The 63,746-nt window shown below is 42.3% G+C and overlaps 3 protein-coding genes across 3 annotated transcripts; 2 read left to right on the forward strand and 1 right to left on the reverse strand.

Annotated features, from left to right (window-relative positions):
* The first annotated feature begins 6,025 nt into the window (after positions 1–6,025).
* per2 (period circadian clock 2) lies at positions 6,026–42,768 on the forward strand. Its single transcript, XM_080439540.1, is given in 30 exon segments — positions 6,026–6,158; positions 12,788–12,828; positions 13,062–13,396; positions 13,398–13,613; positions 16,749–16,841; positions 17,309–17,324; positions 17,328–17,466; positions 25,152–25,273; positions 26,538–26,739; positions 27,411–27,462; positions 28,885–29,027; positions 29,272–29,350; positions 29,518–29,624; positions 30,918–31,071; positions 31,226–31,340; positions 32,092–32,260; positions 32,964–33,042; positions 33,439–33,502; positions 33,504–33,523; positions 33,525–33,576; positions 33,580–33,611; positions 33,928–34,052; positions 34,252–34,458; positions 35,048–35,311; positions 35,617–35,706; positions 35,709–36,421; positions 39,006–39,216; positions 39,999–40,206; positions 40,895–41,045; positions 41,290–42,768. Coding segments are annotated over 30 exon segments (4,374 nt in total). The 5' UTR covers positions 6,026–6,064; the 3' UTR covers positions 41,371–42,768.
* Positions 42,769–46,556: 3,788 nt separating this feature from the next.
* On the reverse strand, positions 46,557–49,125 carry hes6 (hes family bHLH transcription factor 6). Its single transcript, XM_080439535.1, has 4 exons — positions 48,878–49,125; positions 48,098–48,187; positions 47,897–47,978; positions 46,557–47,401 (listed from the first exon to the last, which is right to left on the reverse strand). Exons 1-4 carry the CDS (start codon positions 48,953–48,955, stop codon positions 46,947–46,949), a joined length of 705 nt encoding a protein of 234 aa, XP_080295661.1. The 5' UTR covers positions 48,956–49,125; the 3' UTR covers positions 46,557–46,946.
* Positions 49,126–50,709: 1,584 nt separating this feature from the next.
* Positions 50,710–57,087, forward strand: itm2cb (integral membrane protein 2Cb). The gene is made up of 6 exons (XM_080439531.1): positions 50,710–51,003; positions 53,499–53,636; positions 53,906–54,097; positions 54,628–54,738; positions 54,931–55,081; positions 55,873–57,087. Exons 1-6 carry the CDS (start codon positions 50,923–50,925, stop codon positions 55,962–55,964), a joined length of 765 nt encoding a protein of 254 aa, XP_080295657.1. The 5' UTR covers positions 50,710–50,922; the 3' UTR covers positions 55,965–57,087.
* Positions 57,088–63,746: the final 6,659 nt, after the last annotated feature.

Consider the following 63,746-nt stretch of genomic DNA (forward strand, 5'->3'; position numbering starts at 1 on the left):
AATGTAATTGTGATGTCCATATCAAACTAGAAAAAGTGCTCCTCGGAGCACAGGTCTCCGCCAGGTCAGGTAGGTTATTGTGGCCTCCTGGTGGCGCTATAATAGGCCAATGTGAAAAGGGTGCCATTTCTTCTTAGGCCTTGCACGGCAATCAGACACTGCATTCATGATTTGAGGCATTTTGTTCAAAACAAGCCACTACTGCAAACTTTAGATGTCAATCTTAGCCAATCAGGATGGAATGTGAAAAATCAAACACATCCGTCTTGATCACATGACTATAGAGATCATGTGTACCGATTTGCGTGAAATTTGGATCAAATCGGAAGGAGTAATATACAAAAATGTGTTTTACATAAGTCGGCCTCCTGGTGGCGCTCTAAAAGGCAGATCTGAAAAATGCAGGGCACAGGTTTTTCCTTGACCTCTAGGGAGTGCGCTTACAAAGTTTTACACAGATCGGTGCAGTTATAGGTAAAAACACGAATGGGCCAGTTATAGCGCCACCATGAGGCTGATTTGAACATTTTCAAGTGGCATTTCTTCCTCTGCTTAGTGGGAATATGCATGCAAAATTTCAAGGAAATTGCATGCTGTGTTCATGATTTGAGGCATTTTGTTCAAAACGGAGCACTCCTGCAAACTTTGAAAGCCATTTCTAGCCAATCAGGATGGTATATAAAAAATCTGAAAGACCTGTTTCGTTTAATGACTATAGAGATACTGTGTACCGATTTACGGGATTTTTGGACAAAATCTGTAGGAGTACTGTCAAAAAATATGTTTTGCATAAATCGGCCTCCTGGTGGCGCTATAATGTGAAATTATGAAAAGTTTGGGGGCAGAGGTTCTGCTGTGGCATCCAGGGAGTGTGTGTGCACAGTTTCACTGCGAGCAAGCCAACGGTGCCGGAGATTAGCTGTCCACAGACAGAACTAGAAAAAGTGCTCCTCGGAGCACAGGTCTCCGCCAGGTTAGGTAGGTTATTGTGGCCTCCTGGTGGCGCTATAATAGGCCAATGTGAAAAGGGTGCCATCTCTTCTTGGGCCTTTCACGGCAATCGGACCTTGCAATCATGATTTGAGGCATTTTGTTCCAAAAATGTGTTTTGCTAAATTATACCTGCTGGTAGCGCTATAACAGGCCAATGTGAAAAGGGTGGCATTTTTTTCCTCGGCCTAGTGCAATGTGCGTGTGAAATTGCACGGAAAGCGCAAGCTGCGTTCATGATTTGAGGCATTTTGTTCAAAACGGACCAATCCTGCAAATTTTGGAAGCCAACCTTAGCCAATGAGGATGGAATATGGAAAATCGGACAGATCGGTGTTGATCACATGACTATAGAGATACTGTGTACCGATTTGCATGACGTTTGGATAAAAATCTGTAGGAGTAAATGGGTGTTGCACAAATCGGCCTCCTGGTGGCGCTATAACAGGCCCATGTGAAAAATTTGGGGCAGAGGTTCTGAATTGGCATCCAGGGAGTGTGTGTGCACAGTTTTGGAGCGACCGGGCCAACGGTGCCTGAGATTAGCTGTTCACAGACAGATGGACGGACGGACACACAAACGGACGGACGGACGGACAGGGGGTAAAACATACTCTCTCGCCATGCCTTTCGGCCTGGCGGAGACAATGACGGACGGACGGACACACACACACACGGACGGACGGACAGGGGGCAAAACATACTCTCTCGCCATGCCTTTTGGCCTGGCGGAGACAATAAATAAACATAACAAGACAAACTTTATGGCTGACTTAGGGGCTCTGGGCAAGAATGTTCCATCTATGCCTTTTTAACAAGTTAAAGGTAGGGTAAGTGATTTGCGTTGGTTAAAATAATTGTTAAATAGCTCTATATTCTGATAGTACTCATTGCTATAGAGTGTTTGTTCAGTATTAGGAGTCTCCTTGTCTCTCCAGCTCTTTATTAAACAGAAAATGCATTTTCGTTTCAGTTTCAGTTTCATTTCCAATTTTACCCAACCAGGACAGAGAACTCAATCAGGATATAGATTAAACAAGTGAAATTGGAAGTGATGACACTAAGAAATGAGCTGACAAAATTGGAACTGGAACACTATACAAATTAAGCTTAAAAATTGGTACTTTCACCTGATTGGCTGAGATTTTGACACCTACCGAAAAATGTATTTTCTGTTTATTAAAGAGCTGGAGAGACGGGGAGACTCCTGTTACTGAACAAACACTCTATAGCAATGATTACTATCAGAATATAGTATTTTAACCTTTTAACAAAATACTTTTTGTTTTAACCAAAAAATATCACTTACCCTACCTTTAACTATCTACTGAGCCATGATAATTCAGCAGGATTGGAAATATATTTTTTACCAAATGACCAAATATTTTTTTTATTTTACCAAAAGTTACTTACTGCTAATGCATAGTTCTGTTGCAGGAAAGGACAGAAGGCGAGACATGTGACAACAGCTATCTATGTGATAGTTTGACATACGCAATGAATAATAATCATTATGCTGTTTGGGGAAATGATGAGCACCAAAATGATGTTTTTGTTTCAACAGCATGCAGACAGAAAGAGAAAACAGTGGTTGCCATTTTTGCATTTTCAAATGTGATGCTTCTCCAATTAAAACATAACTGATCGATGACTATTATCTGACATCTTACTAGACTTATTAGGGCCAAAAGTCCTCACAATTATAGTAGAACATGAGAAATCATTCACCATCATCACCATTATAGTTCACATGGTTGGCGTGAGCATTATATGGACCACCTGCTACTGGACATACGCCAGAATACTATTACTTCCTTTAGTAGCCCTCTCTCCGTGCAAAGTATCCATGAGACACAATGTATGAAAATAATTACTTGAGCTTCTGATCCAGGAAAACAACTGAGCATTGGATGATTTGCCTCTGCTGATTGCTGTTTATTCTACAAGAAAACAATATCCTGATGACAGTGGCCACTGAAGGGATGCCAATAGATGCTTTGGCATTCTGCTGCTGCCGCCAGTAAGATTCACTAAATAATTGGGGATGGGTGATTGCACGTATAATGCTGCAGAATCCTTCCATTTGTCTGCCCGATGGGAGCATTCACCCTTCTATTGGTTCATTAATTCCCAAAGGATTAAACGGTAGCTTACTAACATCAGGATTACCTCTGTCTGGAGAAGATATCAATTTGGTGCATATGCTATAGCAACCCAAAGTCACCATCAGGTGAGACAATGTAAATTGAAGGCAGGGAATGGGAGAGTTCCCTCCACACACACACACACACACACACACACACACACACACACACACACACACACACACACACACACACACACACACACACACACACACACACGCCACGCTTCTCTTTTTTGAGTGGGAGGGAGGGGTTGGTCATGATACAGTACCTTCCAGCTTCTTCCTCGTGCACACACACCTCCCACCACCTCCAACATTTCTGCAACACAAGAGTAACATTATAGGCTATAGCTTTTGTGGTGCCTGCTATGGATGCAAGTGAAATAGCTTTTGGCTCTGTGTTTAATGTGATTCAAATTTGGGGCAGATATTTGTAGCATTTTGTGTGAATCTGGCTTCTCCTGCAAACACACTGCATGTGAATGGGATGATCTGCCTTTTCACATTAGTATTTTATGCTACAGAATCCTGCCCTCTGACTCCAGGTCATTTATAATAGCAATAGGATATGTCAAACTTCCCAGTTTCTTATAGTAACATTGACAATTGCATAATCAAATGACAAACTATAGAGATGTCCCAGGCATACTATACTTTACTGTTCCAGTCTGTCCAAAAATATAAAATCATAAAGATTTATTGAAAGCAAGCAAATAGCTCTAACAGACATTGCTTGCAGTGGAGGCAAGACAGAGGTCTGTTGAATATAATATAATTATAACACAGAGCTCATTAACTATTAGTATTAGAATATCTAAAATTAAAGTAGATGCATTTTACATTTATAGATGGTCATTTTTTGATTGAGACCGGCCAATTCAAAATGAAAGCAACATACAAACCTCCAATAGTACAACATTGTTATTGTATAACAACAGTTAAACTTTAGATAACGGTCTGTGAGCCAATGAACCAACCAACCAGCTGCATGGCATGCATTTACTATGAGTGATTGGCTCCAGACTGTAGTAGTCGTGGGATTCCACGTGAAGGGGGTGACATCCTTACATGAAATGACTGACAGCGCGGCGAGCCAGTCACCGCGCGGGGGTGGTAGTTTACGCGTCATCTCCATGGAGACGACGCTCATCTCAGCCAATGAGCACAGAGTAGACGAGAGACGAGGGAGGAGTCAGGAATGATCTCTCTAGCTATGGGTGCATACACACATGATGGGATGGGATGGGATAGACGGGCGGAAGTCCCATACACACCCATGTTAAGTTTAAAACCGGAAGAACGGTCGCGATAACATGGGTGTGTATGGGACTTCCGCCCGTCTATCCCATCCCATCCCATCATGTGTGGCTGTACCCTATGGGTGCATCCACACATGATGGGATGGGATGGGATAGACGGGCGGAAGTCCCATACACACCCATGTTATCGCGACCGTTCTTCCGGTTTTAAACTTAACATGGGTGTGTATGGGACTTCCGCCCGTGTTACGGACGGTATCCCATCATGTGTGGCTGTACCCTATGGGTGCATACACACATGATGGGATGGGATGGGATAGACGGGCGGAAGTCCCATACACACCCATGTTATCGCGACCGTTCTTCCGGTTTTAAACTTAACATGGGTGTGTATGGGACTTCCGCCCGTCTATCCCATCCCATCCCATCATGTGTGGCTGTACCCTATGGGTACAGCCACACATGATGGGATGGGATGGGATAGACGGGCGGAAGTCCCATACACACCCATGTTATCGCGACCGTTCTTCCGGTTTTAAACTTAACATGGGTGTGTATGGGACTTCCGCCCGTGTTACGGACGGTATCCCATCATGTGTGGATGCACCCTATGGGTGCATACACACATGATGGGATGGGATGGGATAGACGGGCGGAAGTCCCATACACACCCATGTTAAGTTTAAAACCGGAAGAACGGTCGCGATAACATGGGTGTGTATGGGACTTCCGCCCGTCTATCCCATCCCATCCCATCATGTGTGGCTGCACCCAGTGGGTGCAGCCACACATGATGGGATACCGTCCGTAACACGGGCGGAAGTCCCATACACACCCATGTTAAGTTTAAAACCGGAAGAACGGTCGCGATAACATGGGTGTGTATGGGACTTCCGCCCGTCTATCCCATCCCATCCCATCATGTGTGGCTGCACCCAGTGTCTGGTGATGTGCTGGGCAGGTTAATCAGTGTTGCCATGTCCGCTTATTATAAGCGATGTTGGGCTTGTTTTTCTATAAATGCTTAAATATTGGTTATAAGTGGCGCAGGTTGCGCTTTTTTAAGGCTTGTTTCTAATGTGCAGTTGCTTATTTAGGGCTTATTTCCTAATGTTGTTTAAACCAGTATTTCGCAAACATTTTCATATCAAGGACCCACATTAATATGTATTTGTCTGCGGATCCCCCATCAAAATGTTTCAAAAAATATTTATCAAAAATCAGACCCTTTTTGAAAATAGCCGATCTACAAGCTCACAACCGAGTTGCATCGTGATTCGTGAGCTTGTAGATCGGCTCGTCATCACGCAGCCTAGTCGCTTCTTTTGGGCTTGTTTTCATTGACCTGCATGGTTGCTTGTTTCTCTTGCAAAATTTGGCAACACTGGCAGGTTTGTGTTGTTGCCTCACTCAGGGTGCATACACACATGATGTGATGGGATGGGATAGACGGGCGGAAGTCCCATACACACCCATGTTATCGCGACCGTTCTTCCGGTTTTAAACTTAACATAGGTGTGTATGGGACTTCCGCCCGTCTATCCCATCCCATCCCATCATGTGTGTATGCACCCTATCTGTGTAAACTTGAGCGTACAGGAGCAGCGTGTCAAACCGTCTACGTCTACTGATGCTGCTGATGATGAGCAGTTGACCATCTACTGAACTCATGGACAGAGATGCTCAATTAAGCGCATCTCGTAGGTACCCAAGCTTTTTGTGCTACATACATCTGAAGGATTTAACGCTCCTGGTTCTACGAGGTTAGTGCAACATTTCTTGTAGCAAGTTTGGTATTGAATTACGTTTGCATTTTCTTGCAGTGTGTGTGCAGTTGATATTTTTCTGTAATTGTTCTGACTGCAAATGACTACATTATTATGAGAGGCAAATGCCTGCATGAAGACACGTGTTTTTAACGTGCTTCGCTCCGCATGTGTTGATAAAGCATATATAAAAGTAGCTCCATAAAGAACCTCTCACTCCGCTATACAGCTCCGAGATGAGGTTCTATGTCGTTACCTTCCAGAATCGGGTGAACGTCCGCCAAGGCTCCGCTGTTTACCCTTTTGTGTACGTCGTATCCCAAAACTAATGGTAGATTCCAAGCCGCACGGATGTTTAAAGTTTGGGAGCGAAACTACACGTTTAAATCGCTTATTTAGTCAGCCTGTGGCCATGTTTCCCATTGTAGCCAAACCGGGAGCAGTACTGGCAGCGGACGTTCCTGGTTGAATGGGAAACATGGCCACAGGCTGACTAAATAAGCGATTTAAACGTGTAGTTTCGCTCCGTTCCTAAAATTTTATGCGCCGAACCAAACTTTAAACATCCGTGCGGCTTGGAATCTACCATTAGTTTTGGGATACGACGTATACAAAAGGGTAAACAGCGGAGCCTTGGCGGACGTTCACCCGATTCTGGAAGGTAACGACATAGAACCTCATCTCGGAGCTGTATAGCGGAGTGAGAGGTTCTTTATGGAGCTAATATAAAAGGGGCGTACACTCTGTCAGTATGTGTGCCTGTGGGTCAAATTCGGTCAGTAGACTACAGAGAAACCCTTTCATGATGTAACAACTGTTTTCCTCTGGTTAGTGTGTGTGCTGCCATGAATTGGCTATTATTACACACCGTTGTTGTTCTGTGAACACGTTTTTTTTAGTCATAAATAATGTCATACTGCACTGCAGTTCTTACACAGCAGTATAGATATTATCCGTGTCCATTATGAAAGCAGCAATGCCAATTAATAGTGACTCACTATTAATTGATTAGTGACAATGCAACCGTGGAAGTTGAAGTTACTGCAGAACTATATATTATATTGTGTCCCTGTTTAAAGGGCACTAATGTTTTGTTGATTGGTTGGTTGGTTAATTAATTAATAAATAGTGATACTGGTGTTAAGATCTGGATATTCATTGTATGATTCATTGAGACGAGATCCTATGGCCTATGTTATGCCCGCTCACCGCTCTGATTTGTCTGTCAAGTTTCAGTTGTTTTCAGCATGTTCATCATGCTTCATTCCTTGGGTCAGTGTAGACAAGTTACTTCTCATAGCACCTTATAATATGTGTGGCATATTTTACTACTTTGACCTTTAGCAGTATGATAGGCCGTATTATTACTAGGTTATTTGAATCATTTATAATTATTACTGTTATTAATATTTTGTGATTTCAATCTCTTAAAATATTCAATATCACTGCATTTGACAACTTTTCCCTGCAGATCAGATATACTGGGTTTATGTAGGGCCGTAGGGGTAGTGGGTACACGCCTACATAAATGCTTAAATCATTCCCTGAGATATGACGCAAGGAAAAGTTGTTATGGCACCCATGGACTGGCGTCACGGCACAAACTTTGAGCAACCCTGTACAGAAAACCAAGGGCAGAGAGATGAAACACACACGAGACAAAACAGGGGTCGGATTCGAACTCGGGTCCTTGCGGATCCCAGGGGTCCATAGTCTGTGCAGTGTGCACTGACTGGCTGATCCACCAGACAACCCCCTCCGTTTTTGTTGTTCTAAAGGAGCAGGGGTCATCACCATGCCAGCTTGTGATGGTCATTGTCATCTTTTCCACAGTCATACAAACAAGTTATCAATACATTTACCAGAAATACATGTCTATGCCAATGTGCTACACATTTTACAATGATAGTATTTCTGCATAAACCACTGAGCCACAAAGAAATATAAGTTATTAAAAAAAGCCAATTTAGGTGCAGAGGTGAGTGGGTCTGTGTCATATGGTTATTATAGAGACTAGACCATACCCGGTGAAGGGCGCAGACGAAAGTAGTTGCAAACTTGGGGTTATTGCACGTCCTGTAGCGCGGTCCCCCCGCGGGTCCCCCCGCGGCACCCCCCGCGGTCACCCCTCCCCACGGGCAACCCCCCCTCCCCCCCACGGGCAACCCCCCACACACCCCCCCGTCGCGGAACCCCCCGGGTCCCGTCGCAAACACACGCAACGTTTAGCACGAGTCGTCTCGTGACACACAGAGCCAGCGTGTGCACACACGGGCAACAGTGTGGCTGGATTGGATGCGACGCATGCGCAGTTTGATCGGGCACAGACCACAGACGAAGACACAATGACAGAGGTTACTCAAATTATAGTATGATGATGATTGCTGGCTTTTCAGAGGACAGTGTTACTTGAGGTCAGGAGGAGATAAAGTTCGACCAGTTCTATCATACCAAACCAAAACATGTTTTTTTGGGCGGTGAAACCGCCCCTATAAGTGAGGTTTGGATATTTGTACAACAAATCCTGCGCTGTGATTGGCCAAAAATGTACCACGCCTAACCCTGCACCGTGATTGGCCAATCACAGTCTATTCAGGACTGTGATTTATGGCCAGTGTCACATGACACATGTGCATAGCCCTATATAAGAAACCATAACTTTAAAAAAAACATAAATTTGTTTTTTTAAAGTTATGGTTTCTTCCATCATAAAGAGTGTTTCAATAAATGTATTTATTTTTTGTACATGATTGGTTGACTCCATTCAGTATTGTGATTAGCTAGCAAGACACCGCCCACTTCACACAGGGTGCTCAATAGCACCCTGTGTGCCATGGGCTGTCCTTTGTGCCATGGGCTGTGCCATGGGCTGTCCTATTGGAACAGCCCATGGTATTTTTAGTTTTTTATGCAACAGTAAATAATGTCTGTTTCTAAAAATCCTCCTTCCTGTCATTAATAATAGGTGCTAGAGGCCTTTCCAACATTCTTTTTATGTCTCTGACTTATTGTAAGGAATATTGTTTTTGGACAGCAGACTATTTAAATACAACATTGCTTGCTCATCCACATAGCAAGTTTGTAGAGCACAGATACCTCATTATCTCCATGAGGTCACTGGATTTGGCATCATCAATCATTATCACCTCCACCTCTTGTAGTGGGCGGCTGTTCCGAAAGCTGTTAGCTCTTGTGTGCACTTCCTAATGGAATTCCTGTGGTTAAAGAGTGGAGGATACCAACACAATATCAAGCGAAGGGTCACACTCAGAACATAAACAGTACATTTTTCCTTTATTGTTCCATATGCCTTCAAAGATGACACACGTTTCAGCTATCCAGCCTTTGTCAGTGTCAAGAGTCAGAGCCCGGTGGTTTATTAAAGAATGGAGGTGACTTTTCCTTCTTTACATAACCTTGTTTCTCCTGTGTTTGTACTTTGAGGTACTGCCTTCCTCCTACCCCCACATTATAACTGCAGTGAGTGACTGATTACTCGCACTGCACCAGTGCTTAATCAGCTATCAGTGCCTGCCTGGTGGATAAAAGACATGGAAACCCTAGGGCCTAGTGTACCTACTATTTTGTGTGTGTGTGTGTGTGTGTGTGTGTGTGTGTCCGCGTGTGCGCGTGCACACACTCACTTATGGCATGTGACAAAGGTCATGAGCAAGATTTTAATGCAAACTTCATACAGTCTTCACTTTCATGAAGATGTATACTCTAAATATAGAAAAGGGGTGTTAAGGTAATTGCACAGTGCAAAATTCAAAAACAATATTGAGTGGGATGATCTGCAGTGCAATTTTCTGCACTGCACTGCAATAATAATGTTTTTCTCATTGCAAATGAATCGGTGAACAACGTGTCCACAGAACGTGGATGTGATGTTCCACTCTGTGCCTGAAAGTAGACTCTTTAAAATAAACCATAATATTGTTACGTACCTTTATACTGCCTTGTTAACCAGCTTTTACATACCTGTGTATGTAAGATGCAGCAGCTGGCAGACAGGTTTCATTGTCTTCTTACCACATGTGGTTAAAAACAAGGTTGGCTGTTTGATCTGGAAAACTTTCGGGACACAAAACTCAGGAAAATTTGTCAAGAATCAAAGTATCACCCTTATGTGCCATTTTGAAGAGTCGCCTCATCGTGAGGTCATTCTGTTTGATGTGGATAATTAAGTATGGCAAGAGTGAAGGGTCGCACTCGAGTGACAAGATGAGCCAGTTTAAAATTTCTCCATTATGCCTTTACAAAAGAACAAACGTTTCAGCTAGCCAGCCTTCATCAGTGTTTGGTGTCAGTTCGTTCGTCACTGACGAAGGCTGGATAGACGAAATGTTTGTTCTTTTGAAAGGCATAATGGAGAAAAAGAAACGACTCATCGGAGTGCGACCCTTCACTCTTGCCAAATATTTTACATTTTAAGAGGATGACGCACCAGAGGAGTCCGAGCACGTTGGTAACAAAAAAGTTTATTTATCGTATGACATGTTTAAAGGCTGTCACAATATACAGAAATGATATACCTTTTTATCAGCTTAAGGATAAGGATAATTCCTTTTAACAGGTCGTTCATGAAAGTCCTTGCGGTCTTGTTTCCAATGAGAACCTGTGAGCAATTAGGGGTTAAGAGTCTTGCTCAGGGACAAATTTCATTTCATCGACACATATGCTGGTCTGGCTTAGAATCGAACTTGGGGCAACCAGGGCCTCTGGCTCCCTAGGCAGGCTCACTAACCAATCAGCTATGGCTGCCCCTGGCCGCTTAAATTATGGAGGTGCCATTGTGTAGTAAAGTTTACATGTTATTTGGATCAGTCTGAGGTGAGCTATTGAGCTATTGAGCAGCAAAAAGTTAATTTGCAAATCAGTATGATAATTCAATAAGGACCTTAAGCAAGTTAATAATGTACACCATTTACTAACATGACCTAATATGCAGAGGTCAGGGGAAATTAATACTACGGTCACAAGAGTAATTGCTCTCTTCTATTATTCTGTAGAATAATAGATTCTTTTAGACAATTACTCTTGTGACCGTAGTATTAATTTCCCCTAACATCTGCATATTAGGTCATATTATTATTCTGTAGAATAATACAAGAACAGAAGTTAGAATAATGGGGCATTTTTTGTTGTTGTGCTATTTCACAGTCACACACTAGATACAGTAACACAAAAGCAGATCTCAGTGGCACTCTTGGGTTCATGTGAGGATAAAACAACAGCACCAATTTCCAACTAAACGCTCGCCAAGCCCTGCAATCCTACATCTCACTCCAGCCTGCCTTATTTTTTTGTTTTGTTTATTTTACTTTATGCACTAGGCACTCAACTGGTCTGACAGATTTGGCAGGGAAGTTGAGAGGAACTTACTGTGCTCCCAGTGGAATATTAGGAGTGCACTCACTCCTCTGCAATATGGAAAAAAGTCATGGCCACTCATTTGGTTATTCAGTAAACACGGAACCGTGCCACAGGTGTCACTATTCACATAGTCACTGAAAGAGAAAGGTCAGGCTGAATCATGACTTGTGCATCATAATCATTTTCGGTTATTTGTGTTGCTATGACTCCTAAACCGAGTTGACAGCTCAATGCTAGGATGAGAGATGACGATAATTAAGGCCAGCCCGACTGGGATCCACACACACACAGTGAGAATCTTCCATCATCCAGCAATATTATTTTCAGTCTTAACTAGAGAAGACTTGTTACTGAATATTATAATATACCGTCCGTATGAGTGTGTTTACAATCAGAAAGACGGGACTTAGTGTCTCACCATGCAACCTCCGGTCGCTAGGGGACAATAGTGTAATGAATTGATTTAAGTCTTTTTTTATATTATGGCTACTGTCGTATCGACTACCATAAAAGGTGAAAAATCGACTTGCGAGGTCCCTGGTTATTGCCACCCCTACTTTCCCTTGTCTTGTTAGAACACATGCATTTTTGTTCAGACAGAGAGATGCGTCCTGTGAAATGATTTTACTTGTCTCCTTGGTAAGAGCCCATTCAACTCCGGATTGTGGATTGTATAAAACAGGTGCACTGCCTCGGGTGTCTGCTAATTCTCAGTGGGGGTCACAAACTGAAGGGAGACCAAATTATTCCATTGCAGTTGTTTATGGACATTTCAGTGGTCTTTTGAAACACTCCTTATTCAATGGTTTGAGAGCTGTAGTGCTTAACTGTTAAATGAATACAATTGGCACCATGATTTATTGAATGACAATTTAAATGCTGCTTTTAGTGTCAGACATTACACAAATGTTGACATACAAATGAACCTTGAATATCAAAACAAACAAGGTTACGGTCATTGTTGAAAGTGTGGACAAAGGTGGGAATTTTCTTTGGGATGGGAGGAAAATGATGTAGGCTACTAATGTTGATGAACTTTGATTCTGTCCCATGCTAAGGGCAATAGCCTACGGTAGAGTGTTAATAGACTAATACTTTCTGTCCAACCACTAGAAGGTCAGAGTGTTTTCAGACATTCTTTTCAGAAATGTACGTGGTGACAACCATCTTATCAGTTTGGTCTCTGCCCGTTTTATTTGTTTTTAAAATGCACTACTTCCAAACAGTTATTTTCTTCACCTCGACAACAGGCACAAACGACGACTCGGTGGACGATAACAGCCAGCCTACGGTGTGTACCACTGACTTTCCAGGATTGAGAAAGCGAGCTCTCAACACACACAGAACACATTGGGAAGTGTTGCGAATGATTTTCATGTCCTCACAATAGCACGTCAGGATTTGTTTTAAACATCTGCAAAGTTTCCCTTAAAGCCTGCAGCACAGCAAATGGAGTCAAATGTTTGCGTTGTTTTACATTCCTCAAATTCATACTAATGTGCTGTATTCTTTGTCTCTCTATAGATATGCCATTTCCTTTGGCACCTCCAAGTAGATAATGGAGTGATAGTCCACTCCACGCCTCTCTCAGCTCACCTCCAACCAGCCATCAACAGCAACTCCTTCATGTCGGAGGCTCAGGCTTCAGGTTCCCAGCCTTCTCGCTCCCCAGGCCTTGAGGGCCAGGATGAGGCCTCTGGGTGCAGGGGAGCCTCCTCCTACATCTCCATGCCTAGGAGGTCACCAGGATGCAGCTCCATGGCACAGCTACAACAGATGGGTGGCTACAGCCAAGCTAGGCCTGACCTAGGCCTCCCCTCAGGGGGCAACGATAGCAGTAGCCAGGACCCCCTGGCCTCCTCACAGCCCCTGCGAGAGCATTATCTCCGACTCGCTCCAAGAGGAGGATGTGGAGATGAAGAGCAACAGGTCCAGTGGAAGTGGTACAGAGTCACACAGCAATGAAAGCCATGGGAATGACCGTCACGGCAACGAGAGCCATGGGGAGTCAACGGGTAGCTCTAACAGCAACAGCAAAGACTCCGCCTTCCTGCGGTCTTCTGAGAGCAACAAGAGGTCAGTGGCTGCTGGAGTGGTGAGATTTTTTTATAATTTTTATCCCACGATTTTGTAACCCATATTTTTTCACCCAGTGCCAATTGCCTATGTAATCCTGGGCGCTACTCTCCCTCTGCCAGCCTAGGGAGAGCCCAAGCTGAAGCTCATGCCTCCTTCAATGCATGAGGAGCAAGCAGGCCACTTCTTATCACCCGACAGGGGGGAGATTCCCTGGTTAGACGTAGCGCGTGGAAGGAACACGTTATTCCAACCAGTTCCTTTCCCCTCCATCAGGCGCCCTGGCTGACCAGGGGGAGGCAGTATAGTGACCAGGATTACTGCATGTTTTTGTGAGGGTATTAACTACCCTAGGAGACACGGGGAGAACATGCAAACTCCACACAGAAAGGTGAGATTTAACATAGAAATGTAAATGTAAAATGACATGGTATATATTATTTTAAACCTTGAAAACCTTATTTTCATGATTGTGATAGTGATTCTTCCAATACTTAAGAACTTAAAGAATACTGCGTTGGTTCCTTTTGATCCAAGGCGGAACAATCGATCGATTGATCATTAAAATAAACATGCTCTCAAAAATGCACTGACGCCCATCTGACCACGACCATTGTATCATGTGTATCACAGTGCACTACTGGTACTGAAGTGCACATTTCTGTCTGTTGTCAGTGTGACTACAATAGAAAAGATGTCTCTTCATCAACCACATCTGTGTCATAATTAAGTGACCCATCATTTGTTCCAGCTAGAGACAGTTGCTGTTTTTTTCTTTTTTTTGATCTTTTGTTTTTTCATATTAATTTTCCAAACTCATGAAGGAAAATATATAATCACATTTAATGAATGTATGCTTTTTCACTTAGCTCAGCTGTAGGATAAAGTCAATTAAGAAGGTTGCATTGGCAGACTCTATGATATTTCCATATCCAGGTTTCCTTTGGATCAAAGCCAGCAGGTCTGTTGAAAGATTTATGGCTGCCTAGATAAGAGTACTAAGGCTCTAAACAGTTTTAAAGTGCTGTATAACTATGTCATACTATGATCTGTTGCTCAGAAATAGGATGATTGCGAACGCGGAAGGTGGAGCTCCGCCCAAGTGGAGCCTACTATGAAAGCCTGCTCGGCTTGTGTGTCTGCGGCTCTGTGTGCAATATTGTGTGCGTGGCGTGCACTGCCTGTGTGCAGCCGCCAGAGTGCGCCAGAGTGCAGCTACAGTCAAAACACACACACACACACACACACAAGACCGTAAATACACGATATTTTCGAGCTGCGTTCGCTTCCAGCGTTCGCGCGTCTTACTTGTAAAGTTTAGCCAATGTGCTGGTCTAAAGTACACAAACTCTTCTACTATACGCTGAGGGTTCTGTTTTCCCTCAACCTTACAGGGCAAACAAGTCGTGTCCTGAAATGAACTTGGGTTGAAGCATCCCTCTGTTGACACTGGAAAAGCCTGTGCCCTAGAACGGCCCACGTTATATTAAACGTGGGCCAAATAATTTAAGTTTATTTTGGTAAGAGAACTGACTCCTGTCAGTGGAGAGAAATCTGAGTCAGACTTGTTGGGCCAGATTTTGGAATGCTTTGTTTGCACGCGCACCACTTGTTGTTCCTTTGGTGATCAACTGGTTGTCTATAGGACCATGGGTGGAGCAAATGGAATATTGGCCACCCCCATGTGAGCATTTGAATTAACCCTAGTTAATACTTTTTTGTATGACTGTGTGACTCACTGAAGTTATTATCTCCGCCAGGCCGAAAGGTCGGGAGGCAGAGAGTAACAATGTTTTTTCCCCTGTCTGTCTGTCTATTTGTCCGTCTATCTGTGTACCGCTAATCTCAGACAACGCTGGACCGATCGAGATTAAACTTTGCATGCACACCCCAGTAGGCCAAGGAAGAACCTCCACCCCATGGTGGTGCGATAACAGGCCGCTTTACCTTTTGGCCTATAACTCTGGATGCCATTTTGCGGTTTCTTCAAAACACTATTTGCTACTACACTTACAGATTTTGTCCAAATCTCACACAAATCGGTATACATTATCTCTGATCAACAGATATGAGTCAGGTTTGTCATATTGCATTCAGATTGGCTTTGATTGGCTTGCGGGAAGGGCCCATTTTACAGTCCTCAAATTTGAATGACATATTGAGGGACCTCAAAAGTTTCTTAACAATACAAAAGCAATTTCACTTACACCCATAGGGGGCACTACAAATGCAAGAAATGTGGCTACATTTTGCAGAAACATAATTTATTTTACTAAATTAGGTACATGTGGTCTTGCAAATCATGTGACAGTGACCGTCAAATAGGGTTTTGATACTCCACACTGTTTGCCTGTAATTGCCCTCTAAAATCTGTGGCCTATTTCTTACGCCATATACGTAGGAGTCTGGTGAAAGCAGTCTGGTCACTGTCTTAGAAAGGTATTGTATTAGCCCAGAGGTAGGCTAAACTTGTCAGCTAATAGAGTACAGAAGTCCTGACGTCACTCGTTCATCCCCTGGTTCATAAAGTAATTTCTCTATGGAGAATAACATTGTGTCATCATAGAATCATCTCATATAAGAATTGGGGTCCAAAAATAAACAAACTGTCTCTGCGAAATTGTCAGGGAGGAGGCTCTGTATCGATTATGATAGTCAGTCACTCATATTTGATACAGTCTGTTATTGGCGAAGATTTTACTAATTAGGCGGAAGTAACATTATGCTTTTCTCACCGTCAGTTGACGCTTCATATCCATAAGAGTAAAATCGCCGGGGTCATTTGTTTATTTTTGGAACACAGTTCTTATTTGACGCGATATTAAACATGTCTATGGGAATTCAGAACGGGGGGGAAAAACCGCGACCCAGGTAGGATGTGTAAATTACGTCAGACTTCCAATGATCATAGCTTTTATACTGATTTTCTCAGTGTATCTCTCTCTCTCTCATAGCTACCTCCGTGCCCAGTCTGTCTCTGTCAATTGAGTACAGTTCGCCACGGTCCATGGATACAGTTGGAATTGAGAAGAACAGTGACAAAATATGAATAATATTAATGTATGTATGTATAATATTAACAGAATAATGATAATAGGAGAATAATCTCTGTCTCAATCGTTTTCTCCATTCCAGTTACAACTCCCACAGTTCATCCCCTCCTAGCAGCTCCATGGCCTTCAGTCTGCTGAGCTCAGAACAGGACAACCCTTCCACCAGCGGCTGCAGGTTAGCATTCAGACATGCCACAATTGTGAAACACCATAGTCCTCCTCTTTATGCAATTAGTCAACTCACCTACAGGTAGTTTCTCATTCATCTCACAACCTAACCTTACCTGGATCAGCTAACATTATCCTGTATTTAAGCAGTTAGCTTGAAACGGCCTAAAACACATGAAGCCTATTTTTCATTACATTGCAAGCCTGTGTGTTTTCGTTGAGCAATTGTTTTCTTCAACAATAATTTATTAGGCTATAGTCAAAATATTATAAGAATGTAAAATCAAATCAAATTGACTTATTTACTTCTTTTGAACCCTTGTGAAACCGGCCGTGTTCATAAAGGACAGTCTCTCATTTGCAATGACAGTGTGGTGAGTTGTTTTCTGACTCGATTAGGCTTGTTTTGAGATATAGCCATTGCTACATCTGACCTGCTTCTATGCATGTGTGTGTGATTCATGCATCTTGCAGTAGTGAGCAGTCAGCCTAGGCCAAACACCAAAAGGAGATGATTAAAACTCTGAAAGAACTGAAGCGTCAGCTGCCCTCCAGGAAGAGGAACAAGGGCAACACGTCCACGACCCTCAACACTCTCAAATACGCCCTGCGTTGTGTCAAACAGGTGGAAGGTAAGCACACTCACATCTCACTGTCGGTCTTGTCTTGCCTTGTCTTGTCTCTAATTATGGACACACATGTTACTATGAATTTAGACTTTGGATACATCTGTTATGTCTTTATATTTTAGTATAATAGTGCAGTACCAGTCATTCACGGGTGATGGCCGTCATTCACAAGCAGCACCCTTGCAGGACCCATTATCACAGTAGAATAATGGGCCAGTCTATGATGTCAGTTATCTCTAGATTCGGGCATTTGGAGAGACAGACAGAGATTCCTGGAATTTATAGATAGATAAAGGATTATACTAAAGGTTTTGGTCCCCACTCCCTTGGGGGTATTTGTCACTGTATATTTGCACACATGGTGAAATGTGTCCTCTGCATTTGACCCATCCAATGGGCACTACGGGGGCGTCGCCCGGGGAGCAGAGGGGTTAAGTGTATTGCACAGGGACACTTAAAACAAGACCAGGGCACCTGGTTCTGCCAGACCCAGAATAAGTACTTTATAAGATCAGAGCACTACGTCACGGCTAAGCCGGACTTCACATGACGTGTCAGCCTGTGTCTATGCCCATGTATGGACGAAAGGGGGACAGACTTTTATGGCTGAGAGTAAAGGGAAAAGGGGGCATGCCCATGTATGGAGAAAATAGGTACAAAGCCTCATGTAGGCCGACCCCTTGGGTCTGGCAAAAAGGAGTGAGAAGCAACAAAATAAGGAAATCCACTATTCTATAAACACTGGATTGACTCGGAGTAACCATTGTACCCGTTTGTCTGTCTGTCTTTTATGCCCATATATGGGCATATCTGTGTCAGACAAGCCCAAATAGGGAGACTCGGCCAGCCTAAGACGTCGTAGTGATGACATCAGCATGCTCCATGTAGGGGAGGGTTTATCAATATTTATTTTAGATCCTCTGTTCCGTCGAGTTTGGTGTCGGTCGGTGCCATACAGTATATGGGCATGCCCATAAATGAATATAGGGATCGGATTGTGGACAACCACATCGACAAAAATGCCTACATATGGGCATTTTGGTCGGATCAGCACCTATCTGACCGAATCGACGCCGGGCATGGCACTCCCTTGGGTTGTCTGCGACACTCACCTCGAGATACATGAACTACAGTTGTACACACAAGACGGACAGCTTGAGATTTTGCACATTCATAGTAGGCTTAGAAGGGCAATTCCTAAAAATATACTTGTGGTACAATGTGACAGGATCTATTTGTAAGATGATGGTCAGATATTATATATTTTTCAATATTACATGGAATTCTTCCCAAAATGTCAAACCTGTACAAATGAAAGCTGGTCCCTACTCCTCTATGTGCTGTTTGTTTGGTAGGAGAGGACACAGAACTTAGAATGTTAGTTTCATGCAGGGCCGGATCTAGGCATGGGCAAGGGGGGGCAATGCCCCCCCAAATGCCCTGACTGCCCCCCCCAAAAAAAACAAAAAATTAAAAATATTTTTTTTTTTTTTTTTTTTTACGGGGGGGCTTGTGAAAGCTGCATTTATGTCATGATATGAAATGTGAGCTTACCATAATAAAAATAATCCTTAATCATATTCCATCATGTATCATTGCACAATTCAAATAATCCTCTGCCCTGATTTTCCATGGGCAGTGTTGCCAGATTTTACTACTCCTAAACAATAGGAAGCAGTATTCCACAAACAGCCGGAAAAAACGCAAAAAAACGCAAAAAAATATTTTCGCCGAGGAAGACGCCCCCCCAGCATTTCTTAATGCCCCCCCAATTCATAATTTCTGTATCCGGCCCTGGTTTCATGTAAAGGTTTGGGCAACTTTTCATGTTTCAGTTCAATGTGGAATCTACAGTGAAATTGTCAAATATCATGTTGGGTCTCAACACCCTACAGAGGAAGATATGTGTAAATGTAATACTAACAATAGAAAAACTGTCCATCTTTAAAACTTGGATGAGAAACAAAGATGACCACTAAAGGTTTTATAAAACGGACAGGGTTTCTTTCAGAGTTAAAGCTACGATTTTAAATGGATCTTCTGGTTAATGAGATTAATGGAAATGACACCTGGGCAGATATTTTGTGGTTACTGGACTATTTATGGAAGAGATCTCTGATGGTTTAGATCAAAGAATGGGACCCGCACACCGTCTGGATCTTGCAAAAAAATGTAGCTCTTTATTATTCGACGTTTCGGTCGTTAGACCTTCATCAGGACAGACTATACAGAACACATCAACCACCAAACTTTTTAAAGGCTACACCTCCAAAGTGAAGGTCATCGGACATGCAGCCCATTGGCTGCACCTGCAATCTCAGACCTAAAGCCACTCCCACCACCATCATATTAAAGCAACACCAATCACATTCACAAAATACGTTTTTTCAGGGTCAAGGCAACACTAATTATGTCTCTGAATAGCAGAGGAAAAGGCCTGTACATGTCATCGGGCCAGGTCTTCAATATCTATAAAGAAAGAGATAATGTTAGTGGACCCAATAATAATAAAAAAGACACACAGTGAGAATAAAGGTAAAAATAAACGAATCAAGCACAAAACTCCAACAAATTAAAAGCACAGGTCTATTACATAGCTAGTCCATCCAAATTACGTATGACTATTCACAGCATAACGTTAAGTACAAATTCATCATTTAAGCCTTTTGGGGCCAATGTTTGGAGTGTGAAGATCCAGTAGGCTTCTCTTCTCTTTAGGAGAAGGTCTATAGATGGGTTTCCGCGCGACGTCATCACAGAGCAGAGTGCGCAATCTGCGCATGCGCGGGGGAGAACGAACCGGAAGCGCCATTCACTCTATTGTTATTTTCGGGATTTAGATAGGCATAATGCTGCTATTATAGGCATAATAGGCATAATGCTGCTATTATATACAAACAGATCCAACTTCCGACAAATCATTTTTATTGAGTAAAGAAGATATTACAAACTGCATCATTTAATCTACTTTCATTAAACCTGGTGAAGACCATTTATTTTCTGAATGTACAATGGCCAGAGCTGCTGCGGGTAATAGCGCCCTCTACAGGCTCATCCCGCCACTGCGCGCGCATCATCCTCTCATGTTTACAAACAGGAAACCCATCTATATCACCACCCCTAGGTGGCATCTTGATCTGTTCTATCCCCTGGAATCTAAAAGAGGATATGTCATGTTTAGCGTCATTGAAATGAATAGCCACAGGATATTCGCGATCATTCCTGCGTATTGAGCTTTTGTGCTCACTGATGCGTTGTTTTAATTTACGGGTAGTTTTGCCAACATATGCTAGGCCACAAGGGCACTGAATCATGTAGATTACATGGGTACTATCACAGGTAATAATACTTCTAATAGGAAACGTTTTTCCGGTGTGTGGATGTCTAAAGTGCGTTAGTTTGTTGGTTACTGGACTAAAACACCCAAATTGAATTATACTTATTTTAAAATGAAGATTCTAAACAATGTTGTAATGTAAAAATAAAATAAAAGAATGTCTGCATGTTTTTGTAAAGACTTTGATGGGCTTAAAAACACAAAATGTAATTAGTAATGTATAAATAAGTGCCATGTGTTTTTTTTCAGGGAGCAGACATATATACATATTTAGAAATAAGAATACACTGAACAATGTGCTAGACAAGTAACATAATCTGAGTTCATAATTCAGAATAGACAACCTAGTTGTCATTGGTGGATGTATTATTGTCTCCACCAGGTCGAAGGCATGGCGAGAGAGTATGTTTTGCACCCTGTCCGTCCGTCCTTCTTTCTGTGAACAGCTAATCTCCGGCACCGATGGCCTGATCGCAGCGAAACTTTGCACATACAGTCCCTGGATGCCAATTCCGAACCTCTGCCCCAAATTTTTCACATGGGCCTGTTATAGCGCCACCAGGTGGCCGATTCTACCTGACCTGGCGGAGACCTGTGCTCCGAGGAGCACTTTTTCTAGTTTACTCTGTTGCTGTCATGGCTGCCAGTTCCCACCTGATGTCGTGTGGGAGTTCTGACTGCTCCACACCGTACTGAATAACTGCTAGCTTACATAACATCTTCAAACCAGGATTCAAGTCTAGCATGTACAGGACACTGGGTTTGTCTCTGTATCCTTTAAAGAGGATGATACGATCTCCCACCATGCAACAGGACATACAAATCAAAGAAAATGGGCGTTTCCCCTTCGGCTCAACCTTCTTCCAGGAGAAGGTCTCTGGATTACATTTCCACAGATCGTTTAATCTCTGCTTCAAATGATGAGAGTATCCACCAAATATGTACAGCTCTCCATTGTAGGTAAAGGCTGAATGACCAACGCGTCCTTCTGTAAGAAGCTGTGGAGAAGGCGTGTTCAGCCAGCAGTTGGTCTCTGTGTCAAACACTCTGATGTTGTTGTCGTGGTCCGGATGGCCCCCAAATACAAACATCTTTGTCCCAATGATGGTGGCAGAGTGACGTGCTGAAACAGGTGGCGGTGTACCTCTGGTGTTAATTAAAGACCAGACCATTGTGGTGGTGTCCAACTTGTAGATGTCATTAGTGTATCCAGTCAGCTGGTTGTATCCTCCATAGATATACATGACCTTCCCCATGACACAGGCTGAATGGTTCCTCCTCCCCTCTGGAACTGTCCCAGAAACACTGGGCCTTAACCATCTGTGGGTGTCAACATCAAATGCATAAAGCATGTTGGAGTCGTGTCCCTGAACATTTATCATGTCGGCACGATTCTCTATCTGAAAATTCACTACACCCCCCCATATGTAGACGATATCTTCTATGAGCACAGCTGTATGGCACACACAGTTGGAGGGAACCTCAGGTGGATGTTCTCCTCTTCCAGTTGTCACAGGAGGCAACTGAATCCAACGCAAAGACACTGTATTGAAGACGTGCACTGCAATCTGGTCCCTGTCATTCAAGTTACAGTACCCTCCAAAGGAGTACAGATTGTGTCCCACTGTTACAGCAGCATCGAAGGATCTCTTTGTTCCTCTGTTCAGATCCAAGCTCCAGTGCCACATTTTGGACAACAACAACAATGTGGATGAAAATGAAACCTTCAAGTGTCTGTAAAACAATGTAGTGATGTTCCACACACTAACACTTATATTGGTACAGCCACACAAACACAATTCCATATTTGGGCAAAACTAACATCATGTTGATGATATCAGTGTGGAACTACATATTTGGGCAAGACTGGGATAAGGCGTACTCTGATCCTATGTCATATACTGGATCATCCAGTATGACATCGGCCTTACATCCAGTCTGGATGTAAGGCGTGTCTGCCAAAATCACAGCTGAGTTTAAATTTAAAATGGCCCTAACTCAGTGACCAGCTTAATACAGGCCTAGATTTGAAGGCTCATAGTTGGGCTATAAAAAATTACGTTCAAATATATATTTTTTTTATTAAGTTTTTTTTTTAAAGTCATATGTTGCGCTGATAAAAAACAATGGTCACCGAAGTATGGCCATTTGAAGTGTTAAACACTGCTAAAACACTGCTGGGCAAGCAGCGATGCACTTGCATCACCCAGGTCCAGTCATACCTGTATGACCATAGACATATAAAGGTAGACGCCTCATTCGGCTCTGAAGCGTCTGTATCTCGGGCGCGCTTCCTGCTTCCGCAGGGCTGTCGTGTGCGTCACAGAAGCGGAAGTTCGGTAGGCCAATCAGAGGCAGGTGGGGGCGGGTCTTTTTGTAACCCAGCTTTTAACCCTTTGAGAGGCAGCAGCTGTGCGCAGCATCTAGTTAGTTGGAACTTGGCAAACTCCACACTCTATTTGTGAAATTCAAATAAGAGACATGGTCCTTTTTCATATCAAGGTCCATTATTTATTCAGCATTTGAGTCACGGAACACCGTTTGATAAGCTTTAGCCTCTCACACCCAAAACGTAGAATATGTTATCGTTCGATAAGATCTTGTCAAAATAACAATTGTTTACGTTCTCTAATTGTGTACTTGTTTAGTAAGTAATTCAGATGTTTAACAATTTGACTCTTGACAGTGTGAAATGTTATACTCAAGATTTAAAGATCTATAAGGGTCCATTTGGTTATCAACTCTCCATCATTTAGCTGGGTACCACCTGGAACCCCCTCAAGGACCACTGGTGGTTCCCGGACCACTGGTTGAGAACCATTGCACTGACAAGTCCCGGAGAAGACGCACTGTGATTGGCCAGTAGTCAACGCACTGTGAGCGCTGTGATTGGCCAGTAGTCACTTTGAGTGACAGGTTCCCTGCGGAAGACGGAAGAGCCGCCGTGTATTGCGATACAGGTCGCCCCAATGAACTGCAGAGGCCAATGAGGTATCTAGGTTTCTAATATCTATGTGTATGACCTTGTGTTCGGGAGGTAGGGGTGTCCAACCACTTCCTGGTAAAACCGGAAGTGAACAGATACACTTCCGGGTTGCACCATTGAACTCCACACCCCTCAGAGAGGGTGCAACCACACATGTACGCCAAGTTGTCGTACGGAAGTCGGAAGTCCCATCCACTCCCATGTTATAGGAAGACCAGGAGACCTGGTTCTGCCAGACCCAGAATAAATTCCTAGTACTTTATAAGGACTTCGTATGACGGACTTCGTATTAGGTGTCAGCCTGTGTCCCTTTTATGCCCATGTATGGAGAAGAAAGGGTCCCTTTTATACAGCCGGTCCTTTTCGCCCATGTATGGACGAAAGGGGGCAGAGCCTCATGTAGGCCGACCCTCTGGGTCTGGCAAACATAGACCAGGGCCGTGACACGAACCGGGGACCTTCTTTTTCCCAGGTGGCCTCTCTACCCACTCAGCTATGGCCGCCCGTGGGTGTAACGCTGTAACGGGTCTAAATAGGGAGTGCAAACAAACCCAAAACTAATACATTGTATGTGCAAACATACTTGACCAGTAACAGTGACTCTAATTCTGACCTTTGCACCAAACAATTATCAGAATCTCTTTATCATTATCAGTCTGTTTAGTAACAGGAAATGTGGTTTTATTTCTAGGTAAGGTTCAGGCAAAACAAACACAACATACGAATACGCATCTGCATGCGTGTCTGCATCTGTCCCTCGTATAGCTCTAGAACCAATCAACGTCAAACTTGGCAAGGACTCGACTGTGCCAAGTGGGAAGTCTGTCGAATCGGCAGTTGTCCAGAAATATATCTATAAATCCACACATTTCTGTGTCTGACTATCTGCCTGTATCCCCTTTATGCCCATACTGTATATGGTTTGTCTGTCTGTCTGTGTCCCCTTATGCCCATATATGGAGATCCCTGATGTCATCAATAAGGGGTCATAATACTGACGTCGTAGACTGGCCTCCAAGTACTACATTACAATAATGATTACATTATTCTGACAACGGGTACAACTGGTACATTGGCATAGTCAATCTATAAATCACGTAATCTCTGTGTATCTGTCTGTCTGTTTCCCCTACAATGGGTACTCTGACAACGGCTAAGATGTGTACAGCGGGTACACTTACAATGGGTAATGCATAATCGGACGGAGAAGCATGCATTCCCAGGCATCGGCCATGTAATTTAGATAACAAGCAGAATGCACAAGCAAAAGAAAGAAAAAACAGGAAACGCAATACACAGTTGTAGAAAAACAGACACTCAGTATGTCTTTGTAAACTATGATGTTGTGCTCTACTTGTGTTTCAGCAAATGAGGAATATTATCAGCTGCTTATGACTGGTGACAGTCAGCCGACTGGCTTGGAGGTGTCTTCTTACACCATACAGGAGATTGACAGTATTACCTCTGAATACACCCTGAAAAACAACGTAAGTCACTGCAGTCAATCCCACGCAACCTGTCTGTCTGTCTGTCTGTCTGTCTGTCTGTCTGTCTGTCTGTCTGTCTGTCTGTCTATCTCTAAAAATTATACATCTACAACTATATATTGTTTTCAAATTTGTTTAAATGCCTCATTTTATAATAATAATAATAACAAGGGCTATTGCCTTTAAAGTCTTGCAGCGTTACAAAGTGCTTCACACAAGAAATAAAATAAATACACATGTAGACAACACCATAGGTAATAGATAAAAACATGGTTATGGGATTGGGGGATGGCTGATTTAAGACAATCTGTCATCTCCACACACATTCAGGGAGAGCCAATGTCCGGAGACTCCGGACAGAACTTAACAGCTGCTCTCACCTGCAACAGTTTCCTCTGTAGCTATACAGTATCTTTCCATCTAGTACCACAGCATGGTAAGCAGCGTATTGTGATTCTGTATGGTTTCTGTATATCTCAGGCTACACGTTTGCTCATAGTCATAGTAATCAATTCTAAAATAGATTTACAGCCAGTGTGGATGCTAGAATGAGAGAAATGTGGTCAAATTGTTTGGAGCCAGTTAAAAGCATGGGCTGCAGCATTCCGTACCATTTGCAGACAATGGAGCGAGTTTTGGGTAAGACAGATGTACAGTAGTCAAAACGTGGGGAAATAAAAGCTTTAACAACTTTCTTCAGATCAGAAAAGATTTGACTTGACAATATGACTTCAGTAAATAAACAAATACTGAATATGCAGTTTTAATGTCTTTCTGCCTTTAGGTTTTCTGCTAACATAGAACCCAGACAATGAATAGCCTACTCTGTATGCACACAAAACAAGAAGAAAGAAAAGGGTCATATTTCCTTTCTAACAATATAGTTTTACTGGAAACATTGCACCTAGCTACAGCTGCTATTTACAATGAATATATACAGTACCACAAACTAGCAATACAGTTTGTCACTGCTCCGCTTAAAACATTGTCTTATCTTATCTAAACAAAAACATCCTTTTATACCTGGATTGTTGAAATTAATACAATCTGAAAACAAGAACAAATAACAACACTCTTTTGGAATATGTAAAAGTAATTTGCGATATGTATATTGCGCATGTTGATATTGTTACGACGATATATATATTGTGCAGGCCTATTGAATATACTTCTTTACATCAGATTGAGGTCAGGATTAAAATGAACACCCCCAGTTTCTAGCAATGTCTTTTTAATTTAAAGTTTGCGTCCGTCTCCCCGACAGGATATTTTCGATGCGGCCGTGTCTCTCAACACGGGGAAGATTGTGTACATCTCTGACCAGGCTGCCTCCATCCTCAACTGTAAAAGGGACGTGTTTAAGGGTGCCAAATTTGTGGAGTTCCTGGCACCGCAGGATGTCAGCGTGTTCTACAGCTTTGCCACGCCTTACTGCCTGCCCTCCTGGAGCATGTGTACTGGAGCAGGTGATGACACCTGGGATAAGATATACCTGATCCTCCGCTTGGGTAGAGACTGTTGTAATAATACCAGATAAAGTGGGATTATTACATAAAGATTTGCTTAGATTATGGGTCACTCAGATATTACCAGATGAGAGGCCGACTGTATAGCCGCATCACTGGAGAATCTACAATCATCTTTAAAGCATGCTTTCAAGCATATCTTTGCTTTCTTTTGGTGGTTGACAAGGCATACTTTCTGAGAAATGTTGACATGTAACAGTTTGCATGGCGACCAGTTTCATTTTCCAAAGCACCGCTAGCCATGAACAGTCAAGTCAAGTTGCTCTCACCGTGCCCTTATGTGAATGAGGTGACATTTCTGTGCATTTCCAGTCTGTTTGCCCAGCGCTGGTTAAACTGAACGCCCAAACTCGCTGAATCACTCAATATTATCAACCATGACTGGAACTCTGTCGGCTAGCTAGCCTACCTAAAAGCAATAGACTCCTCTTCATTTTCCACCTAGATTTTTCCCCTTATTTGAATTCATAAATCTGGGGCCTGAGCTGTGAATCTCTGCTATGCGAGGGAGCAGGAGACTCAGCTGCCTGCAAACTACTGGTATTTACTGTAGCTGGGTCATGTTCCTCTCTGACTTCTGAATTTAACCATGTCTGTTTCCGGCATTATAGAGTCCTCCGCACCAGACTGCATGCAGGAGAAGTCCTTCTTCTGTCGTATCAGGTGGGTGATTGTGCCAGGCCATCTGCTCCTCGTACGTACCTTCGAGCAGTGTTTATTCACAGTCTCTTCCACTCTAAATGCCTTTCATTATTTTGTCCCATCCTACTGCATGTGAAAGGCAACCCGATTATTTTTCCAGAAGAGGCATATCCGGACATGCATAAATACAGACAGACATGTGCGCACTTACACAAACACACACGCACATAGCATACAGACTCAGACACACCCACAGACCCCAATGAAATCCAATTCAATGTTTAAGTTGTTTTTATCACATATGTCTTGTGGTGAACTTAGCTTAGCTTGACAAGCTGAGTAGAACCAGGTGAAACACCTGTTTTTTAGGGAGTCCCGTTGGGAACTGTAAACACCTAGAGTTGTTTTGCAGGTTGCTGATACAGTCTGTGTCTATAGCGTGTACAGAAATGGTGTGTGCATGTGTGTGTGCAAATGACCACATACACTGGTTAATTTGGAACAAAAACCAGGCTTTCCGGCTGTGTGCTAAAGCCTGTTGACGCAAATTTAGTAAACCCCAATCAATATCCATGACAGCTCCCGCCCTAGCTTTATGTTTTTACAGGAAGCAAATACAGTAGATATGCAGAATCTAATAGAGCACCGAAGTCCTGACGTGACTCGTTCATCCCCAGGTTTGCGGAAGTAATTTCTCTATGGAGAATAACATTGGGTCATCTTAGAATCGTCTCATATAAGAATTGTGGTCCAAAAATAAACACCGCGTGTCGGCGTTATTGTCAGGGAGGGGGTTCTGTATCGTTTATGATAGTCAGTCACTTATATTTGATACAGTCTGTTTCTGGCGAAAATGTAACTAATTCGGCGGAAGTAACATTATCGTTTTCTCACCGTCAGTTGATGCTTCATATCCATAAGAGTCAACACGCCGGGGTCATTTGTTTATTTTTGGAACACAGTTCTTATTTGACGCGATATTCAATACGTCTATGGGATTCAGAACGGGGGTGGAAAACTGCGAACCAGGTAGACAAACAAAGGATGTGTAAATGACGTCAGACTTCGGCGGTCTATACCATGACTGCTAGCCATTTCATTGGGGAAAATAGCTCCACAGTGCCTCCTTGAGTCCAGCAACTTGATATCCTAATTCTGAAAACATGCAAAAACAACAATTGAATTGAATATTTGTATTGACATTTTTAAAACTACACAGTGCAACAATTAAAAACACCAAAATGGATAAAATCACAAAAAAGCCCTAGGCTTGTTTCTATTGCGGTTTAAAACATTTAACACCTAAAAGACTAGACAAACAACAATGCAACAAACATCAACTATGTAACTGACTAGGTAAGAGTAGAATAATGAATTGCAAGAAGGCACACCTGTGTAGCTGCCCTTGGAACTGTCTGAATCTCTGCTCTTGTCTCTATCCAGTGGCAGTAAGGACTGCGATGGAGACCGGCACTACTATCCGTTCCGTATGACACCCTACCTGATGAAGGTCCAGGACACAGAGCATGCTGAGGAACAGTTCTGCTGCCTCCTGCTGGCGGAGCGGGCTCACTCCGGTTACGAAGGTAAGCACCACACACAGCAAAGTGTTAATTTAACTCTGTGGGCTCTATCTTACACCTGGCAAAATACGGTGCAAAGCACAGTGCTGTTAACCCCCTTCCAACTTGAGAGGGGAGGGCATCTCTAACTTCTAAAGTAATCCTGGTGCTGACCACATAATCGGAATGGGCTAGGGTCAGTTCCTGCCTCATTAAAAACCTTTAATCTTTAAGGAGAAGAACTTGAATAGTTTCTGTTCCTTTCCAGCTCCAAGAATCCCAGCTGACAAACGCATCTTCACCACCACGCACACTCCAAGTTGCCTGTTCCAGGATGTTGATGAGAGGTAAGACATAGTGTGAATTGTTTTATTAAGCTTGACCTAAAGCCCTTGGGGGTGGTTCTAATTTATATCATTACTTGCTCATTCACTGATGATTTTCACCCTTTTTTTCCCTGTTTATTTTGTTTTTGTTTGTTTATTCTATTCTATTGTTTCCTATTTTGTTTCAGGGCTGTTCCACTCCTCGGCTATCTCCCCCAGGACCTCATTGGTACCCCGATCCTCACGCACGTGCATCCCAGTGACCGACCGATCATGTTGGCCATTCACAGGAAGAGTGAGTCAGTGGGTTAGGGTGAAACCCTAACGGACCCGGGAAATTCGATACGAATTTGTTCAAAGATATTACATAGCCGACCCGGTGCGTGTCCAAGAAGGGAGAGACCAGAGAGACCCGGGATCCGGTTTGTATATTATATGGACCTGACAAACCAATAATTATAATTTCTGTTAAAATGCTGTTCTACCAGTAGATGACAGGGATAACCTACTCCATAAATCTAGCAGTTATGGAACACCGTACAATAAAAGACAATGAAATGTAATTGTTTGTTAAATGGATGATAATACTGTAGTTGCAGTAGCCTACATTATTACTAGTCAGTTTTACATTCCTGTGGTGATAAATTGGTCTATCACCTAGGCTCTTCAAATGGAATGTATATGTTACAGGGAAATTGGAGAACGAGGGAAATTGGAGAAGGCACGCTTGTTTTTACCACCCACCCAGCAATTCTATAGAAACAACACAAGAGGGAGCCACGAGCCAGGCTTCCCAACTGAAGTGCACAAACATATATGGCCGCGACCACACACACACACACACACACACACACACACACACACACACACACACACACACACATATGCACGCGCTCATGCTTTCAATTTGGTTTATTGAAAGCATGACTGTTAAGATACTTTTATTGTGTTCTGGCTTTTGTTTTCTCCCTGACACACACACACACACACACACACACACAAATGAAGTGATGAATGAAAATATCTATTCTCCGGTTTACAACTCGGACGGCGCTGATTCGACTAGCAGAGCATTGGCCGGTCAGCGCGGGCACTCGCGCCTCCTCGCCCTCGGCCTCAAGCTCTGCTGAGTCGGCGCGCCTCCGTCATGGACAATAACTATTATCACGTGTGTGTGTGTGAACGCGTGTTCAGCGTTCCCCTAGCGTAGCTTCCTGGTTGCTATGTGGGGGGGAACAACAAAAGACAGGTCCGCCTCGCATCAAAGCCCCGCCTCGCGGCGCCGTCTCCTCATCACGCCGCCTCGCATCAAAGCCCCGCCTCGCGGCGCCACGTCCTCCTTCTCCTCCTCGCGAGCCTCGCTAATAAACCCTGTCTCGAAAAGCCCCGCCTCGCCCGAAGCCCCGTGCCTAAAAACGAGCGCTCTGTCTTCAATTTCCCTGGTTGTCCAATTTCCCTGTGACATATGTACAATGAATATACAAAAAGCAAAGAAAACCTTTTGTAACGGATTTAGCTATTATTTGTTTTTAAAAGGACTCAATGGCTTTCCATATAATTTGACAGTTTATTTCTTGTCCCTCCGTAGTCCTTCAGTATGCCGGCCAGCCGTTTGACCACTCATCCATCCGGTTCCGTGTTCGGAATGGAGAGTACATCATCCTCGACACCAGCTGGTCCAGCTTCGTCAACCCATGGAGCCGGAAGGTCTCCTTTGTCATTGGGAGGCACAAAGTCTGCATGTTTGTATTACTCTCCTACCTTGATGCGATATAAGGTTATTACAGTGTGTCATAGTTTGCCAAACCACTCACTCTCTTTATTGCAGTACATGCCTTATTCCTCTGGTTCACCTGGTGTGTGCACTCAAGGCTTCTCTGTGTGTACTTTTCCCAGGGGCCCGTTGAATGAGGATGTTTTTGTGGCACCAGTACCTGCCTCAGGCGAGACAAAGAGCACAGATTGTGACATTCAGGAGATCACAGAGCAGATCCATACGCTCCTGCTGCAGGTAAGAAGAGACAGAACAGGAAAAAGAGGAAGCATGGAAGTATATGAGCACAGTACATAAATAGAAAGTGAAAAGTGTGCAATGTTCTATCCCTTAAGCTGTAATGCTGAATTCCCACCAGCAGCAGTGAGCTAATTTCCGTAGTGCGGGATTCCGTTAAATAAGCAAATTGTGGTCCAGCTCTCGCTGCACAGCACAGGCAGGAATAAGCGTATGGACTGCATTTATAAAGTGCCTTTGTCCAAAGCATTTCATAATGTATTTCACATTCACACACCGATGGCGGAGAAAACCATGCAAGGAACCAACCTGCTCATCAGGAGCAGTTCTAGGGGTTCAGTGTCTTGCTCAAGGACACGTAGCCAGGAGGACCCGGGGATCAAACCGGGTCTCTGGCAGCTTGTTTGTCAATGATCTATACATTTTAGGTAGGAAACAGGGCAGTTGCAGTTGCTCAATCTTGATAATTTTCACATCTGGAAATGCTGGTTCAAAACTTTGTTTTCAATATTTGGTACTTTAACACAGTAGTCTGTTTCTGTCCATCACAAATAGTGTTGAGTGTGTACGCCTATCCCATCGCTAATTCAGACAACACACCACACAAAGGCTCCGCCTCCTTGCACGGTGCATTCTCAGAACGCAGAAGCGGAATACCGCAACTGGTGTGAATTCAGCGTAAGACTGTACTGGTCCGTCCGTCATGTTGAACCTCTTCCTGTACTGTGTGTGTCTGTGTGTATATGACCAGCCGGTTCATAACACCAGCTCCAGTGGCTACGGTAGCCTCTGCAGCAATGACCACGTCCTGGCAGCGACTCCTTGTGGTGAGAGCACCAACAATGGTACTGGGAACAAGATGAAGCCAGAGGACGAGAGAGAGATCCGCAATGTCAAACCAGTAGGTAGAACCATGTTTGGTTAAAGATTTTTGTTGGCAAAGCACAAATTACATACATTTGTCATTTTAATTAATTTGAACAGACTATAAAACGAGAAAGAAAAGGAATAAATAAAAGCATTGAAATGAGAAGGTAAAAAAGAAAACACAGACCAGCGCAAGTACAAGATCTTCATCAATCACAACAAAATATTTGAGACATAATAAAAGGTACACCAAATAAAAAATATCGGGATATTCCATAATGCCTTTTTTTTAATTTTTTTATCCTTTTTTTTTTTGGAGGATAAACCCCTTGAGATGCATCATCTCGTCTTCCAGGGGGTCCTTGAGACATTAGAATCAGTAGAATCAAGCCATCCTGGCAAGGAGGACTAACAGCTCACTTGTCATCCTGAAGGAGCGGATGTTGTTACATTGATCTATTCTATGCAGTTGTTTAGCCAGCACATTGACCCCCAGTCCTGCTCCTTTTTGGGCTGAAAGGGCATAAGGCCTTGCAGAGCAAGTCAGTGCAAAATGTCTGCATTAAGATGGGGACGCTTATGGCACTGAGCTGTAGTTTTTGCAGCTTCACCGTTAAAATAATTGTATTTTTGAATGAGAGATCTGAATCAAGAACTGTATTCAAAGCAGATACAACTGGGAGCTGATTCTCTCTCTACATTAGATATGGAAGTTCTGCTGACATTGGTATGTGTCTCTGTCTCTCAGAGTCTCAGCTCTGCAAAGGCATTCAGATCCAAAAGAGCCTGGAGCAGGAAGTCTGCCCAGCACCGCACAGCAAGAGGAGCAATGGCAGTAAGTCTAACAACTGTGTGTGTGTGTGTGTGTGTGTGTGTGTGTGTGTGTGTGTGTGTGTGTGTGTGTGTGTGTGTGTGTGTGTGTGTGTGTGTGTGTGTGTGTGTGTGTGTGTGTGTGTGTGTGTGTGTGTGTGTGTGTGTGTGTGTGTGTGTGTGTGTGTGTGTGTGTGTGTGTGTGTGTGTGTGTGTGTGTGTGTGTGTGTGTGCATACATACATGAGACGACACAGTGAGAGAGTTTCTCATTGATCCTAACAAATTCTTATCGCATTATGCAAAAACTATGTATTTCAAACTGAAATAAATGCATTTAGAGTTGATTTCTGTAGATTGTTGTCATAGGATACGGTCTCAGAAGTACACATTTGCCTTAACTCTTGGCCTCTCCCCAGCAGAGTCACTCCAGAAGAGCTCAACTGTGGCGAGGCCCAAGGACTCGGCCGGCCCTCTCAGCTGGAGGGAGACAGGGGCCATGATGGAGCAGAGCCCTTTTTCAGGAGGAGCTGGCCTTCAACGACCAGACTGTCTACTCCTAACAGCAGATCAACTGTCTGGACAGTGTAACTAGGTAAATAGTAATGGACTTTTTTTGTGTGCCTTTTTGCATTTATTTATTCTGGTCCTGCCACACTGCATCAGTATCCTGCTGTATTGCTGCAGGATTTTCCTCATTAGGAATGGGTGCAGCCTTGCAGCGGCGCTGTCGCAAACATGTGATTTTCGCTGATGTGCTGTTATGTCTGTACTCATTATGTCCTCATGAGTGATAGTGAAGAAACTTGACTAAAGAGCTGAAGGAAGCAACTGGAAAGGGCAATGAGACAAAAAGCACACATAGAAATAGAATAGAATAGAAAGGTTAATACGTGTGCTATTGTGTTCAGATACCTGGAGGGCTGCCATGTACCCCGCACCATGAAGAGGAAGTGTCAGTTCTCCTCCAACACCACTTCCTCCAACTCAGATGAATACAAGCAGAAGGAAAGCAATGCCATGCAGGCATTCGTAGGTAGGTCCTTCTGCAGGAATTATAATATCATTAAAAGATATCAAACTCAGTGATCCTATCCATGGCAACATATTGGCTTTAAGTCACAGATTGTGATTGGAAAAAGCTCTAGCTCAAAATAGTTTTCCTTTATTCCCCTGGGAATCTCTCTCTCTGTCTCTTTCTCTCTCTCTCTCTTTCTCTCTCTTCTCTGTGGCAGAGCCCGTTTTGTTAAAGGATCGGTCTGACCTTCCTCCTTTGGACGAGGCAGACAAAAAACAGCGTGACACGGCCACAGCAGTGGTGGGGACCTCCCTGCCCCTGCCTGTATCCAGTAAACCAGAGAGTGTGGTGTCAATAACCAGCCAATGTAGCTACAGTAGCACCATTGTGCACGTAGGAGACAAGAAACCCAGACTCGAGTCAGGTTAGCACTTGTGTTTACAGATGAGTGTGAGCATGTACAGATCAGTAGGTTCACACACATGTTTTATTATTAACTCACCAGCTGCCAGAGTTATTTCAGATTTTTAGCTGTTGGCTGCCAGAGATTTTTAATTGAAAAACAAAAAGTACTCAGGAGCCGAGATACAGAATTTTTAAGTTTTAAGTTAACAAGGAAGTGGATAGGAGTCTAGATCTTCAAACAATCATATCTCCTAGGTCTTAGGGTCAAATTTTTTTTTTCAATAGAACGCATTTATGCGTTATTGGCGGCCAAGCGCACTATTTATTAGATCGCATTAATGCGTTAATGGCGGCCAATGAGTTAATAATAGCAGTAACATATTTTTGTTTCCATTTTCCACTTTTTCTCACGTACACCGTGTAGTACCTCTGCGTGCCCCTAGAAGTACACCGATTTGAAAAACACTGCCATATCTAGCCATGTTAGCAAAGGTTATGGTATGAAGTGTGCTGTGTGCAAGCTTATATAATGTACTTGTGTGATGCACATTATATGTGATATGTGATTGGCTTCAGTTTAATTCTACTCCACTCTGTTTTCCATGCAGAGATCGTGGAGGATGTGTCTGGAGTAGGGGAGACGACAGAGGGCAACCAGACCCCTGGACCTCCCATCAGTGCTGTTTCACCGCCTATCCAGGAGAGGGAGCCCTATAAGAAACTAGGGTTGACCAAGCGAGTTCTGGCAGCTCATACTCAGAAGGAGGAGCAGGCCTTCCTGTACCGCTTCAGAGAGATTAGAGGAGTCAGGGCCTTCAAAGCCGACTGCTCTCAGTACCTGGAGCGCCACAGAGGACCGATGCCAAGTGATGGTAATGCTGACCATGCCACAGCCCTGCTGTATCCACACTCACACACTTAGGATAGGACAGTTAACCACTTAAACTCCATATACTTCGTTGACCGCAGTCCCCCAGGGTTCTGTACTTGTTCCCCTCCTTTTTTCCCCTCTTCACCAAATCTACAGCCAATCTACACGCTCACAACATGTCAGTTTGTGATGCGTTGTGAGCTCGTAGATCCGCTATTTTCGCCAAATGTTCCACAGAATAGGGTTGCTACATGTGGTCAATTGGTTTTAGTTTGCTAAATTAACCTGATCCTCTCATCCCAATAGCTGTGCCCGCTGCAAGGTCCTTCAAGCGCGGTGCAGAGCCCATCACCCGCCGCGTCGCCCGCAACAAGAAGACCAAGTCTAAACGTGTGAAACACAGCTGCTCCGGCCTCCGCTTCTCAACCAGGGCCTCAACCAGACTTCCTGGTCTGCCTCGGACACATCCCAGTCCACCTTCCCCATGGCCTATCCTACTATTATGCCAGGATATCCTCTCCAGGTGTACTCCAGAGAAAACACTTTGGCACCCTGTCTAGACCCCTCGTTAACGGGCCTCGGACACAGCCAGTGCAGCCAGGTCCCTGCTTGTGCCCCAGCCATCCACCCTGCTCCCTACACGGCATCCATGGTGACCCCTGTCGTGGCCCTTGTACTGCCTAACTATTTCCTCAGGCGGGCAACGGACCTCCACCACCACCTCCACAACAGCCCCTTCCCAGGTCAGCCTGCCTTCGCAGACCAGACCCAGATCCAGTGTAGACCTCAGAATCCCATCGATCCTCAGGCGTGGTGCCTGTCCCCGTTGTTCTCCTTTCCCAGGGCCTCTGAAATGCCTATGGCCTCCGCGGAGGGCTTGTCTCGCTCCTCCACGCCACAGTCTGGGGTTGGGGGCCAGTGGATTCCTCCACTGGTCCAGTCCAGCTGCAGCTCTCCACTGCAGCTCAACTTGCTGCAGCTGGAGGACAGTCAGAGGTCCCTGGAGAGACAGGACAGCACAGTGCTCTCTCCTGGCGGGCAAGGGAACAAGACCGCGGAAAGGGAGAAAGTTCCAACCGGCAGCCAGGCCATGGTAAAGGAACCGCAACAGGTAAATTACAACATTCCAATGTGTGTGTGTTAAAACAAGACCAGGAGACCTGGTTCTGCCAGACCCAGAATAAGTACTTTATAAGATCAGAGCACTACGTCACCGGACTTCACATGACGTGTCAGCCTGTGTCTATGCCCATGTATGGACGAAAGGGGGACAGACTTTTTTTGGCTGGGGCCGGAGGACAAATGGCCCCTGCCCATGTATGGTCGAAACAGGTACAAAGCCTCATGTAAGCCCGACCCCTTGGGTCTGGCAATGAAAGGTGAGATGCCCTGTGATCTTTGGTGTGCGCCACAGGGTGTTAATTCTTGGTGCCATTATCCCTTACCCAATAGCCTTCTGTCAGAGTCCCTAGTCCACATGGACGGCTAGACCCCTGTATACCGACTACATAACCTGCTTCTGTGAGCATTTGTCTTGGGATAAAGTGTGCTGTAGGCTGAGATGTTAGGGCTAAGAGGATTGCATGAGGAAATAGGAGACATGGGGGCATGAGGAAGCATGAGAGACATGGGGGACATGTGCGTGAAAATCCCAGTAGATCAGCAGTTTCTTATTTACTCAGAACTAGCCCATTTGTCTGAAATTTCTTTATTAGGAGCAACCCCTTGAGATGAAACATCTCGTTTTCGAGGGGGTCCTCAAATTACACAATACACTTCATACAGAAAGACAAAGTATTTTTTACAGACACATCTGACAACAACAACCAGACAAAACAAACAAAACAAGAAACAAGACAAAAAACAAACAACGATAACACAACAACAACAACAACTACAACAGTACACATAGCACATATATGAAACATTGCGTCATAGATCAGTTACAATGATGATTAGTCGAAACATGAACAGGTAATCTCAAGGTGAGAGGACAGGGCAGTTTTGAACAATTGAAAAGATGTTATTGAACGAATATGAACAGGTAAGTTGTTCCACTCAGAAGGAGCTTTAAACATAAAATATTTTTTGGCAACTGACGTAGATGCAGTTGGAACTTTGAAGTAAATCTGTGAACAATGTCTTAGTTGATGTCTAGAAGTGAAAGGTTCCATAAGCTGTTTAAGATACTGTGGATAATCAAAATGAATACATTTAAAAATGAACTGCAGCCAGTGCTGCTGCCTTCTTGATGTGGGAGATGGCAGGTTGAGATTTTCATACATGGTGCAGTGATGGGTCAGATATGGACAGCCAAGAATAAATCTACATAAGCGGTTGTATATTGTGTTAAGAGGAAGAAGGTTAGTTTTGGGGGCAGTCTGGTAGACTACATCAGCATAATCGAGAATTGGAAGTATAAGTTGTTGAACAAGTTTCTTTCTGACTGTAAAAGTAAAGCAGTTTCTATTACGGTATAGGACACCAGTACTGAAGTTGATTTTCCTGACTATGTTATCAATATGACATTTGAATGATAGCCCTGAATCAAGCCAGAGACCTAGGTATTTTATGTGATCAACTCTATCCAGTTGAGTCCCATCACGACAGTAAATATTGTATGGTTGATTTGTAGTTTTAGATTTAATATTCTGATTAGTCCCAAATAGCATTGTTTTTGTTTTAGTTTTGTTGATAATTAATTTATTAGCTGAGAGCCATGATTCCAGATGATTGAAGTTTAATTGCAATGTTGACTGAATTTGTAATAGGTGAGTTTGTGATGTGTATATGACTGTGTCGTCTGCATACAGTTGGACATTACAACCAGAAAAAATAGACGGAAGATCATTGATGAAGATGGAAAACAAAAGTGGGCCTAGGGTTGAGCCTTGAGGCACACCATGTTCATGCACTGCTAAGTCTGATTTACTGCCTTGTATGACAACACAATGTTTTCTGTTGTGCAGATAGGAGTTGAACCAAAGTAGAGCATTTCGAGACAGACCAATAGAATATAGCTTGTCAAGTAGGAGATAGTGGTCAACCAAATCAAATGCTTTGGTTAAGTCAATGAAGATTGCACCGGTAAGTTTGCTATTGCCAGATGAAGAATATATATCGTTGGTGAGTTTTAATAGGGCAGTAGTTGTAGAGTGATTTGAACGGAAACCAGATTGAGAAGATGAAAGAATATTGTATTTAGAGAGATAACTGGACAGTTGGTTATAAATTAATTTTTCGAAAACTTTAGCTATTGAACAGATAATTGGCGCTAACAACCAGTGTTAATAGTCATTTATATCGCTTTTCTTCCCCATTCTGATGCACGGTTTGAACTGCAGCAGATCGTCTTGACCATGTCTATAGGCCTAAATGCATTATTTGATTTACTGCCATTTGATTGGCGGGTTGGAAATTTGCGTTAAAGTGCACTTGGACATCTGCGTCTAATAAAGTGGTCGGTGATATGGAACTGCACTGTGACACACAGGTTTGCATGGGATTAATGGGGTGATGGAGAATATTCCACTCAGTGAGAAGAAACTCAGTGAGAAGAGTCTAAAGAGATGAAGTCACCATTCAGCATGCACACAGTAATGGTGTCTGGAGCAAGCAGAGGGAATCGATCATGACTGATTCAGTGCAGTTGGACGTTGTGTTTACTCATCATGAATTCCTCTTTTACACTACAGGCGAGCTCACTCGGCGATGGGAACAACAGCGATGTCAACTCGTCCTCGTCCTCCATGTTGGACATACCTCTCCACGCAGACTCGTGTTCAGGCACTGGCTCGGCCACCTCAGGTTCCATGGGCTCTGGTGGACACTCTGCCAGTGGACAGTCTGCCAGTGGACAGTCTGCTTGTGGACACTCTGCTAGTGGAGCCTCCAGCAGCGGAAAAGGTCTTTGGACTTCTCGGATGTTTACAAATTTACACACACACACACACACACACACACACACACACACACACACACACACACACACACACACACACACACACACACACACACACACACACACACACACACACACACACACACACACACACACACACACACACACACACACACACACACACATATCCTGTATGAAAAAATAGCACCATTGTTCGGTTTGTAATGCGTGCCAATCCGAAAGCCTCATACAGAACGGTTCAATATGAATTATGTGTACCATTACACCCCTAAAATATATGTATGGGATATATAGTATATACTGTATTCTTAAAGACCTGCATACTGTACAGGTTTTTTGGGGGGGTGGCCGAGTCTGCCATTGTCTAGTAAGTGCAAACAACACAGATGTCAGCATGAGTTTTTGAGACGGATTGTATACAGTGATAGATTTTTCTGTCCTAGCGCAAACTTATGGTTAATTTCTGTAGTGCAGGGACTTTAATCAACTGGTATCTTCTTAAATTTTAAGACAGGGGTCCAAATAGTCATTTTAAAGCTCCTGAGCCACAAAAAGAAACCAAATCCGTGAAAGAAGCACCTTTGTTTGCACCTCCAACACACTCACGTGATGTTGATTCCCTTCCCCTTACTACTGTACGTACTAGAGCGTGACATTACTGTAGCTAAAATAATATACATATATAATATAGAAAGGATGTGTACCAGTGTACAGTATGCCATGAGGTCAAATTGAATGATATCCAACTTATCTATGGGTCCCTCAGGAAGCAACGGCAGCAGTAACTACTTTGGCAGTGTGGACTCATCCCAGAACAGCCAGAAGGGCGAAGGTCATTTAAGCAGCAACGAGAGAAAGCCCATGGAGGTGTTTCAGAGTGAAGACATAATCAAGTATACACTGCAGGACCCACTGTGGCCCCTCACAGCCAGCACAGATGACAAGGTCATCATGACCTATCAGCTGCCCTCACGGTGAGTAGGAGGAGATGGGTGACAGCAGTAGTGTGGTCTACAGTCAGATTTATCTTTCATCCAGGATGGATTATGTTTAACCTATAGAATGTTAACCAGGTGTAGGAACACATTTAAAGGCAATGTTTTCTCAGTTCCTTCATGGTGGAAACTGTGCAAGGCCATTGGCTGCTTAGCACAGGCAAGTGCCAAGCAGTGAAAGTCATGTAATTGTTTAAAAATAATAATAACATTCTCAGACAGGTAACAGCTGCAAAGGCAAACAGTAGGACAATTCTATGATAGGTTTCAAGGGAGGAAATTCTGTTGAATTTTACTCAACTGCTAACTTCTCAAGCATACTCCCCCTTACATGAATAGTTATTTTACATGTCTTCCACTGATCTTATCTTAACTATGCTAGATCATTTGTATAGTTACGTTTAAGCTTCAGTGTGAGTTTGTGGGTTTCATTGTACTTGCCTCACACGAGCACCACGCATAGCAGTGGCTGTTTTTGGCCACTAGATGGTAGACAGAGACAAAACACATCCTGGCTGATTGGTGAGGCTGTTTGCCACTCACCAGAGTTTATTTGTATTCCCTTTGAGAGATGATGACATTTAGAGGATGTTTCCTTCTTTCTCAGTGTCTGAACTTTTAATCCTGAGATCTTTTTTGTGGTGTATGTGTGTGTTTTGGTCTCTAGTGACATCCAAAGGGTCCTCAGGGAGGACAGAGAGAAACTGAGACTTCTGCAGAAGCATCAGCCTCGCTTCACAGAAGACCAGAAGACAGAACTGATGGAGGTTCACCCCTGGCTAAAGAAGGGAGGCCTGCCCAGGTCTCTTAACATCAAGGTAAGCAAAAAAAACTCTCTCTCTCTCTGCTGTATTGCTCCTCTTTCTTTAGCACCAGCTTCTGTCTATCTATCTTACTACTCTAAGAGTAAATGTAGAAATGTGTACACTGTCTGAGTTAAATTAACACTGAGGATTTAGCTGTGTAGTGACCTCTTTGTCTCTGCATGTCTCATGGAGGCACGAACATGCTCCCTTTCTTCTCACTAAAACTATTTTTACTTGTTTGATGTACGATCACCAGATCTGTTCATGTTGTGACAACACCACAGAGCTGCATGTGGACTGCGGACATAGAGAGTCGTCGGGGTGGTCCACTGCCTGAGGACAGGAGTCCTTGAACGCCATTGTCCACGCCCTGGCACCTAACCACACTATCTACCCCCTATTGATTAAAACACATAAGTTAATCAGCACTTGGTAACTCACCAGCATTCAAGTCCTTTGGCTGTATAAGGATTGTCACGCTATGTGACTCACTATTAACAGACACCAGCCAGGACTTGGCTCAAAGCAACATCCGTCAATGATGTGACTCAGAGCCCAAGTCTCCTTTGCCAGCAGCCATTACATGAACTAATGCTGATAGTACTGTCTAATTCTCTCGTTTGTAATTGTCTCTGCCAGGCCGGACGACCGAAGCCTGACACTATGTTTTCGCCTCCGCCCGTCCGTCCGTCCGTCCTTCCGTCCGTCCGTCCATCCGTCCGTGTTTGTCTGTCAGTCAGTCAGTCAGTCAGTCAGTGTGTCTGTGAACAGCTAATCTCTGGCACCGTTGGACCGGCGTCAAACTTTGCACACACACTGCCAGTAAGCCAAGGAAGTACCTCTGACCAAAGGCTTCATGGTGGCACTATAACAGGCTGCTTTATATTTTGGCCTATAACCATACTATAGTAGCTACTACTCCTACAGATGTTGTCCAAAACTCACACAAACCGGTACACATTGTCTCTGCAGTCATGTGATCAAGTGTGGTCACATTTTTTCAGATTCCATTCCGACTACTACTGTGTTCCGCAGTTTGCAGCCCCTGGGTAGGCAACCCGGCCTGGTGGAGTCCTCCGCTCCAAGGGGCGCATTTTCCTAGTTGGTTCTGTACTCTACAGGTGCTATTTAAAAGAATAACGCCCAATTCACACCAGAAATGTCGACTCTACTCCACGATGCTATATGAAATAAATAGAGTGAGTGTTCACTTCAGCTTTGATGCCATGCTTTTTACTGTTGAGCATCCTGACACTGTGGAAAACATTGAAATACTCGTCTCCATAGACTTTGCATTGAAACTCAATGCCCAATCTGAAAGTTCCTGCAAAGTTCCACATTGCAGGTGTGAATGTGGCGTAATAATGATCCATAGAGCCAGACTCATGTAGAGACTGTATATATTTATATACTATAACGTGTTATATTATTTCTTGTCATAATTTATTCTCACAGATCTACTACACAAGCATGCATTAATATTAATGTAAACCTCCTGATGGATTTTGTTGTTCAAGAGCCGTTAAGACTGGGAAACATTTAATCAGTTTGAGCACAAGCATGATGCACCTTTCTGTTGATTTTTTTGTAATCCTCAGTGATTTTTTTTTACAGAAAATAATTTCTCCTGGAAAAGCAGGTATATTATGTATATTTACAGATTTGTACATTATAATATAAGACAGCCAGCAAAAAAACTAAGAGGGCCAACAACCTATGAGATTGTTGATACTCTGTGTGTGTGTGTGTGTGTGTGTGTGTGTGTGTGTGTGTGTGTGTGTGTGTGTATATACACTACACAATCTGTATTTGTAATGTCTGACTTTTAAGCAGTGAATTGTGAATTTGTACTTCCATGTACTGTTATGTACTGTCATGTACTATTCTCATGTCTTACTAAATAAACTACATCAATCAATCAATCAAAACCATCTCTACTCTACGTAGGAGTAAGTAGAAGAAGAGAATGGGCCGTAGACTAGGGTGAAACTTGCATGATAATGTGAGAAGAATATTTTGGTCATGTCAACAGTGTGAAAGTGTCCTACGAATTTAACTTTTTTGGATGCGTCTCTTGCAATCCATCTATACTACATACAAATATTGTATATACAATTGACACCTTTCTAAGGTATACCGTTTCCTGCTGTGGATTGAACATGGAGCTAAAGCCATGGATCGAATGTGTGGTCACTTTTGAAGTTTAATATTAGGGTTATTACACGGGCGTAAAGCAATTGAAACAGATTTTGTTTGCACTTCTCTGTTCTTTTAATGCTTATGCTGCAGTTTGTTATTAAGTAAGCGTTCTAAGGCGTATGTTAAATGGCAACTTGCACATTTCCTATCTCATTTCTGTACAGTTTGTTGTGTTTTCTTTTCTTATGTTGAACATGGAGACTATTCTCTCCTGTTGCTAAAAGTTTTCAAATTAAAATGTTTTTGAAATACTTATTTGTTTTGGTTGATTTTCTGAATTTCCTGATGTGGCCTAATGACTTAAGCAGGGAAATTATATCGGACAACAATCTGTAGAATATGCTAAGGCAAGCAGGCGTCAATTCTTTCATAATGGTGCAATAATGTATTCAACTCAAATGTTTTACAGAGACCTTATAAACTGCTTGTAGAGTAATATATAATATAATAATTTGGACACATCTTGAAGGCTGAGAAGTTGCTTAGAGTTTATGGTCAATTAATGACTTGTTGTGAGATCATTAGGCTATATTCTAGCCTAATCCTGTGATTGGCATGCATATATTATAGTTCATGCCTGGCTGCTTGGTGCCTTGTTCGAATTTGAAAGCTTAAAGCTAGCAGACGGTCTGTCCTCACAGTCACACATCCTCCGTGGCTTACCTCAGTGGTTCTCAACCTTTTCAGGCTGTGACCCCCCAAAATAATTGAGGCATTAAATGTAGTTTGACTCGGTTCCACAGACAAATATTGTGAAAATAAAATAGCATTTGCGAGGCGCTGAGCTTGTAGGCTATTTTCACAACTTTTGCCTCTTTCTTATATTTGACAATTTGGCCATGTTTGACCAGTTTTATAGTAGCCTATAGTTTGTTGACTACTTTTGATGCAGTAATGGTCTTTTTTTGTGGTATTAAAAGTCCTTAAATGGTCACTTCACTGTCATCTGGGGAGCCCCCCCAAAAAAAAAATCATGTGGGGACCCGACCCACTGGCTGAGAACCACTGGCTTACCGCATCTGATCAAAGCGGACAGGCTGATTTACATCCCCTCTGTTCACACCTCAGATTCTCCCAGTTTGTAGACGAGGAGGTGCGAAACATCCAAAAACCGCCCCCTGTAGTTATTTGCACCTTTTGGGAGTTCCGCAAATCCGGTCTCCCGGGCTTCACGACACAAATCTGCGAAAAATAAAAGTTGAGAAGGCTTCTCCTCAATTGTCTTCTTACTCTTGGCATTGGAAATTATAAACGGGACGGGATATGGAAGCTTTTATTGCCCCCTAAACTAGTACCAGCCTTCTGTCTGTCCTTTTCGTGAATGGGGTGGAGAAAAAAACTACTGAATGAAAGCTTTCAGTTTGTCGACAGTGTAAAAAGTAACACTTGTTGACATCAGAACTTGATCGAGGTGCCAGTTAAGATTAGCCTAAAACCTTAAGTACAGGTCGCTTTCTTTTCATATTCATTTGTCGCAACACCTGTGTGGCTGAGAATGGAAATAGACGTGCTTTGACTTCAGACTCTCTGCATCACCGTGTGTTTCTCTACCGAAAAGCGCAAATGCCAACCTAGCCTATCCATAGGCTAAGAATGAAGAATAATTTTCTAATTATCTTGCACTTCTAAAAACTTTTTTTTCAATTTAAATAAGTTTAGCCTGACGTCTTTATAAGAGGATATAGCAGCTATATCCCTAACCCTATAGTCTATTATAGCCCACTGTATTTTAGCCTGTTGAGAAATTATCCACCTATCATCAGCTGTGTGTAACATCCCTGTCACATTCCATGACCTAATGAGCATTTCTCTTAATTACATCTTTCACACTGTAAAAAACTAAGGTTTAGACTAATAACCCAAATTGTCCCAGTCCATTCTCACCTCATGAAACCAATAATTTGAAAACACTACTACGTGTGAATTTAGGCTTATAGTTTGCGTCTCATTATAAAATGAACGTAAAATCAGTGGTGGGAGAACTTATATTTACTTACTACTTAAGTAAAAACAGCAATGCAAGAAAAAAAACTGTTACAAGTAAAAGGCTATTCAAAATGTTAGCCTACTTGAGTAAAAGTAGTACAAAATGACGTTAAGATTATCCCTGGCTAACAAGCCTTATATGCCTCAATACATTATAATTTCCCTCCATAACTAAAAACACCGTAAATATTGTATTTATTTTAGAAATAGTCCATCTTTTACTCAAGGGGGACAACTCCTGTCGCAAGGTGAAGATGTAATTTGTCCACGTGTGGTCCAGCCCTATATGGAATGTATGGAATGCATGTGCTAAAAACGTATTTAAAATATTGTTTTGACATATTAACCTTAGGAAGTACTAAAGTTGTTTTTAGTTAGCACATGCATTCCATAGGGTTGGACCACACATGGACAAATGACATCATCAACTTGCAATGGGCGTTGTCCCCCTTTGGTCTATTTCTAAAAAAAAATATATATATATTTACGATGTTTTTAAGTTATATTATAACTCAAACTATTTTTTTAGTTATAAGGCATATAATTATTATATTAAGGCTTATTAGCCAGGAATCCTTTTATAATATAGGCTACTCAAAGTACCAAAAAAGTACAAAAACTTTCGAAATTTAGCCTTTCTACAACTTGTATGGCTATTTTCGAAAAGCCAAATTGTGGTCTAAGTGGTTCTGTATGTTTTGTAGGCCATATTAATTATTACAATCTTAGAAGTAACTAGTAGCCTAAATAAAGCTGTCAAATAACTGCAGTGCAACAAAAAGTAGGCATATACAATATTTGCCTAGTTGTAGTGGAGTAAGTATACATCAGGTCTATTGAAAACTGGAACTAAAAGTAAAAGTACCTCAGAATAGTTATTCCACCACTATAAAATAATGCCTAGGCTACCACACAACTCATGGCAGTGAATTAGTTTTATTCAAAAGACAGTCAGTGTCAGTGTGAGTTTATACATTGGAAAATCAACTGAGGTAAAAACAGACATTTATAGACATTTATAAATACAAAATTGTAAACACAGGCCTAAACATCGAAAATGACTTACAACTACCTGCTTTCACTGATGAAACAGGGGAACACCCTATGGGTCTAATTATGGATCTCTGTTGTTGTTTTTAAATAGTTATTCTTAAATAAAAAATCACACCCTGTGTGAAGTGGGCGGTGTCTTGCTAGCTAATCACAATACTGAATGGAGTCAACCAATCATGTACAAAAGACAAATACATTTATTGAAACACTCTTTATGATGGACGAAACCATAACTTTACAAAAACAAATTTATTGTTTTTGTAAAGTTATGGTTGCTTATATAGGGCTATGCACATGTGTCATGTGACACTGGCCAATCACAGTCCTGAATAGATTGTGATTGGCCAATCACAGCGCAGGATAATTGTACAAATTTCCAAACCTCACTTTTAGGGCCGGTTTCACTGCCCAAGATATTTGTACATTTTTCCAAATCTCACTTATAGGGGCGGTTTCACCGCCCAAAAATGTGTTATTAGTTAAATTGCAACACCAAAATAATTACACAAAGAGTTTAGCAGATGTCATTCAACAAGCTGACAGCTCTTTAAAACAGTAGGCTAGTCTTATCCTAACATGTCCTACACACAACAGTCTGAAAACGAAGCTAAAAAAAAAAAAAAGAGGGTACAAATCAGTATGTGATTATGACTTTGTTTAATTGACTTCGTATTTCTACCATGGCCTCCATACTGATTCACAGTACGTTAAGGGTGACGCACCCTGACTCTCGCCCTCTTCCATGAAGATCTGGCTTTGATCAGAGTCTGTCTCGTCCAGATCCGAGCAGCACAAGTCATCGGTGGAGGTGGTTGATGGAGCCGGGGACAGGGCCGATGAGCTGCCGGGGGACGCGCTCCTTCCCCCGGGGGAGATCAGCGCTGCATACTCAGACAGAGGCCAAGTGCTGTTGTTGGGGCAACTGTCTGTCGCGAGGTCCGACTGCAGCATCACCTGCAGACGGTCCTCGTCGTTCAAGGGCATGCTTTCCAGGAGGTGGTTGAGGAGCTCCGCGGCGATGGTGGGGTCTATGCCCGGACAGTTGGAGATGAAAGTGTGCACCTCATGCATGCACTGGATGTATCCCGCTGCGAACCTCTCACACGCCTCCCGGTTCTCTGCGTCCACCTCTGATTGATATAAAACACCATACAAACTCAGTGAGTAGGCTATACAGAAGCTGCTGAAATACAAGTCCACACAAGCATATACATAACATGTGGGCAGTGATCGCATTTTTTACTTAAGTAAAAGTATCAATACTGCAATGTAGAAATACTGCGGAATTCAAAATGTACTTGAGTAAAAGTACAAAAGTATTGGCATCAAAGTGTACTTAAAGTACCAAAAGTAAAAGTACTCATTATGCAGAATGTCCCATTTCAAAAGCTTTAAATTTTTTTTGAACATAGCACATCTACAAGCTCACAATGGGTCAGGATGCAATGCATTGTGAGCTTGTAGATTGGCTATTTTCAATATTTGCCTCGGAGATGTAGTGGAGTAGAAGTAAAAGTACGGAAAATTGGAAATACTCAGTACTTGAGTAAATGTACTTAGTTACTTCCCACCGCTGCATGTAGGCTAGCTTATTAGACACTGTAGCGAATAGCTTAAAGTTTTACCTTGAGCTCGGCTTTGCAGAATACTCTCGACCCTTTTCACTGTCACCTCCAGCACTTCAGCGTTCTCCATCTTTGATTGCAACTGTAAATAAAAGATCATTTGTATGGTTCTATCAATGATGATTCAGCCCAATTCGTGTGTGTAGTAGGCTCACACAATAATGTTATATAAGAAAAATGGTTGCATATAGCTCAACTTACATCATCTGTGTCTGCCATAAGAACCCTGAGTTCCTGTAAACTTTCATTGATGCGAGCCCTCCTCTTCTTCTCAACCAGAGGTTTCCTGATCTGTAAATACATAAACAAAACAAACCGATCATGAGTGACTTTGTTTTCAACACCGGCGTGTCCATATTGTGGGCACGCAATTATAAGCGAACACAAAAAGGCCGATCTACAAGCTCACAACGGGTCAAGATGCGATGCGTTGTGGCCATGTAGATTTTCGCTATTTTGCGCGCGACACCGCCGTGAGACGAAGTGTAAAACCGGGCTTTAGTGGTTTAAAACAAACATAAACACTGAGATCCCATTGCATGAAGAAGACATCATGGCTTTACCTTCAGCGTTGCCAGATTTTGCGAGAGAAATAAGCAACCAGGTCTATGAAAACAAGCCCAAAAGAAGCAAATACAGCCTACTTGAACACTTTGAACCTATTACATCAGCTGTTTGAAAATAGCCGATCTACAAGCTCACAGCATTGTGAGCTTGTAGATCTATTATTTTCAAATCTAGAAAAATAAAGAAACAATACACAAATGGGGGTCCCTGGCACAAAATATTTTCAGATCTGTGGCCAAGTACATATTAATTGTGGGGGGGGCACAATGTTTGAGAACCACTGATTTAAACAACATTAGGAAGGAAGCCTAAATAAGTAACTACACTAGAAACAATACCAATATTTACAAGCAACTTTACAGAAAAACAAGCCCAAAGTCGCTTATAATAAGCAGACCTGGCAACACTGTTTACCTTTCTGTCCACCTTGGTGCCAAAATCCTCCTCATCCTCCCTGTCCATTCCATTCGTGTTATTGCGGATGGGGGCCATGTTGTTAGTAGAAGTTAACCCAGGCTCTGCCACACAAACTGATTGTCTAAATCCAGCCGTTACAGCTCGTCAATGGGACACAGGGACAGATGGCTGGCTGTTGGTCCCAGCTGCCAACAAAGGTTGCAGACTAGACGGGGTGCAGGCAGGCAGGACTTGTTATGCAGCTTGGAGCATTGAAGGGACGAGGGCAGTGCACTGGGTATTTATAACGGTTCATTTACATGTGAATGAAATGAATGCTGGAGCTGGCTGCTCCGACCAGCCAATCGTCGGCTTTTATCTACTGTCTCATTGTAGGGGGATGATGACATTATAACATACATTGAAGACAGTCTAAATTTCAGAAACCCCAGTCATATGCATTATAACAGTGGTTCTCAACCTTTTCAGGCATATTTGACCCTGACAAGCACTTGGAATGTATTAGTTGAGGCATTACATTTTGTTTTGACTTATAGATAAATATTGTATCTCGCGTTGCCAGGCATTGTGAGCTTGTAGATCAGCTATTTCCACAATTTGTGCCCCTTTTTTATATTATTTGACAATTTGGCCAATGTTTGACCAGTTTTTTATAGTTTGTTGATTACGTTTAATGCAGTAATGGTCTTTTTCATTTAGTTAATAAAGTCCTTAAATTGTCACTTTACAGTTATCTGGGGACCCCCCAAAAACCATGTGGGGACCCGCCGGGGGTCCCGACCCACAGGTTGAGAACCACTGCCTTATGACCTGTGTCAAAGAAATGTAGCTTCCAAATGTTGGTTGTAAAAACCCTCCAAATATTTTTTTTGTCAAGTAGGCCTAGGCTATGTATGGCTACTATAAAGTAGGCTTATAGACGTAAAAATTTCAATAAAAAATGTACTACAAATCACAATATGTGAAAACACTGACTAGATTAGAAGTTGTTTCTAAGATGTTTACAGTTGTTTCTAAGATGTTTACAGACAGTCTCTTCTCACGTTATCACCTTTCATGTTGGATTGTGAGAATGTGAGCCATAAAACTTTAAGGTCTGTTGTTTCAACCGTTGACCATTAAGCCATTCTTCTGGCACTTTGCAGGAAAATGAGAGCCATTTGTCATGTCAAGCTCTGTGAAATGTCAATGCCTGATCGAGAAATCAATGAGCAACTAATACATTCTACACATAATGCAGTTATATTAGGCTATAGGCTAGGCTATTCAAAATATTAATTGACCAAACTTGTTTGAGTAGTTTTCTGTCCACCAGAGAAAATCCTAATAGGCTATTATATGGATATATATATTATATCCATAGATTTATGATGATCAGAATTTCCATGATTAGAGCCATAATTGAAATGGTGTTAAAACAGATTGCATGGGAGATCTTTCGTTTTGCTTAATGAAATTTCCTGTAAAATAGCTGATCATGCTTTTCAGGACTTTCATTCAGGAATAATGGTATTTTCCCGGATGATCCAGAGATGTAAACCCACATCCATCCATGGATGTAACACTGTGACACAAAGAGGCACACAGCAAATCTAGATGCAGCTTTAAATTAAACACGGACGGAACATTACCATATTTGGAGTTCATCTTCAAAGTAAGACACACGGAGAGATTTGCGAGTAATAAGACTTATTTGTAGCTAGCTGGTTTAGGAGGGTCGCTATTCAGTATGAGAAGTTTTCGCATTCCTTCGACTTGATATGAGAGTTAAAAAAAACAACAATCAAAGGCTTACCTTTGTTATGTTATGTATGAGTTTGTGTTGGATTTGGACTTTTATTTTGGTGTTAGAGCGGAGGATTTTCCTCCATTCCCACACATAGAGCTCGTTCGTCAGAGAATACGCGTGTCTGAGGTCACTATCCCTTGCTGTCCGGCGGGGGCGAGGTATACTACATATATGCTTCTCTGTTCGGTTGCTGAATCCAGTGCACCCATCACCATCAGGTAGATAATAAGCAGATACAGGCTATATTACAGACATGGTGAAGATCACTTTCCAGTCAGTTTCGGCGCAGAAGCCCGAGAAGGAGAGCGATGGAGACAAGATTATTATACCTCACGTGAGTTTGCAGGATTTCTCAGTCTTTGTTCCATATCTATGGCATTTTCTCCCATATGAATCCTCCTGATTTGTCATTGCATCTCCCTTTTAACACGTGTGACTGTATCATGTCGTTAGAACTATTATGCCTGCATATTACGTTATTTGATTTGATTTGATTGATTGATTGATTGATTGATTGAATACTTTATTAACAGTTTGCAAACGGCACAGAGGTACAGTTATTATACAATAATGTTAAAAGGTTAACACAAAAAGCCCTAAGGGCTTAATTGTTTCCATTGTGGTCCTATTTTATTTTCATGAATAAGGCCAATATTTCTCAACACAACTAGTCAGCATATCACCGTGACGACATTTGATAGCTTTATATAGGTGGCTACTGCATTGCAGTCTTGTGCAATGAATGACATAGAGTATAATTAGTGTGATTATACTTAAATCATAAGCGACTGAGTGATCAGACATCTATAGCCTGGCTGGGATGTTGACATTACGTCACCTTGTTTGGGCTATACAGCCTGGGACGCTGCCTGCATATAAGAAATCTTCATATAAGAAATCTTATCTATCTATGTGCACATTTCTTTATAAGAATACAACGGCATTGGGTTCACGCTCAAGGTGCATTAATGTTTAAACATGCCTTTGCTCTTGTTGATAGAATATCAAGTTAGCAAAGATTGTGGATTTGAGGAAACAAGTGTACTCTATGCTATCACTGCACCACTCCTTACGTCACTGCTGAGGTGCTGCTTAATAGCTTAATACCCAGTCATCCCTGCAGGTGGCAGCATGTCCAAATGTCATGTGGACCAGTGGTTCTCAACCTTTTCAGGCTGTGACCCCTTTTATACAGTCTATGCTATGACCCCCCAAAATAATCATATTGGAACTGGGGACCCCCCACCCTGATAAGCACTTGGAATTGTAGGAGTTGAGGCATTTCATTTAGTTTGACTCGGTTCCACAGATAAATATAGTTTAAATAGCAGATCTACAAGCTCACAACGCCTCACAACGCAATGTGTAATCTTGTTGATCGGCTATTTTCACACATTTTGCCTCTTTCTTATATTATTTGACAATTTGGCCAATGTTTGACCAGTTTTTATAGTATATTTTGTTGATTACTTTTGATGCAGTAGCCTAATAGTCTTTTTTTCTTTTCTTTCTATCTTTTTAAGGTATTAAAAAGGTCTTAAAAGTCCTTAAATTGTAACTTCACTGTCATCTGAAGATATTTAGTGTAGTGGGAAAAAAAGGAGGGGACCAAATATAGACCCCTGGGGGACTCCGGTCAGAAAAGTATATAGGGTTTAAAAAGTGGTTAAGATAATAATAACAAATGTAACCAAAGAGGTGCCTGTGTAGGTAGCTCATGAACAAAGTAGATTATTTTACATTATGCTATTAGATGTACCTTTAACTATTCTTCTGTGTATAGTTTATGTATAAAGTTTATTATTAAATGGATCCCCATTAGCTGACACCTATGGGCGGCTGCTAATCTTCCTGGGGTCCATAAAGTGCCCTGAGACTTCTCATTGCTGCCTTTTTTGGAGGCACCGTGACCTAATATTTGAACGGTAACCGGAAGAGTGGGCACACAATCTAAAACATAGATCCAAGTCTAATCCTTTTCAAATACATATTGTACACAGTAGATTACATATGACGCCTCTGGCACCAAAACATAGTCTGCATCCGCAACCGCTTATTACGTCAGTGAACACATAACGCATGAGCATGAGTGGTGTGATGATATTGGCGGAAATGGCAGGTTCAGCGTCATCAGAAGTGTGTGTGTAGGCATATTAATAGGACCACCTCTGTCATGGGACGCCTGTCCCCACGCAATTGTTCTGCCAGGGAAACCATCGACAAATATGGAGCGTGGAAGTAGGCGGATAAGAATAGAAGTCCCAGACAGCCATGTGCATCTTCGTCAGAGCCAGGCGCAATCTGCTCCCTCCTCTCTGGTTCTCCATAGCAACAGTAGTACAGAGAGGCAGCAGATTGATTGAGAGATTGTGGGTGGGTATTTGGCATGGGTCCATCCTCCCAAGCCAGCCTACGTAATACCAGATCTGATCATCTGACTAACTACTTGGCAGTCACAACCTTACAAGATTTTAGGTTTAGAGTGTTCACAGGAAAGCGTGGTGATGTGAGAGAACATTATGCACACACAACCATGCTCAACTGCATGGTTGTATGCCATACAGTACACTAAATTAGATTATGCATTGAGTGAAGGAGCATACCCTGGCTGACATCAAAACCTTGCTGATAATTATCCTGGCAAATTAAGAATTTCAATCAACCAATCAATCAATCAAACAAACAATCAATCAATCAATGCAAGTGCCTCAGTGAAAGAGCACATACCTTGGCTGACATCAAAACATTGCCGATAATTAACCTGGCAAATTAAGCATTTCCTTGTCACCCACGGCCTGTTGTGTAACCTAGTTTCTCCCCTTTTTGCAGGAGAAGCTGGTTCTCCCTCTCAGCCCAAAGAGGTCTCTTCTGAATGGCCTTTGCTGTCTCACATTCGGCCTGGTGATTTTCATGTCAGGATTGGTGCTGGCCTCCATCTACATGTACCGCTATTACTTCATACCTCAGGTCAGTTAACCTCCTTTATTTTGTAAACTGTAGCCTATGTACCATTGACATGGTACAGTATGTAAAAAATGAAATAGAAATACTAATAAAAGATTCATCATAACATGTTTGTCTTTTGAATTACAATGACCCTACATACAATGAAAGTTAGTTTAACAACCACATGAATACATTACTGTAAAACCTGCCTGGGTTAAATGAACACTAATTTTACATTGTAGCTAGTGCAAAGAAAATGAGGCTAAAAGAATTGTGTTTCGACCCACCAGCAGATCCCAGAGGACAGTATGTTCCACTGTCGGGTTGTGTATGAGGACTCCATATTTGCTCCTGTGAGAGCCCGACACGAGCTGGAGGAGAACGTTGCCATCTACCTTGATGATAACTACGAGCAAATCAGTGTACCCATGCCCCATTTTGGAGGCAGTGACCCTGCTGACATCATCCATGACTTTCAGAGGGTAAGAGGCTATGATCCCACCTGAATTCCACCCTGTTTGCCAGCAACCTAGCAAGAAAGAAAGAACTCAGTTTATTATTGTATTTACTTAGTATTTATTAATTACTATATATGTTACAAAAACATTGGAGAGAGTATTTTAAATAGGCTGGTTGATCCACATGGATCATATCACAATCAAGACTGACAATCAGATCACACCCTCGACTGACCACAATCACCAAATCAGGTGTAATAGCAGTCATGGCACCACATACAGAATATTCAGACAGGGAAAACACATTATAAGTATAAGCATTATAAGTTACTCAAAATTTGTATATAATCATATTCAAACAGCCAACAATATCCCCAAAAGAGACCAAAAAATACCCAATAGAAATATTCACATACTGTATGTAGCTCAAAATTTACATAATCTTAATGATTAAAATCGATTGGAGGCTTGAAAGAACTGGCTCTTAGAAGGCTCTCACAGAATTATTTCGACATGCAGCTCATGTAATCTGACTACTGTTGTCTTTCTCACAGGGCCTCACAGCTTATCATGACATTGCTTTGGACAAGTGCTACGTCATTGAGCTCAACACCACTTCAGTTATGCCTCCGCGAAACCTGTGGGAACTCCTCATTAACGTCAAGGTGAGTTCGCCTCATTCATAGCTGAGGCTTGCGCAGCAACTCTAGTGACGGCATTATAAAGCCCGAGTTATACTTGGTTGCGTGCCGTGTCCAAAGCCTTGAGTGACTCAACTGGGTGACACTGTCACTCGGGCCTGTGTGCGGGTCAATGTCGTAACCTTTGGAATGTGTTCTCGTCTCTTTCTCCCACAGAGAGGGACATACCTGCCTCATACGTACATCATCCAGGAGGAGATGATGGTGACAGGGAGGGTGAGGAACATGAGGCAGCTGGGGCCCTTCATCCACAGACTCTGCTATGGCAAAGAGACCTATCGCCTCAGACGTCGCAACCCGCACCGAAGTGAGTTCAGCTCGCATACACACAATCCACTCACACATGAACACACACATGCTAGTTCACATGCTCCTTCTCCATGTTTATTCAGGATATACTGAATATAAGGGGCTGCCCCTTACGAGTGTGAGAAGCCATGTTATGTAATAAGTGAGTGAAACTTTGGCCTGTGTGTCGGCCGCTTTCTGCCTACACACACGTGTACCCGTCTAAGTGGGAAACACATTTCACGGCTATAAGTCGAGGGAAATCCGTGGGTCTGGACAGGCTGCTGTGGTGTGAGGAATGAAGACATGGCACCCATATGAATACGAGCGAGAACAGCACCAAATAGGGGCTTCCTGCTGTGTGTGTGTGTGTGTGTGTGTGTGTGTGTGTGTGTGTGTGTGTGTGTGTGTGTGTGTGTGTGTGTGTGTGTGTGTGTGTGTGTGTGTGTGTGTGTGTGTGTGTGTGTGTGTGTGTGTGTGTGTGTGTGTGTGTGTGTGTGTGTGTGTGTGTGTGTGTGTGTGTGTGTGTGTGTGTGTGCTCATATCATCCCACGTGTGTGTGTGTGTGTGTGTGTGTGTGTGTGCCTGAGTCATTCCTACTATGCAGGATAGAACCACACATTGTGTAGGAGGTAGTGTTACGCTCACTGATGCTGAATTTATTGGCTGCCTGAGACCAGGAACACTTAGATGGGTTCGCACCACCATGACAACAAGCAATAATGATCCATTTTTAGGATTGTAGGCTGGGTATCAGATGCCATGTGGTGAGCCCAAGTCTAAAATATCCTTTCCTCTCTTTCTTTTCAGGAATTGATAAGCGTGAGGCGAAGAGGTGCCACAGTATCCGGCACTTTGAGAACACCTTTGTAGTTGAGACTGTCATCTGTGACAGGGTCTGACTCTGACATGAGACTCAGAAACATCCAACACTGAAGCCAACTCTTTAAAAACCATACCTCTTGGACGCTTTAGGCTTTACTGCACTTTAAGAGCATGTATTTGTCCAAAACCGTTTTCTGTTGTTTTGTTTGTCTCAAGTTGAATTGTTAATGCTCTTTTGTTTGTTCTCGATTGATATTTTGAGTCTTTTTTTAGTCAGACGGTCTGTACATTTGAGTGAAGTTGTAAATGTAATTGCATATACCCGTAGCTTATCATGTTGTGTAAAAGATGATGATTGGTGTCTTATGTACACATTTATTTATTGGTTTTCACTGGGAAACTTTTTTTTTTTTTTTTTTTTTAAATCAGTTCAGTGTGTTGTAGGAAAATATACTTGGAGGCATAAAAAGGCTTGCGCTGTGCACGCCCATGTTTAATTGTTGCCTGTTTTATTTTAATTTTATTTTGTATGTCCAAAAAATGGCAAATGTGCATACCTCATGTAGTTTGGCCTTTTTGCCAGTGTCATTAATGAATTATGTATGTTAATTTCACTCTTCCTAAGCAATATATACTGTACATTGATTTTTTTTCTTCTTTTCATATTGTAACATGGCTAGATTTTTATCTGAAATTCAATTGTGAATGATCATTTCTTTTACATTTTGTCCTTCTTTGATGAATAGTTTTTCCATGTGGCATCTTCCAGTTTCCTATGGTCTCCCATGGCTTCAGACTGTACTTCCTGTAGTAGCAGAGCTTTTGATGAAGGCAGACCAAACCAAAGTCTTCAGTGACCAATGCTATACTGAGTGTTGTCTATGAACTATTTAGGAAGGATGCTTTATAGTGTAGATGGCAGAATAATACTAGATGATACTTTATCAAAGGCTTTTCTTCTGGTTTGTCTTGCTCTTCCTCCTGGTGGTTAGACTGACTTCTCACTTTTATTTATGGCCACTTCTCAATCCATAATCTCCTGTCATGTCCTATCTCTTCAATTCCACTCTGTCCCATTTGAAGGCTTTTATATGCTGGGTCTTTCTATTGTATAATATGGAGCTGTGCTAAGAGAGACCTGTGCCCATGAGTTCATTCTCCCCCAAAACAATCTTCTGCTGTACAGTTAACTCTGCTTGTAATATCTCACTCACTAAAGAATAAATGATCAAACATTATGTTGTTGTTTGTTTCTAGAATTCTCAAATTTGACCAAACACCTGACGCCTGCCAATCATCAGTCCAGGGTGGTGTACTTGTAATAACACAGAATTCACCCCAAACCGATAAATCAAATACCCAAATGGTTTGGTCTTTTATGGACACTTCCTGTTAATATACTATACAGGTACATCTGAGACTATGCATAGATGCATTTGTGTTGCTTTCATGTGTATGGGCTGTGTTATTGGCAGTGGTGGAAAAAGTACTCATACGTTATAAGTAAAAGTATCACTACCACAATGTAGAAATACTATGTTATAAGTAAAAGTCAGGTAAAAATGTACTAGAGTAAAAGTACAAAAGTATATTGACATCTAAACACACTTAAAGTACCAAAGGTAAGAGTACTCATTATGCAATATGTCCCATTTCACAAGTTTTCAAAATGTATACATATCTTTTGAAAATAGCTATTTTTAAACAGCCAGAGTATATAGTCGTTGAAGTGGTTAATGTATATTTTGTAATAATAATCTAAATCTACAAAGTAACTGGCATATTGTCCAGCAAAGAGGCAACGAAAGAGTATATTGAAAAGTGGAAATGGTTAAATTTGTCTGTGGATTGTGGCTTTTGTTTCATTATCCATTTGGCTTTCAGAACTCAATATATATGGTGGCTCACTGGGTTAAGAGCCAGTCTGGGTACCAAGAGGTCACAGGTTTGATTCCCAACTTTGTTTCAAGTTATCCATGATCATTTAAGAATCTTGACAATTTTTTAATTTGTTATTTTAAGTTTTAAAAACAAATCTTTCTTATGGGAGCCCTTAAAGGCAACTCCGCACTAGGCACTACATTTCAGATTGGGGTATGCGGCCAAATTCATATCAACTTGCGGGTCCTTCACATGAAAATGTTTGAGAACCACTGCATTGTTTGAAGGGGCAGCCATTGCTCAATGGATAGAGCAGCAGCATGACAAGTCACAGCTTCAACTCCCACCTTGCCAGGGTCGTAAACTTTATATTAGAAATCCGAACATTTATGTAGATGGCTCTTGACCATGCTGGGGGTCCTCCCCCCAGGAATTTTTAACAGAGTAGATGTAATTTCCAGTATTCTGGTGGATTTTGGGAGTTGACACTTTTATCAGGCTTTACTTACATACTGTAGGATCCATTCAAAAGTTAAAAGTAGCAATAAAAGAGCCATATTTAATAATAACATTTTGCTGGGGACCCCCTGGAACCCCCCCCCCCCAGGACACCTGGGGGTCCCCGGACCCCACTTTGAGAACCAATGCTTAACGCTTTTTGAAAGTCCTGAAAAAAAAACAAGACTTGCGCAACAAAAATTGCAACATAAATCTCCGGTTTACTTCCCGTATCTGCATAGTCTCGCGTCTTGCGTAGCTATCTGCGTGAAGTGGGCGGACGCCTTTTTAGTAATTTTGTAATAAAATGTCACTGACATCACAAGGTATTCTTCATTTTATGTATGGTCCAGTATATTATTAATTAATATCAGTCACTGTATTCCAGTGGGGCAAGGCAGCCTACTGTAAGTGTTAAACAAAATATATAAAACATAACCCTAACCCTCAACAGTGGGATAAAATCAATATGGTAACGTATTATGCAAATGAGCCATGCAGTCGAATGTAAACAAATGCTAGTGCAGTCTAGCCTGACACTCAGCCTGAATTTTCATTTCGTTTCACTCCATTATTCAGTCTGAAAGCCCTCTCAATGCAGCGGAGTTCTGAGATGGGGGCGTGGCCAAAGTGGGACTCCACTATGAACCAACGCGATTGGTTCATACTGGATTGTCCCGATCCCGATTCGTCGTACAGATTTTCAACCGAGAAACACCCGCCTTCGAAAGCGTCACCAGACCCTGAATGCTAGGCAAAGGATTCAGGGGGTGGAGCCAGGCTAAGTGCAGTCTGGATCTGTCATGACAGTCATGGATGAACTTCAACCTGGTCCTTGCACTTTCTCCATTTTTGACCCGTTCATTCATCTACATAAACGTTCGGATTTCAAATATAACGTTCTTGACCCTGGCGAGTTGAAACTGTGACTTCTGCTTATCATTAGGCTGCTCTATCCATAGCTCAGTTGGAAGAGCTCTTGACTTCAGACCACTAGATCATGGGATCGAATCCCCGCACAAGAACCGTGGCATCTGAGCAATCTGGCTCCCACGGGTCTACTATCTTTTTTTGCCTTTATCATAAAGGTTGCTGGACAATATATAGAGGATGATGCATCATTTATTAAATAATATAAAGGTAATATCAAATACATTATAAAAAATGAGAGACATGACGCTTTATTAGCAAGACAGTCTTTTATTATATTATGCCTCATTTTGCTGGTTTCCCCGGAAACCCCTTTACTGTTACAGAGTAGAACTGCCTTAGAATCTGTGCTGATGATGTGGCAGGTATGCTGGTAACTAAAGTTTTCAAATAATAGTAGTCGAGTAAAACTACAATATTTGCTTCTGAGATATAGTGGAGTAGAAGTAAAAGTATTCAAAATTGGAAATACTTCAGTAAAGTAAAAATATCAAATAATTTTGGTTAAGTACAGTACTGAGTTAACGCACTTGGTTACTTTGCACCACTGTAGTGAGCTTGTAGAGCAGCTCATTTCAAATAGCCAAAGTATAAAATAGGGCTCGAGTGATTAATGTATATTCTGCTATATAATAATCTACATCTGCAAAGTAACTGGTAACTTAAGTTCTCAAATAACTGTAGTAGAGTAAAAGTCCAATATTTGCCTTTGAGATGTAATGGAGTAGAAGTAAAAGTACAGAAAACTGGAAATATTCAAGTAAAGTAAAAGTACCTCAATATTGCACTAATTTAACTGGGGACCCCCTCAAGGACACCAGTTTGAGAACCACTGCTCTAGTCTAGGCATAATCATTCAACCCTTAAATGAAATAGAACAGTATTTGGCCACCAGAGGGCTCACTGACCGCCAAATTGAATGTTATCGACCATGGACACCCATATAAAATGATTGTGCCTGGGACACTGATAAAACGATGTTTCGGCTTAAATTGAATCATCTAATTGTTGTACAAGGAAATTGAATTATAGTTATAGTTACACTACTCATCATTTTGCTGGGTTTGGTGACATCCTGCACCTATAATATAAACCAATATTGTTCAGTGGCAGCTACACCATACATTTTAGTCATTTATGTGTAATGAAAGCACATATTGATTCCTTCATGGGTCTATTTATATTAGACTTGGCCCCATCCAAAATTGCATACCAACATTCTATATTTAGTATGCCAAATTACTTTTTAGTATGTCCAAAAGCTTAGTAGCTACTAAATAGTATGTGAGATGCATACTAAATTCAGGCAATTTTGTGCCTAACAAAGGAAACAGATAGAAGTTTAAAAACTGTATTACAGACAATTACTATAAACATAATGAGACCAGACCAAAGACGACACTTGGTAATAGAGTGGCCTGGTCATTCCGTCCCCTGACCAAGCTGATACTAAATGAAATCCAAAGAAAAATTATCGTGCTGAAGGTCACAGAGATGGTTGCTGGAGCACAGTCCATCAAGCCAACACCAGATCCACTCAACTTCCAACCAAACAGTCACTTGTACACACGCCAATGCGGTAGGTCACTACAAGAACAAAGCCAGTTCATTTTAACCTGTGTGCCACAAGGCAGTGATTAATTTATCCTATGCAATTCATGGATAGTTAACCCACAAACAAACCCCTCAGATTAGTAGACCATCCCTCAGTGCAACCAAGAAGTGGAAGCACATACTGTAGAGGCTGAAACCAAATCATACTCTTAAGTTCATAATATGCATGATACGGCCGACAATGTCTCAAACAAACACTAAACAGCAAAGCTCCAGCCCAACAGGCGAGCTATGGCAGACGCCATGGTGACAATCACAGTAAAGACGCTCACTCAGGCTGAATTCCCTGCTGCCTTTAAACGGTCTCAAGTGCGTAGGTGTCAAATGTCCCCATAATGGAGTGGATGGAGAATATGAGCAGGTGGCATAGGAAAGAGACTATGTCCACCCTGTGGTTTCGGACGCAACTATGGATTTATTTAGAACTGCTTTTAAACTATAGTTTGAGAAAATGTACAATGATATCATATAACAACCCAATATACAACCCAATCACCAGAGAAGATGTGGTCATTTTAGTTTTGTGCAAACTGAATTTGTTAATGGTTATCCTCACAATTATGTTTTGTTTGTTTGTGACCCTGAAGAAGGCTACTGTCAAAACGGTGGTCCAATAAATATATTTACATTGCATGCAGAACTTGCCTGAACAACTCTTACTGACCATGTTACTGGCCATGATCCTGATATGATACTGTCACTGACCATGATACTGGCATGATACTTACTGACATAATACTGATGATGTCAGTATCATGTCAGTATCATGGCTAGTGTCATATCAGTAACAAACAATAAAGCATGCACATCCACTCACTAAAAACCCGGTGCTTGGCTGAGGTCAGAATCCAAAAAGAATAAAGTCTGCACACTGGGTCATGCTCCAAAGCTTAAAAAAATATTTTGGTTCCTTTACACCAGGGGTTTTCAACAGGTGGTCCGTGGAAGGTATTGCATGTGGTCCCTGACCATGCTGCAATATGTTGTTTTCTTCTTGTTCCATGGAACAGCGCATATTATCGACATGATGACATGTCAATGTTGTCAGTTTCTGGGAAGTCCACAGAAAAGGGAGTTAGAATCTCAAGAAGGGGAAGTGTACCGGATCGCCTGATGGAGTCATCATTATTAGGAAATGTGGCCATATAATTGCATGTGTCTGTGTAGTCCATGGACCACTGGTTGAGAAACAGTGGGATGTATCATGGGATGCATGCATACAGTAGCAAGTGTTATCAAAGCACTAATCTTAGCTCTAATCTCACCCAACACAACAGTGGTCCCCAGGTTGATTCTTAATCAGGGTGGTGGTCCCTGGTTCACAATCAGTTGAAAACCCCTGCTTTACACCATTGGACATGACGTTTTGTCGAAACGTCACGCCCAATGGTGTAAAGGAATCAAAATATTTATTATTAAATATTAAATATATTATATTTAATATTATTCTTTTTAGTATCATGTCAGTATCATGACAGTATTATGGTCAGTATCATGGACACAGGTCAGTATCATGGTCAGTATCATGTCATCATCATGGTCAGTATAATGGTGTATAATTGTTGAAACATGAGCTCAAATTAAATCCAGTGTCTATCATATATTATCTCATTCTAAACACAAAACAGATCCAATTAATAAAAACACAGCAACCAAACTTCATTCTCAATTTCTTCAATTTGTGTATAAAATCCAATCAGTGCTAAGCCAAGGCTAGGCAAGTTCATTTGTCCCTACATTTCAACAACAAGGCATTTTAAGTGTTTTACACAAAACATTAACCACTTAAACCCTATACTTCATTGACCGGGGTCTGTCCCCTCCTTTTTTTTTCTACCCCAAATCTCTTCTTCAAAAATAGCTGATCTACAAGCGCGCAAGGCATTACAACACAACACAACGTGAACTTGGGATTTGATCTTTTTGCCAAATTTCGTCTATTTTAAACAAACGTCCGCCTATTATGACAAGGCCAGAATAAGAGTGCTAAGTATTCATGTATTTAAAAGCAAAAAAAAAGTATGCCAAATTACTTTTTAGTATGTCCAAAAGCTTAGTAGCTACTAAATAGTATGTGAGATGCATACTAAATTCAGGCAATTTTGTGCCTAACAAAGGAAACAGATAGAAGTTTAAAAACTGTATTACAGACAATTACTATAAACATAATGAGACCAGACCAAAGACGACACTTGGTAATAGAGTGGCCTGGTCATTCCGTCCCCTGACCAAGCTGATACTAAATGAAATCCAAAGAAAAATTATCGTGCTGAAGGTCACAGAGATGGTTGCTGGAGCACAGTCCATCAAGCCAACACCAGATCCACTCAACTTCCAACCAAACAGTCACTTGTACACACGCCAATGCGGTAGGTCACTACAAGAACAAAGCCAGTTCATTTTAACCTGTGTGCCACAAGGCAGTGATTAATTTATCCTATGCAATTCATGGATAGTTAACCCACAAACAAACCCCTCAGATTAGTAGACCATCCCTCAGTGCAACCAAGAAGTGGAAGCACATACTGTAGAGGCTGAAACCAAATCATACTCTTAAGTTCATAATATGCATGATACGGCCGACAATGTCTCAAACAAACACTAAACAGCAAAGCTCCAGCCCAACAGGCGAGCTATGGCAGACGCCATGGTGACAATCACAGTAAAGACGCTCACTCAGGCTGAATTCCCTGCTGCCTTTAAACGGTCTCAAGTGCGTAGGTGTCAAATGTCCCCATAATGGAGTGGATGGAGAATATGAGCAGGTGGCATAGGAAAGAGACTATGTCCACCCTGTGGTTTCGGACGCAACTATGGATTTATTTAGAACTGCTTTTAAACTATAGTTTGAGAAAATGTACAATGATATCATATAACAACCCAATATACAACCCAATCACCAGAGAAGATGTGGTCATTTTAGTTTTGTGCAAACT

The sequence above is a fragment of the Gymnoscopelus braueri genome (assembly GCF_963280865.1).
Source record: "Gymnoscopelus braueri genome assembly, chromosome: 10".
Taxonomy (NCBI): Eukaryota; Metazoa; Chordata; class Actinopteri; order Myctophiformes; family Myctophidae; genus Gymnoscopelus; species Gymnoscopelus braueri.

Bases quoted from the DNA above. Each gene is read 5' to 3' on its own strand.
- itm2cb (XM_080439531.1), top strand. From the start codon at position 50,923: ATGGTGAAGATCACTTTCCAGTCAGTTTCGGCGCAGAAGCCCGAGAAG. The intron at 54,098-54,627 runs GTAAGAGGCTAT...TCTTTCTCACAG, and splicing joins TCATCCATGACTTTCAGAGG to GGCCTCACAGCTTATCATGA. The intron at 54,739-54,930 runs GTGAGTTCGCCT...TTTCTCCCACAG, and splicing joins AACTCCTCATTAACGTCAAG to AGAGGGACATACCTGCCTCA.
- hes6 (XM_080439535.1), bottom strand. From the start codon at position 48,955: ATGGCCCCCATCCGCAATAACACGAATGGAATGGACAGGGAGGATGAG. The intron at 48,188-48,877 runs GTAAACAGTGTT...ATGTATTTACAG, and splicing joins GCACCAAGGTGGACAGAAAG to ATCAGGAAACCTCTGGTTGA. The intron at 47,402-47,896 runs GTAAAACTTTAA...TATATCAATCAG, and splicing joins TCTGCAAAGCCGAGCTCAAG to AGGTGGACGCAGAGAACCGG.